This window comes from Glycine soja, chromosome 1 (assembly GCF_004193775.1).
Source record: "Glycine soja cultivar W05 chromosome 1, ASM419377v2, whole genome shotgun sequence".
NCBI lineage: Eukaryota > Viridiplantae > Streptophyta > Magnoliopsida > Fabales > Fabaceae > Glycine > Glycine soja.
This window is the reverse complement of record NC_041002.1, coordinates 7,863,612-7,935,700: the sequence shown is the minus strand read 5'-3', so window position 1 is coordinate 7,935,700 and position 72,089 is coordinate 7,863,612. Positions and strand designations below refer to the sequence as shown.

Here is a 72,089-nt window from a genome sequence, read left to right as displayed (position 1 = left end):
TTTCAACCTTGCCCCTACATCACACACCTCTGATCTGAACTTGGGCAGGGCAAGGTTTGTATATGGATTAGTGATGAAGATGGACATGAATGTTGGAGCCCTCATCTCTGGACACACCTCGGATTTCCAACCCTCATCACTGCCTTATGCATGGCCTGAGGAGTCACTTTAGATTCCTTGACTTTTGAGTCCCTCAGCCCAGCCATTAACTTGTCTTACATAAAGAAGAACTGCTGGAACTTGGACGACCCCACAGTTAGCTTTCTAGGGACCCGCAAGACCAGGGCTAGAGGATCTGAGGGTCTATCTTCTGCTACTCCCCAAACATCTACTGCACCAGCTCTTATTCCTTCAGAACCAGTTCCTGCTACTTCTAATCCCTCCGCTCAGAGCACAGACCTCATGATGGCGATGTTGTAGAGCATTCACCAAGGTCAATACCTGGTGATGTAGAGTTTACATAGTTTGGCTCAGCATCAACCAATTATGAGCATGGAGGAGTTTTTTTACAGGTGGCCTGGCCAGGAGTCTAGCCTTCTTCTCATGGAGGAAGTGAGGCCTCCTCAGCTCAAGAGCCTCAACTAGATCTAGAGACTACACCTGCTGCTCAGGAGGATGATTCAGAGGTCACTCCCCCAGAGTCATTTGTACTAGAAACTGATCCAGAGGCAGATCTAGTGATTGCGGAGGCCAGTCCACAGGTATCACTAATATCTACACCAGTGCTGGAGCTGAGCACCTCGCAAGGATCACCAGCATGCATGCCTGTGCTGCATTTGACCGATGATGAGGCCATGGATCAGGACCCACCACAGGACCAATGACAGGATTTCTACTTTACTGTCTTTTGAACACTTTTATTATTATTCTATTTTTAGTACACTTTTAATTTGGTTTTATCTTTATGTTTCAGTTTTTAAAATTCAGTTTATAGTTTTACTTTAGTTTTTGGATTGCATGGTAGCCTGCTTTAAGCTAGTTTGAACATCATATTTCATTTTATCCAGTGGTTTGATGTTTGATTTTGAAAAATTCAGTGTTTGTTGGTTTGAATTGATCAATTACATGATTTGAGTGAATTGGAATGTGTAAATCATATGTTTTGAATAGGCATGCAGTGATTATAAGAGAAAGAACATGGATTAGTATCATGAATGAAAATGTTAGTTTAACAGTTTGATTGTGAAGGAACTCATTAACCACAACCTGGTGAGTGTGTAATCTTGAATTGTGAGAGAATGACTAGCATTAAGTAATGATTTTTGCATGAATCTTTGATTATGGAATGAATGCATGAGTTTGAAGATGATGAAGGCCATGTTTTGTGTGAATAAACCACTTAGCCAAAAAGCTTACCTTGTGAATGAATGACATATCCTTTGCACCCATGATTGGGCTGAAAATCTGATTGTTTAATTGTACCTTGAACCTATGGATTACATCTCCATCTACCTTGTCCTAGGTTGTAGGAGAGCATTATGGTTGAAAGCAAATTTGTCCCTAATTTGGGGGAGTTTATTGGGTGATAGCTTCTAATGGTAAGAAAATATCAGCACCCACAGTAAGTCAATATGCAGCAAGTAAAGAGTTGTTGTTCAAAAAAAAACTGTAAGTATTCAAAATAAAAGTGTGTGTGCTGTTATCTAAGAAGAAGTGAAGCCAAGTGCTTTAAGGCAAGTAATTGAAGCTGGAAAAGAAAAAAAATTTATCTAAGGACGGATGCTCTCCTAGAACTTAAGCCTTTGCATCCTAGAAAAACCACGATTTATTTGCAGCCCAGCCTCATTACAAGCTTATTGAAGTCCTTCGGATTCAGATTGTGTGTTTTTGACTGTATGGCATGAGTTGAAGTGCGAAGATTGAGACTTATGTTGGTTGTTGATTGATGGAAAGACTAAACACTTGTGCTTGAGTGAAAAAGTGACTGTGAGGCTTTGGTTGATGATCCTTCCTTTATACATGTCATTCTTGCTAGCTTATTTCAGTTGTGATGCTTAATAATCATGTTCATATCTTTGAAAAGTTGCATGTCTTGTGAGAAGCTGTTGATTGAAACATTGTATGCCATTCATGTCATGTGATTGAATTCTTTGGAACAAATACCTTGTGAATAACCACTGTGAGTTTGTCACTTGAGGACAAGTGAATTGTTCTTTCTTTGCTTGAGGACAAGCAAAACTGTAAATTTGAGGGAGTTTGTTAGTCATCTTTTACAACTAACTTTTATATAGAAAAGTTTTCAAAAATGTATATAGTCCCAATTTATGGTTCTTTTTGGTAGGATTGTAAACATTTCTTGTTTAGTTTTTATATTTGCTCAGTAGAAGCTTTCCATATGAATTTAATGTAAATTTTACTTCAATTCAGGTAAAAAGGAGAAAAATTTGAAGGTGCAAAAGTTGTTGTCTCGCTAAGCCTAGACCGTGCACTTAGCGAGACTCAACCGCTAAGCGAGACATCACCCGCTTAGCGAGTGAGATGAATATTGACGAGAATCTGCCATGTCATCACGCGCTCAGTGCGTCATCAGTTCGTTCAGCGAGAAGATTGTCTCTTCTGCGCTTAGCGTGAGAATGGCGCTAAGCCATATTTCACTTACTCGCACTAAGCGCGCCTTCACGAACAAAAAGCCCTTTTAAAGCCTGAATTGTAGAGAATGAAAAGAAGAGGTCTAAATAGACTACGTGAGCCTAGTGTTGAACAAGGAACAGAGGAAAAACTGAGCAAGGAAGAAAAAGGCCCTAACTTTTAGGTAGATTTTAGGTTTAGGAGTGATTCCTAGGTTCCTAGAGGTGGAGGAGACATCCCTATTGCTTTGTAATATGATATTTTCTCTTAAACCCTTCTCCTATTAGTGAAAGGTACTCCCTTGTAATGGAGGGCTAGAATCCTTTATTTGGAAATTCCGTTGAGTACTTGATGTAAATATTATTACTATCTATTTGAAGTTGTTTTTATGTGTTCAATGTTTCTATCTGTGCTTATGTTATGCATGCTTGTGGCTTGATCACCCATTTATGTGTAAGGTTAGGAGCTTTAGCATTGGAAAATGTATCGTATCCTTAGAATTGGATAGGGCAGGGCTAGGTTATCGAACATAGAGTGCAGTAATTTAGTTTTTATCACGCTGTAATTGTAATGTTGTTCGGTTAGGCTAAGTTCAACAAGAGACATCTAAGAACGAAGTTTAATTTGAATTAGGCCAAACTTGCGAGACATTGGTGTTTGGTATTTATACCTTCAGCATAGAACACAAAAATAATTTCAAGTAGAGAAAAACCCTAATTGCATCAAGTATCTTAGTAGAAGGACCCAACGCTTTTACATATCTATTTTCACACTCACTTGCTCACAATTACTGCTTTTACTTAGAATAGAATTACTTCTATTTTTACTTCATGATAATCAATTCTTTAAACAAATGTCTATTTACTAAATGATGTTTTGCCAAGTAAAACAAGTTCCCTGAGTTCGATACTCGGTTCACACCATTTTAATTATTTACTTGACGACCCGGTGCACTTGCCGGTTAGATTTCACATCCACAAAAACAAGTAGTACCAGGATGCGAATAGCTGCCTTCAAGAACAATTAGCTGTTATTTTGTTGGGTATTTTGAACGCTCTCGAGGACATAAGTTTTACGATCCTATTTTAAGATCCTTTTTTGAAACGGAAAATGCAAGATTTCTTGAGAAAGTTGAGTTTGGGAAGGAAGAGAACATAAGGAATGTTGTCTTTGAGGAAGAACATGATATTGACAATGCTCAAGTCCTCATAGCTATTGTTTTTCAAGAAACAATTCTAGTAATAGAAAACAATGTTCTACATATTATTGATGACATTGTTCAAGAACAAGACAACAATGAGATTCTCCCTTAAATATTTATAAAACAACCTTAACAACCTTAAGAAGTGTCATTAAGGAGATCTGTTAGAGAGAGGAGAAGTTCAATCCCAGATGATTACATTATCTTTCTCCAAGAACATGAGGATGACATTGGTTTAACAGAGGATGATCCAATCAAATTTTGTCAAGCTATGCGTAGTTTTATCTCTTAAAATTGGATCGATGCCAAGAAGGATGAGATAAGATCTATGCAAGACAATGATGTTTGGAATCTTGTCGATTTATATGGTGCAATAAAAAGGAAGGAATTGAATATAATGAAACCATTTCTTCAATATCTTCAAAGGATTCTTTTTGAACAATAATGGCATTGGTAGCTTATTATGATTTAGAACTACATCAGATGGATGTTAAGATTGTGTTTCTAAATGGTGACAATGAAGAAATGATTTATATGGTGCAACCAGAAAACTTTGTATCAAGTGACTCAAAGTCTATGATTTGCAAACTAAACAAATCCATGGATGGTCTGAAACAAGCTTCCCGTCAATGGTATTACAAGTTTCATCAAGTCATTACCTCGTATGATTTTGAGGCAAATGCAGTTGATGATTGTGTATATCACAAGTTCAATGTGAGTAAATACTTATTCTTGGTATTATATGTTGATGATATATTGTTTGCTAGCAGCGATATAGGCTTCTTAATTAGAAGAGACTAAAAAATTTATGACGAAATTTTTTGAAATGAAAGATCTTGGGGAAGCCTTTTTTGTGTTAGGTATTAAGATACTAAGAGATCACTCTCAAGGAATCCTAAGGTTGTCACAAGAGAGTTATCTTGATAAGGTCCTAGATAAATTCAGCATGAAAGATAGTAAACCAAGACATACCCCAATAGCCAAAGGAGATAAATTTAGTCTCAAACAATGCCCAAATAATGACCTTGAAAGAATAGAGATGCAAAATATTCCTTATGCGTTAGTAGTAGGAAGTCTAATGTACACTCAAGTTTGCACTCATCCCGATATAGGATTAATTTATGGTAGGAGTTCTGGGCAGATATTTGAGTAATCCTGAAATACAACATTGGAAAGTAGCAAAATGTGTGATAGTTACCTTAAGAGAACAAAAGGATGCATGCTCACTAATAAGAAGTCTGAGAATTTGGAGATCATTGGGTACTCAGACTTTGATTTTGCTGGATGTCAAGATAGCAAACGCTCCACATTTGGATACATATTTATGTTGGCTGGAGGAGATATCTCTTGGAAGTCTTCTAAACAGGCTCTCATAGCTTCTTCGACCATGGTCGCGAAGTTCATTGCTTGTTTTGAGGCATCCAACCATGGGATATGGTTAAGAAATTTTGTCACTGGTTTGCGTGTGGTCGATGGCATTGAAAGACCATTGAGAACTTATTGTGATAATGAATCAGCAGTTCAATACTTCAACAATAATAAGAGTACAACCAAGTCAAAATTCATTGACATCAAGTTTCTGGTTGTTAAGAAAGGAGTTCAGAATAAATAAATTTCCATAGAACACGTAGGGACTGATTCCATGCTATCTAACCCACTTACTAAAGGTTTAGTACCTAAAATTTTTCATGACCACACTATTCATATGGGTGTAATTTCTAATAGTACATTGGTTTAGTGGGAGTCTCATTTCTGTTCTATATCCTATGCTTTTTGTATATTTGTATTGTTTGGATTTTCTGCAGAAATAAAGTTGAAGTTTATCATTTCATTCTGAGCTTGTTTTATTTGCAATATTTATGTTGTGTTTTGATTGATCTCTATTGGGCTAGTTGGAAATGAACATGAATAAGATGACATTACATATTATTTTCATGTCGTTTATCCATATTTGTATGTCATCAAGTATAAGAGACAATGGTGATCAGTGTGGCTTAGTCACGTTAGATTGTGATAAAAATCGCAGTGGTTCCTTGTTATTATATAAGATGGATTAGATTGGTTAAGGGAAGTCTAAAAGTAAATAACATACGGTTGCATCCCTAATACACCAAATCATAATCAGTTTTCTCCACTCCCCATCCGAAGAGAAAGCGAAGGTCCTATAAGAAATAAGGAGATTTGGTTAAGCAAAGTCATCAAACCAATTATTCTTGACTGTTTTCGAGATTCTACTGTGTTGATCAATCATTGTGGATCAAAGTATTTCTAAAATCCTTCTTGATAATCGAACATAATGTGTTCTTGGTGGTTATTGGTATTTTATAAGGATCCCCTAAAATTGTAACACAAACTTGATGCTACAGCCATTGGTTTTTTTAGATATCAATTTCAACTAGTTATTTTTTGTATTTACTTAGTAATATTGATTGAAGTTGAACCCCAACTTGTTAGATGGGGCTTGGAAGAAGAAGCTTAAATCATGTGTTTTGTTTATGGGTAAATAACCACTTTTGTCCCTCAATGTGTAATTCGCTGACAAATCTATCCCTGAAAGATGAAAATACAAAATTTAATCCCTGAAAGTGTAAAAAGTGCGACAAATATATCCTGCCGTTAACTTCCGTCCGTCACCGTTAATAAAGTCGCCTACATGGTACAGAAGGACAAATTTGTCATTGAAATGATTGTCAACGTGGATTGCCAGCATAGGGGCATATTTATCATAATATTTTTTTGACTTTTCGTCTTCCGACTCCGCTATCAAATGTGTCCCTGAAAGATGAAAATACAAAATTTAATCCCTGAAAGATGAAAATACAAAATTTAATCCCTGAAAGTATAAAAAGTATGACAAATATATCCGGACGTTAATAATAGATTGTAACTTAATTATTCTTATTATTATTATTATTATTACTATTATTATTATTATTAGTATTATTATTATTATTATTATTATTATTATTATTATTATTATTATTATTATTATTATTATTATTATTATTATGTGTTTATAATTTAATGCTCATATTTATTTAGTACTTATGTAATATATGCCTTTTAATATATATATTTTTATTATTTTGATTTCCTTGTCAAACCTTCATCTTTACTGTTAAAAAAAATTATCTTATAGCTTATAATTTTATCAAATTTCTACTAAAATTTTCATTTTTAATATTTAAAATTATTCCATATCTCAATTTCAACTTAAGTAACCTTATATTTAGATTGAAAATAATATGTTGAGAGTTTTGAGTAGAAAAAACACAATCGGCTGCAAGACCAAATTTATTTATTTTAGAAAAAAAATTTAATCAACTATTTTTTTAAAAAAAATTCTCACAAACTTTAAACTTGATAAAACTAAAGTAAAATTTTTAAAAAAAAGTCTCACAAAATTTAATCAATTGAGTTATCATTTTAAAAAAATAAAAGTCTTTTATTTCTTGAAATTTTTTGTTTCTTCAATTAATTATTAATCTTTATTATGTGCTCTTCCATAATATGCAAAATGGAATGCAAGGTCGTTGCAACCTTTAAATTAGCGAGAGATACAACTCTACGTTCCGCAAGTAATAAACCTCTGTACTAGTTTTTTTTTTAAGTTAATCTTTGTATTAGTTTGAGCATTATTATATTTTTTATTTAAATTTATTTGAGTTCTTTATTTGTTAGTAACTGTTTTTCATTTCAATCATATTATCTATAATAAGTATTGTCTCGAGTGGAAGCACATAAGGTTTATCCACGAGTTCTTTCATATTTGAGGTATACATATTTTCACATAAGGTTTACCTCACATAAGTACATTTTATTGATTAAGGAAAAAGAATTATAATTTCACTTTAGTTCTATCTAGTTTAAATTTTCTAAGACTTTTTTTTAAAAAAAAAATAGTTGATTATATTATTTTTTAAAAATAAATAAATAAATTTGGTCATGTGGCTCGTTGTGTTTTTTCTACTCGAAACACTTGACATATTAATTTCAATCTAAATATTAGAGTACTTAAGTTGGAATTGAGATAGAATAATTTTAAAGATTAAAAGTGAGAAATTTAGTAGAAATTTGATAAAATTATAAAATATAAGATAAAGTCTTTTTAACAATAAATATTAAGGTTTGATGAGGAAATAAAAATAATAATAATAATATATATATTAAAAGACAATTCAAAAATATATTGCATAAGTACTAAACGAATAACAGTAAATTGCAAGCATATAATAATAATAATAATAATAATAATAATAAGTTACAATCTATTATTAACGTCCGAATATATTTGTCATACTTTTTATACTTTCAGAGATTAAATTTTGTATATTCATCTTTTAGGGACGCATTTGTTTGCGGAGTCGGAAGACAAAAAGTCAAAAAAATATTATGACAAATATGCCCCTATGCTGACAATCCACATTAGCAATCATTTCAGTGACAAATCTGTCCTTATGTGCCACATAGGCGACTTTATTAATGGTGACGAACGAAAGTTAACAGCAAGATATATTTGTTGTATTTTTTACACTTTCAGGTACTAAATTTTGTATTTTCATCTTTTAGGGGCGCATTTGTCAGCGAATTACACATTGAGGAACAAAAGTGGCTATTTACCCTTTGTTTATTTATTTGGTACTACAGTCTTTTGTATTTTTTAGTCTATAATGTGTCATGTGATGAGTTGGATATTGAACTTTAGTTTTTAAGGGATCTAACTATCATGCTTGGAGGAATTTTAGTCATATTTGACCCATGTGTGCATCTATCATACAAACATGTTCCTTTGTCTTATTAATTTTGAACTGAAATATGTAGTACTAGCTACTAGGACTTTATGTGGACCATTCAATACTTGGATTGGCATATATTGATTTTCTTCTGTCTAATGGTTTTGAAACCATGTTTTTAGCTATTTATCATCTTATTACAAATGCTGCAGGGATCAAGTTTTGATAGCAATCCAAAAATGTGAAGTTTTGTTGCAAATCTTATGAATAATCTTTCAAATATTGGATTTATCTTACTTTAAACCGTATGTTGGAATAGCTTAGTTAGTTAGAGCATGTGGCTGTTAACCACAAGGTCGGAGGTTAAGCCCTCCTTCTAGCATTTATTTTAAAATGTTTTGCTTAGAAAGGGTGATTAATTTATGTTACTTATACTATGGTACAACAGACACTTATGTGTTATGTTCAACATAATGTTGTTAGAGCATATACTATTTACTTTATATTTATTAATTTTAAAAGTTCAATTATAATTATATATTTTCAAATTCTTTATATCAATCTAAATAGTAATAAAATAATAAGTAAATATTCATATTTTTATGTGAATTTTTAAATGTATTGGTTGTAATGATTTGCCATTATTACATGAAACTATGAATTATCTCAAGTGTAATACTTTATTTTAATTCATTTAAAACTTTTAGATTAATTTAATTATGAAAATATTTGTAAACTTTTTGTCTATTAAAGACCCAAAGTTAAAACACAAGATACCAAGATAAAACATAACAACATAGACATGTACACACAACTAAAAACATCATGTGTCCTATGACACTCCAAAATAACACGATCATATACAACCTCAGAGCCATCCAAACCTCCTCAGAACATGCATATAAAAAGAAGACGAAATCTAGAGTGGGAAAGCTCATCAAATCCCCCACCGTGGGAAACATATATGGTGTGTTAGATATATGGTTACATGGAAATTATCATGGGATGCATACATTGGAATATCTAAAAGAGAGAGAGAGAGAGAGAACCCTCTCCCCCCCCCTGCTTCACCCTTCACCGACCTCAACAGGCAAACAACCTTCCATCTCTAAAGTTTAACCTTAGCCACTCCTCGGTTGAAATCGGAACCATTTGGATGAAGCTCTAAAATCTTGTTGCTCTCGATCTCGGGACAATGCAATGATAGGACAAGGCAACCCAAAAAGCAATACTCTTGTGAAGCCAATGGTGATGCACTGTAGAAAGATGCAGATGCGGTTGGCGAAGCTGGTGTTCTTGTTTGTTCAGAGGCCGATGCAGATCAGGGAGGAAGGGGAGGGTTTGGCAGAGAGGCGATCATGTTGGATGCAAGATGATGTTGATTACCATCAACTTCAACCAACATGAAGGATGACGCCGACGAGGAGAGGCAGTTCTTGGGTGGCGAGTGGTGGATTGTGATCAGAGAATGGGCCGGTGAGTTAGGGCCTGGAAGAGAAGGGTTAGGAATGGCGAAAAAGAAGACTGAAGAGTTATTTTTCATTTTTTAAAAAATTTTGGTGCATATATCTCCATGGTAGTCTCCACTTGTTTTAGTCATTGATGGTAAAATATTCATATCTAACACACCATATATGTTTCCTATGATGGGGATTTAATCAACTTTCCCACCATAGAACTCGTCATAAAAAGAAACAACTCTCTAAGGAAAAATACATAGACTTTGAGCCGGCCAACCCTATACATAACTCTAAAGAGGAAACATAAACGAAAATCACACCTTCACGACTAGGTACACATGTCCATGAAGCCTCTGAAAGACATGGGTCGCCTCCTAGCCATCTACTCCCATATACGTCGAATACAAGATCATCAAAGACATGAACCACATGTGCAACAATGCAAGGATAAGATTACAAATAAAAAGCATACTAAAACAATGTGTAGATTAATAGTTAAAGCATAAACAAACACCATTCTATACATATAAAACATAATATTTGAAAATCATACTTAATGCATAAATCTTAGAAATTCATATAACAGAGCATCTCATAATAATTATTACCATCAACCATCACATCAAGATTCAATCATCATACATCATCATCATCACCTTGATTCATCCATCAAACATCATCATCATTAGTCCATCAATCATCAAAACCAAAGACAAAAAAATAGATATTGGAATAAGAAATGGATGACACTAAAAGAAGTGACTGGATGACACTATCTGTATAGTCCAATATCACCCTCTATGTTGGAATTTGTCTTCTATCTAGTGGCGCGTCCAGTCTAGTATACCTATGCATCGTCCAATTTGTTTAGCTAGTCTGTTTAGATGGTTCATTAATAATGTTTTGTTGTAACTGTTTTAACCATTTGTAACCATTTTTCGGTTATTTTGTTAAGTATGCATAGTCCTATAAGAGAAGTTAGTTAGCAAGGTTTAGGCAAACGAGTTAGAGAGAGCTTTTGAACCCAATTTCATTGTATTTGTTATTTGCAATACAATCTTCATTGTTGTGTGATCTTTCTTCTTCTTCTATCACCTATTTTTCCTATTTGTTTGTATATTTTCTCAGTCTTCAACCCTACACTAGACTCCATGGAGATTTACACTACATGAGTGATTAATCTAAGGACATCCCTTAACACAGTTGCATTCTATGATCTGATCATTCGGGAAGACCCAGATTAATCTTGCAGAAGAAGTGTGATTTTATCGAATATGGATGAACCTGGGCAGTGGCTTACCTTAGTAAGACTTGTGAAGACCATAACCTATCTAGGGATTTGCCCACTAATCCATTTTATAGGTCCATTTGGTGTTATACACCACGACAACCTTCAACACTAGGTTGAGGGCTTTATTAGCATGCCTAACTGATGTGCCTACTCACCATGACAATAATTAAATTTGGATTCCTTGAGGTTTAAGATGCGACACCTCCGTATCCACCATCTCACTTATGGTCGGTCTCAAGGATACCAGTTTCACCATCAATAATCCATCCCATGTGCACTAAAAGGGTCACTAATCCCCATAAAAGTCATTCTCAACATCTCAACATGTCATTTGAAGTTAAACACATAAGGGCGATACTTAGGAAGATACCCCATTAGGCGAGACCCCCAGGTTGCTTTAGTGAAGCGGAGTTCTAGTGTGGAACTCAACCTTCCAAGTATACCATTTTTCAACAACAACAAAATCTTCCCAAAGGATATAACTAACTCATTTTTACACATATGGATAGTCTCAAAACAAGATTATCATCCACAACACTACAATTCATCATTCACATCTTGTTCAATTCTTCATTAATTCATCATTCATATCATTTTCACCAATCATGAACTCTCACATAGTTCATCTAAACTTCATGATATTTTTCACACCACAAGTTCTCATAATCAAACACCAATCTCAACATATGAATGTGAATTGCTTGAGAATAACAATATATATATCAACTCCATTACACAATTAAGAGTATTTCATACTACAACAATAAAGACATATACATATATTATCATTCCAACAATGCAATCACCTCAAGAATAACATAATCATTATATAAATATGCATAATACATTAGCATATACTCTTTAAGGTCATTAAATCATAAAAGACGGAAGTGTTTCAACAGAATTTTCAAAATAACTAGATTCTAGCCCAACTAGCCAAAATCGTGGCCTAGCCAAAACGTTTAGCCTAGTGAGCCCGCAAATGCATGACCCAACCAAAGCACTCTAGAGACAACATTTTTCAGAAACTGAATTCTAGCCCAGCGAGCCAAAAGTAGCATCCAGCTAGAATTATGCATAACATATTTTGAATTGGTTCATCCTCTTCCCCCAAGCTTCCATTTTTTATGTTTTTCAAAAACCCATTCTGTTGGATCAAGTGGCCTCGGAATAATTAAGAAAAGGGGGTTGAATTAATTATTATTGTGTCTTAACTAATTAAAAAATTAATCCTTCTTAATGTTACTAGATTCAACTAGGTTTTTACTACTAAGTTAAGAAAGTGAAGAATAGAAACAATAACTTAACCAAAAGTAAAAGCGACAATTAAAAGTACATATCAGAAATTAAAGAGTGTAGGGAAGAAGAAGACAAACACAAGATTTATGCTGGTTCGGCAACAACCCGTGCCTACATCCAGTCCCCAAGCAACCACCAGTTCTTGAGATTTCCAATAACCTTGTAAAATCCTTTACAAGTAAAGATACACAAGGGATGTACCCTCCCTTGTTCTCTTTGAACAACCAAGTGGATGTACCCTCCACTTGAACTGATCCACAAGAGATGTACCCTTTCTTGTTCTCAATATTACAACCCAAATAAATGTACCTTTTACTTGTACCACAAAGGATGTACCCTCCAATGTGTTAAGACAAAGAATTCTTAGGCGGTTAGTCCCTTGAATCTTTGTAAGGGGAAACAAAAGATATCTCAGGCGGTTAGTCCTTTGAAATCTTTTGTTTTAAGGGAAATGGAAAAAGATATCTCAGGCGGTTAGTCCTTTGAAATCTTTTGTCAAGAGGGAGAAGGGAAAAAACAAAAGAATTCTCAAGCGGTTAGTCCTTTGAATCTTTTGGCAATAGAAAGAAGTGAATGAAGAAGAAGAGTAGCACAAGTTTTTGAACAATGAACTTTTCTTAAAAGAAAAAGTATTGAACAAAAACTCTATGAAAGAAATTTGTTAATCATGAAAGGAATCAGTCATTCTAAAATTCGTGTCATGGTCATATATTTATAGTCATTTGATGACTCAAGTTAAAAGTTTATGACTCTTGGAAATTTCTTCAAAACTAGTCACTTTAAGAGTTGACTCTTGTAAAAAAACTAGTCACTTAAAAGTTGTGACTCTTTTTGAAAACTAGTCACTTAAAAGTTGTGACTCTTAAAAAGATCTTCAGAAAACTAGTCACTTTAAGAATTGTGACTTTTGGTAATTTATTTTTCAAAGTAAGTCACTGGTAATCGATTACCATCAAGGTGTAATTGATTACACATCAACAGATGTGACTCTTCATGTTTAAATTTGAAAATCAAAACGTTTAGAGACTCTGGTAATCAATTACAAGTATTGTGTAATCGATTACACAAGTTTAAAATGATTTGAAAATGTTTTATCACTAGTTGTGACTCTTGAAATTTGAAATCTAACGTTTTAAAACATTGGTAATCGATTACATGATTATGGTAATTGATTACAGCTTTTTAAATCAGTTTTGAAAAGAATACTGGCTACTAGTAATCAATTACTGCCTTCTGGTAATCGATTACCAGAGAGTAAAACTCTTCGGTAAGAGATTTTTCTTTTTGAAAAATTCTTGTGTTATTCAATGTTTTGAAAAACTCTTTTAATACTTATCTTGATTGAGTCTTCTCTTGATTCTTGAATCTTGAGTCTTGATTATTCTTGAATCTTGACCTTGATTCTTGAAACTTGTTTGACTCTTGATTCTTTGGCATCATCAAAATAATCTTGGAAGGCATTGCTTCCACACATTCATCTCACATCAAACCCAAATAATTTTCTATCAAACATAACTATAACAACACCAAAACATCATCATTCCATGTATAAACCACACAATCAAAGCATTAATCAAACCAAATTAAAGTTTCCCTTACCTCTATAGATCCAAAAGGAGCATTTTGTGAAGAAGGAAGAGAAAGGAATGAGCTTTGGGTCCAAGGAAGGAGCTTTCCTCCACTCCAACTACAAGCCCTAAGCAACATCACCCAAAACCCAAAAATGACCACAAATAGAATCATAAACCAAAAAAAAAAAGTTTTTTTTCATGAGCTCCTATTGGTGCTTTATGAGAAAAACGAAAATGGGATTCAACAGAGGAAGAAAAGATGCTTACCACTCCATGACTCAGCCAAACAACATCATAGGGAGAGGAAAATGGTCCCCTTTGATCACCAACATCAAATCTTCAGCTTCTAGGATTTAAGTCTCTCTTGGAAAAGAAAAAGAAAAGAGAAAGAGAACTCATCCTCAATGAAATCTGAATTATGAAGGTTTAGGAAAGGGTTCATGACCCTTAGAATTCCCCATTCTACACTCATGCGTTCTTTAAGCACACTCACCTTTTAACATACATCAAGGCCCATCTACTCAAGCCCAAACTCACCAAAACTCACTAAACACACATAAACATAAGTAAACATTGTCACATAGATAATTATTTTATTTTAAGAACTTAAATTAAATTTAATTACTCTTATAATTTAATTAAAATCACTTAATCAGATATAATGAAAAACACACTATTATTTCTAATACATACATTTATTACTCTCTCCACACTTTAAATTTTATATTTTCTCTTTTCTTATTTTAAAATATACAATTTTCTCTTGAAATAGAAAAATACACTTCAATTTTCACCATTTTTTTAATTTTTACGAAAAAATTAATAATTTTTATTAATTTTTTCCCAAAAACATTTGCTAATATGTATGTTACTAAGTTAAATGATTTTTATAATATATTTTCTTAAATTATGCATTATTAGAAATTGCACTTTCAACATCGGTTATTTAGGGCATTCTACATTCGTTCTAAAACCGATGTTGAATGTATCATTGTTAACATCAGTTTTGAAAAATCGATGTTAACATAAATACGATAACATTGATTTTCTAAATACCCGATGTTAAAAACAATGAACTACAGTAAAAAAAGTGTATGCATGATGAACGTTGACATCGGTTTTACTACAAAACCGATGTTAATATTGTATATTGACATCGGTTTTCTAGAAAAACCAATGTTAATGTAATTTATTAACATCGGTTTCCTACAAAAATCGATGTTAATGTATTACATTAACATCGATTTCAGTTGAAAACCGATGTCAACGTTGATGATGCATACACTTATTTGGTGTAGTTCTTTGTATATAACATCGGTTATTTACAAATAACCGATGTTAATATACAAGCGTTAACATCGGTTTTCTATTATAACCGATGCTAAGGTGCATGTGGACATCGGTTTTCGTAAATAACCGATGTTGTTTACTATATTAACATCGGTTTTTGTTAATAACCGATGTTGTTTTCAAGTTTTTTTTTATATAAACTTTATGTTTTTACAATAAACCCAAATTTGTACCTGTAAAATGCAATTTCAGACCCAAATCACAGTAAATAAATATTGTATTCTGCTTTCAAGCAGTTTTAATCATAATAAACATCGAATAATTCATTTATCATAAAGAACAATCAACAATGAATTCAATGTTCAAATTACATAGGAAATGTCAAAAATGTTAAACCAAAGTAAACTAAGCTAAAATTAATGTCCGTAAATCCTAGGTCTGATCTCTAACTCGGAGATAATATTGTGCCCACTAGATCTGCAACGCCTTTAATCTCTCTAGCTCCAATGGTCTAGGATCATTAAAATACTGCATGATGAAATAAATCATAATAAGTTAATAATGTAATACAAATTATAAAAAAATTGAATTTGTTTGAAATAAACATACCGCTTCCCAGTTATTCCTAAAAGTTCCTAAAATGATGGTGGACATCCAGTGCATGACATAGTAGCCGCACTCAGTACTTCCTTTTTGTCTATTACACTAAATACATAATGAAATTTGGATATTAATTAAACAACTAGTGTACAGACACATAAGAAATATATATAAGTGGAAGTTTTATGTAAATGACGTACCTTGACGACAATCCACCTAGCAGGAGCCTTTGATTTAGGCTGTGGAGCATCATCAAGACCTTTTAAAGCATTGTTCCATGCGAGCAACAATTAAAAACTGGTGTTGTACGTTGAGGTATTTCAATGCAAATATATTGAAAAGAACACTAACCTGTTAATAATCCCCTGAAGGTAGTTGTCTAGCCTGTTATGCAATGAACAAAACCAGACAACTAGGTGTTCCTTGGGCAAGATGACCACCATTTGCTAGTGTCCGCTGCAGTGGAGACGAATATGGGTTAGTATATTGGTAAACATTAGTTAAATTCAGTTATTTTGTGAGACTTACCCATTTAGGTAGGCTCCAAGATAGACATCACGTTTTGAACTCTGCATCCAAGTTTTTATGTAACTTTCAGACTCAAACTGTGATTGTCCAAACCTCTGAATGGACTGTGGCTCGAGGAATCCATAGATATCATAATTCCCCGCTCGCATACTTGTATCAGTGAGATGCCTGTTTATGTTAAGTCAAAGTTAAATATTTATGAATTCAAAGCAATAACTTAGGTAATTAAAAGTAATATAAAATGACTTACATAATCCACAACTGTAACACTGAAATGCTGAGACATTGACCACCGTGTGCGATTTCGGAGAGGTCTTCGTGCTTTATGTAGAGCGGGAAATCTGGATTAAAGGCCCCGAACATGGTGGCATCCCATGTAACCTGATAAGGCCTCAAGAAAAGCTCTGGGATGGTCAATGTCATCAGATAAAGCGGATCATCAACCTCCGGATCGGGCTTTGGAGGTGGTTTTGCCGGAGACACAACTACCTGTTCATGAAACAAAGTTAAATGGCCTAATTTGAGGCACGCTGAATGAATTAATTTAAAAAGAAGAAACATATAGTAAGAGTAAAGTACCTGCTGTGATAAAGACTTGACCAGATGTGTCGGCCAAGCAAGGAAGGTGTGAAGTGCCTGCCCCACTAAGGAAACCTCATCAGTGGGTACAGGAACTGGAGCATCTGCATCTGTAACCTCCTCCACACCCACCTTTACTTGGCCAGGCAACAAATGAATGTTATGAACAACAGTGGATCCCTCATAAACTCTCCTCAGGGCAACCAGGCGGGTAGGATCTGCTTCGATGTACAAGCTGCACCTATCTGAGTCACCCGTCTCAGGATCGTTTCCTGAGGGATCAACACAACTCCCCTTTGTGCTTACTCGAGGACCGGAGGGACCAACCAGAGGCTCGGGAGGCAGTGTAAGTCCTTGAGATTGCATCTGGGACTACATATGGCTGAAGGATGCCATGAGCTGCCGCGCCACTTTTTATGTGATGGACTCCTCTAGCTGGTCCCTGATTTGCTGGGTCAGCTGCTGCAATTCTTCAGGAGGCAGGGAGGAAGAGCTGCGGGATGTCCGTGGAGCCGATCCAAAGTATTGCTTGATCATGACACCGGCTCCAGCAGCACGAACACGTCCAGGGTGCTCTGGACGTCCAATAGCAGCGGTGAGAACATCCTGACGTCCATGGGGGACGAAGGATCCCTGTGTCGCCTACTCCTCAAAGGAATCCTGCACAAAAAACACAGTTGTACATGGCATTCACAAAATATTGAAATATAATTCTAATGGTTAGTTGAAAATGACTTACGATCTTCTCAGCGATTTCCTTTGCGGCCTCAGTCATCATCTCCCCTATTTTCTTCGTGCAGGCCATCTTCCACTTGACGTGGCGTCTGACCGGGGATGGAGGGTCGATGATGCCATCAACGCTTCTTGACTATGCAGCTTCCTCCAGCTTCTTCTTGGTCTTCTCAGCCAGGAGCTTCTGCTCCAAATAGTCATAACCCCCACGAGACAGAACGTGGGGGGCAGTGTTCTGCTTCTGGATGGCCTATGCCTTTTTGCGCACATCCTGCAAAAATAAAACAATAATGTTTCAAATTGTTAGAATGAAGTATAACAAGTTAATGTTTTTTGGAAAACAACTTAAATGCCAAGGAACATACCTCCCAAGAAGGGTCTCTACGAGTCTGGCAAAACTGGGCCCATTTTTCCTTGCTAATGTCGTATTTCTCACAGACAGTGTCCTCCACACCGTCCTGATCGGCTGCAAGGGCCCATTTCCTCATAAGGTCTGATTTTAACTGCCTCCATCTCTCCCCCACGGTCTGAAGTAACTTCCTTTTTGTCCTATTGTCAGAAGCCTCTGGGATTTCAAATTTCGCCTAACAACATCAAACAAAGTTTATTTGTTACAATAATGTATATTTTGGCTTTTAATTAAACAAAATCAAATAAGAAAGGAAAATACCTGAATATCCTCCCAAATCAAGTCCTTCTGAGCAGTAGGGACCTCCTTCTAGTTCTCGTAGGTGACTTCCACCTTATCACGTGCCACAATCCCCAAATATGTTCTTAATTTCTTCCTGTGGGGACCGTCGGCCTTTGCTTTTGTAAACTACATTGTAATTTGCAAAACAAAAGTTGAAAGGAAATATATTGAGCTGGTAGATGAGGAAGAACCACGGATTGGTGCTGATTGTTCTAATGTAGTCTCTAATAAATATGAGATTTATAACGAGGAAGCAGGGAATGCAGCACAGAAGCATAAACCAAAGAGGGTGGAGAGTGTCAATGCTGATGCAGAAGCCTTTGGTGATCACTGGAAAGTTTAGATTGGTCTATGCATTCTGAAGCTGAAGCATTAGAACATATGAAGAAAAGAGATACAGGCCATCAAAGTGTGTCATTGGAGAATAAGACAGGAGATTCAACTGTGTTGAAGATAGGAGATTCGGCTAAAGTTGTGATAAAACAAGACATGAAGGGAGGAGAGCATAAATATGGGTATAACAACAATAAGCGTGAGAAGCCAGAGAAGGTAAGACTGGTGGATGATGAAATTGGCGACAAACATGAGCTGTTTGATTGTTCTTACATAGAATTGTACAAGTATTGGGTGTCGGGGTTTCTCTAATCTGATTAACGACTTAATTGTTAATCATAATGTGTCTGTTGTAAAGTCATGCAAATGTGAGTAAAGCGGAATTCATTATCAAAAGGATGTAGTTTAACACTACACACAACAGTCTATGGAAGTCATGTTCCTTCTATGAGATCTAATCTTAGGAATTAAAATGTATGAGAAGCATGAAAGGAGTACTGTGGGGCTTCTTGGTAAGGTTTTCTCCTTCAGAATAGTTTCCACTCCTCATAGAGAGCCTAATAACGTGGCCGAGACAGTGGTAAAGAAGGAGAACAAACACTCCTCTTGGCTGATAATTTGCAAACAAAAGTCCCACAGTTATGGAAACTTTCTCAACAACAAAAAATATATTGTTAGAAAAGCATCGATATTCCACATAAAACCTGCAGGGGCACGCACATATAAGAAAGGAGGAACTGAATTTATTTTAGAAAAAGAAATACATGAAAGAACATGGGATTCGATGTAAGGTTGTTGCTAGAAAAGCTCCACACAAGGTATAAAAAATCTACTCCATGGAGCTCCTTATTTTCATCTTTTAGTCTTAAAAATAAGCTACTTATAATTTTAAGGACTTTTATATAAAGTGTGTTTGGCCCAAGTTTTACTTTTAAGGACAAAAAAAGGGAAAAATAAGCTGGGGCAACATAATTTTTGGTGATTATTCATGTGTCTCTCACACTGTGGGTGCTTCAACTTGCTGGTAATAGACTGGAACATCAGAAAACCACGTTACTTTTATGAGAAATTTTGAGAAGTAAATTTTGCTAAGCTGGTGAAACTAATGTGCAGATTAGTGGGTGTTTAATTTTGACTTGCGGTTTCATTTTGTAAAATTTCGCTACCACCAGCAATGTATGGGCCAAATTCGTGCCACTTTGGTGTCAAAATATATATAAAGCACAAAGCCAATAAGGAAAACCATAAAGCCAACAAACAAGCCATATATTGAGTCCAAAAATCTGTATATATTGAACAATTTTCCTTGCTAGGTGGTCACTCAGAGGTAGCACACAAAATGAAGAGTTTTTTGTTGTGGCGTGTGGCCATTGTGGAAAAAAATAGACCCTATGTTGCAATGTTGTTCATTCAGTTTGTGTATGCTGGAATGGCCTTGCTTTCCAAGGCTGCAATTTCCAAGGAAATGAGCCCTTATGTGTTTGTTGTTTATAGACAAGCCTTTGCATCAGTTGCTCTATCTCCATTTGCTTTCTTTGACAGGTTCTAAAGAGTTTATATTTTACACTTTACACTCATCCCTTGTTAATCCTTTCCATAAGTATGCTTAAAAAATTAATTTGTTTGTTAATTTTTTGCAATTCATTGATTTTGCAGCAAGCAATCAGCTCCTTTGTCATGCAACTTGTTGTGCAAATTGTTGTGCAAATTGTTTCTAGTTTCCCTTGTTGGGTATGATATGTCCCTTTCCTGACCCCATTACTTGCTTAACATTGTCAATTCAAAGATTTAAGTTGAAATTTCTAAATGATATACTCCTTGATAGTGACGTGATATCCTAAGTGTTTGTTTTTTGTATGTGCTTTGATGGATAGGTTAACTGCAAGTTCAAACCTTTACTATGTTTCAATCAACTACACCACTGCAACATTTGCTGCAGCCGCCACAAATACTGTCCCTGCCATTACTTTCATCATGGCTGTTTTAATTAGGTAAAATTAAAAATAACCATCCATTTATTTTTCTGAAGCAGGGTCAAGACCTATAGAGAGAAATCAAAGTTTTGATATGGTGAAAACTGAAATTGGTTTTCGAAATTTCAGGATGGAAAGCATTTCCGTAAAACGTGTGCATGGATTGGCCAAGATTTTGGGGTCCGTTCTAAGCCTTGCTGGGGCAATAACATTTGCTTTAGTCAAAGGACCTCACCTGGGTTTCATGAAATGCTATCCAGAAAATTAGAACCATACTTCTCACCCTTTAACAATTGTGCACTCCAAAGGTGATACTATTAGAGGCTCTCTTTTGATGCTCGCAGCTAACACTGCATGGTCCTTGTGGCTTATTAGTATAGAGTAAATTACAGTAATTACTCTCGGGATTTTATGAAATTATACAAGCTTCTCCTATTTTTATCTAATCTTCCGTTGATTTTATGAAATTATACAGTAATATATTTTTCATATTGGTGTTTTCAGGATTCCTAGTGAGGATGCAGAGTCTCAACTCTTAAAAGGCAGAAAAAAATGCAGTGGAAGCTTTTGAGACAGCCCAGGCTATGGGTGTTATTATGTTTGACTTGCCAAATTGCCCTAAGAAACATTGTCAACTAGAGACATCCTCTGTCATTGAAAACCTTCAGTTTGGGAATACACTTGTTTTATTACCCTTTAATATAGAGCAACCTCTTAATGCAAGGTTTTTGGTGGAAAAGGGATTAGCCATTGAAGTGAAAAGAAATGAAGATGGATCATTCACTAGAAATGACATTGCCGCATCCCTTAGACAAGCCATGGTATTGGAGGAAGGAAAGAAGATCAGAAATAATACAAGAGAAGCTGCTGCAATTGTAGGAAACTTGAAGCTGCACCAGGATCACTACGTAGTTGCATTTGTACAGTTTCTTAAGAATGGAATGTGGAAACCAATATGAAGTTGAAGAGGATGATTACTGTTTCTTATTTTAGGTTTATCATCAGTTTGTTGAATAAAGTCCTACTCTTTAAGTCGTGGTTCAATAATTGCATCTGTTTTCTATCTTGTAAGGGTAATTAAGGCCAACTCCTGTTTTTGAATTCAATAAGACATTCCCTCTGAAAAATCCGTGAGGCACTGCTGTGTTTTTACATTTTATAGGATCTATCTAAATAAAATTTTCTAATGTTTTAATTCAGCCAAAAAGAAAAGTTGAATGTGAAAGGTGGGCTCGAAGAGGTAGGAAGGAGAGAAGAATCTTATCCACACACATCCACAACAAAGGAGAAGATCTTAGTCTCATCTTAGAGACACAACATAACACAAACACAACACAATACACAAAAGCAGTAACCAGAGAAAATGGCTAGTGTCTTTTCTGCATGTTCAAGTTCTGCTGTTCTTTTCTACAGGAGAAACTCCTTTCCCTCAAAAGGATCTTTCTTTCACCTCAAAAGGCCTCTCTCTGCCAACTGTGTAGCTTCTTTGGGGACTGAGGTATCAGTGTCTCCAGCAGTAGACACTTTCTGGCAGTGGCTTAAAGAAGAGGGTGTTGTCTCTGCCAAGACCCCAGTGAAGCCTAGTGTGGTGCCAGAAGGCCTAGGATTGGTTGCACTCAAAGACATTTCTAGGAATGAGGTTGTCTTGCAGGTTCCTAAGAGGCTGTGGATTAACCCTGATGCTGTGGATGCTTCAGAGATTGGGAAGGTGTGCATTGGATTGAAGCCTTGGCTGGCTGTTGCATTGTTTCTGATAAGAGAGAGGTCAAGGAGTAATTCTGTTTGGAAGCATTATTTCAGCATTCTGCCTAAGGAAACTGACTCTACTATATATTGGTGGGAAAACAACCACATAGGCACATAGCAAGCATCGTAAGGAGGGGTCTGCCAAATTAAGGCTGAAGACTACAAGCATGAATTGACATGTATTATATTTGTGTTGAGGTGTACACAATGTGAAATGAATAGCACAAACGCCATTTTTTTATGATTTTAAAACAATTGATAATATCATGAACACCAAATTCTGCATCATGGTCCAGCGGAATTTGGAATGAAGATTTTTTTATGATAGAAAAGTTGAATACACAGGACTTTAGAAATAAGAGAAATGAAACTGCTACCACAATTGACGTAATAGTCTCGAACCAGGATATAATTTCTCCTTTTATAATTTTTCTTGTTGGTGTCTTACCTTCATTTTGTGTTCACTTATCTTCCTTAATATTAAAAATTATTTTTCTATCCCCTAAAAAAGGCAGAAAAAAATAGGGTGTTCGAGAACCATTAATATTTTTTAGAAAATTAAATGAAAATAAAGGTTCAAGCCTTTTCTACGAAATAAGCTGATGAAATATGGGAATAAATTGTGCTCTAAAGCTGGTGAAAGCTTGATTCCCTCAGTTCTATTTTAAATGTCTTAAGTATAGAATTATAAACCATATCCAGATATATGTTTTCTCATCCAAAAAGCTTTCCACAAAACCAAAGTTCATGTTTCCATATTACAAAGGAGATTATGACAATATTAAATTGCGTCATGACTAGGAAACTGTCTATGGGTGGAGTGGAAAACAACAGTGTTAGTAAGAAGTCATTGCCAGATATCCACCAATAAAAGCAATTGACTTTTGGACTTTGGGGTGATCAGTCACATTGATTGACAAAAACCATGTAACTGAAAATTATTTTTTAAAAAATCACATCTTCCTCAAAGTTTTAGAGTACATATATTCATATTGATTATTAATTCATCTAGTTCTCCTTCCAAAAAACAAATTAATCTAGTTGAAATTTCTCTAAAAAAAATCATCTAGTTATACAAATTCAAAAGCCGAAAGCAAATGAAAGGCAATGTGTATGAATAATAGATGAAATGGAAAAGCCGAAAGCAATGTGTATGAACATGATTAGGAAGGCATGATTAATGATTGGAGTCAAATGAAAGGCAAGCAACCTACTACCATTTATTAACTTCAAAGGTCCCTCTTGATAAACACATGCCCACGTCTAAAACACAGAGTAATCACACAAACTACAAAATGAGAGAATAAAAAGAAAAAGTGAAGCCTTTGAATGAAACATCCTATGACAGGTGTGCACGCACAATAGGGTTTGGAGTCAAAGGGAAAATGATGGGGCCATCGAGAGGCACTGCCGTGGTCACTGGTCAGAGAAGGGAAAGGTAGACGCGTCCCGCAAATTACGACCCTTTTAGATTTTGTTAGCTATTCATGATTTCATGATGACTGAAATCATCATTTTTAGTAAAAAAGGAGAAATAAGGAAAAGAAAACAACTTCCTTATCAGAAAATAAGGAGAAATTTATTTCATAGATTTGATGTATCTTTTTTTTATAAGCACGTTGCATGGTCTATTAGTTAAGTACCGTGAAAATGGTGTTATTTAAGTACTTTCCTAGGTCTTAAACCAAGAGACTGTTGTCCGCTTCTACAATATCATAACCTATCTAATCTTTAAATGTAATGAAGAGCCTTATTAGTTCAAACTAAAACCAAATTAAAGTTTATATCAGGTGTTATTATATGGCAGTGGAGAGGAATGAGCCAATCAATCATTTCCAGTGGTACTGAAAGTAAAATTCTATGTGATATGATTGCTTTGTTGATTGTTAAACAAAGGCACTGCAATTTAGATGGTAACTAATAACACTACTCATTCCCCTAACCCCATTGTGTCCATCATTTGTATTCAATTGAACTTTACTTTTCTGTCATTAAAGAAGAATGGATAGAAAGGAATATAGAAGCAAAAGTACATCTGAGGGATGAAAAAGGAATGCTTCTGAGAAGTAAAGAAATTAAAAAGAACAGTGTGCCTAGGTGGCCCAAATAAACAAGGCTGCCCACAATCAGTGAGAAATTTTCTTGAAACAGCCATGAACAGATACAGAACAAGGAGAATTCAGAACACATAATCCTATTATAGAAATTATAAAACAATCTTCTTGGGTTGCAGTAAATTGACTAAGCTAACATAAACACAAGCAGTGACATTAGTTTGCATGCTCATTTTGTATTTGGTATAAAACCGGGGAACAAGTATTCCACACTCTCCAGTGGGCACATAAACATTAAAAGAGTATTAATTGAATATTCTGAACAATATGTTCAGGCCTACCAACCAAGTTCAATTCATTTATAAAGATTTGTGTTGACTAACCTGATTGCAAAAGCAGTCTGGACAGCAAGGTCAATGTGTCGAGCTAACAAGAAGATGATTGAGCCACTACCTGCTAGGAAGAAGGAAGAGTACCTGCAACAATTTAACATGAACTGCCATAAGTTCCATTATCAAAGCTTTCATTCAATACATGCATGTTTTGAATACAAATGTAGTATTGGTTTGTGAAAATGAATCTAGGAAAATGAAATATATAAATAGAAAATTACATTAGATAATGTTAATTAATTCTCCTTCATCATGATCATTACGATTAGCATGAACGTCGTCAACTTCTTCTTCTCCGACAACGTTAGGAATGATTTGTGCGGTCAAAGGACTAACATAGGTGTCCATGTATGAATCATCATCTTCTACATTAACACCAATTGTTTTGCCCTGGAGAACCACGCACCACCTTTCATCACAAGGGTCTTGCACGTAAAATATTTGTCTAGCTTGTTCTGCCATGATGAAAGGGTCATTGTGGTAACCAAGTTTCTTCAGGTCTACCAACGTAAATCCTATATCATCGGTGCGCACACCGGTGTTGCTGTCAACCCATTTACATTTGAAAACACATACAGTAAATTTCACATAGTTAAGTTCCCAAATTTCATCAATGAACCCAAAGTAAGGGATGGAAGCTACACAAGGATTGGCGTCATTCACACTTGCGAAGTGTTGAGATTCAGCCCTTAGGGTGATCCCGTTGTTCTGCATTGTACTTTTGTCATCTTGTGCTTTTGTGTAAAATGAATACTTGTTTATGTCGTATCCTTGCCAAGTTATAACATTTCTTTTAGGCCCATCTGCTAGCTTTCTTAATGTTTCTGAAGCATTGTCATTTGCAAAGATTGTATCTTTAAACCAATCACAGAAAGTCTTGTTATGCTTTTTCAACACCCAATTCTTTGACATTTTTGGATTATTCTGTTTGACTAAAGCTTCATGCTTAAGTATGTATGGCAAAACTTCATTACTGTTGTTCAACACATACAAGTGAGCTTGTAACAAATGTTCTAGACTTGGAGTTATCACATGCAGTCCTCTTGAACCCTTACCACCCACCCTGTCATCATGCCGAGACTCAGGAAGGCCAACAAGTTTAGCCTTCTCAATGTATTCTGAACAAAATTCAATGGCTTCTTCTGCAATGTACCTCTCAACAATAGATGCTTCTGGACGATATAGATTCTTTGTATACCCTTTTAAGATCTTCATGTAGATAAACAGGACCACAACATTTGATTTCTCTGAACAGATGCACAATCAAGTGAATCATGGTGTCAAAGAAAGTAGGGGAAAAATACATCTCCAACTGGCACAATATAATTGGGGCCTCATTTTCTAGCTCATCAAACTTCACAGGATCAATGACTTTGATACATATAGCATGGAAGAAAAAGCACAGACGAGTTATGGCTAACCTGACTTTGTTTGGCAAGATGTCTCGTATAGCCACGGCTAATAATTGTTGCATGAGCACGTGACAATCGTGAGACTTTAACCCTACAAGGTTAAGCTCCTTCAACTGCACAAGGCTCTTAATATTTGAAGAGTATCCTTGTGGAACCTTCACCCGACGAAGACACTGACAAAAACTTATCTTCTCCTTTTTGGACAAAGTATGGCAAGTTGGGGGCAAGTAAATTTTCTTCCCATCAGACCTTGGATGCAACTATGATCGTATCCCCATATCAGCTAGATCTTGACGAGTATTCAAGCCATCCTTCATCTTGCCTTGAATGTTAAGGAGCGTCCCAATCACACTGTCATATACATTTTTCTCGACATGCATAACATCAATACAATGTCTAACATCTAGATCAGACCAGTACGGAAGATCAAAGAAAATGGACCTCTTCTTCCATATGCAACTCTTACTTTTATCCTTCTTTTGGGTCTTTCCAAATACAGTATTCAGGTGTTGAACCCGCTGATATACCTGCTCACCAATCAACGGTATGGGCGCAATATCGTGCTCTGGACTTCCATTAAAAGCTTTTTTGAGTCGTCTGTAAGGATGATTGGGTGTTAGAATGCGGCGATGTCTACTGTAGACTATTTTTCTTCCATGTTTTAGTTGTATGTAGCTTGTGTTTTCTTCATAGATGGGGCATGCATGATGACCCTTAACACTGTAACCGCTGAGATTCCCATATGTTGGAAAGTCATTAATGGTACAAAAAAGCATTGCACGCATTTCGAATTACTCCTTGTGACATGCATCAAACACTACAACCCCCTCGTCCCACAACTTTCTCAGATCTTCAACCAACGAACTTAGATAAACATCAATGTCATTTCCTGGCTGTCTTGGGCCCGATATCATCATAGACAACATCATGTATTTTCGCTTCATGCACAACCAAGGAGGCAAATTGTAAATTACAAGCAGAACTGGCCATGAACTATGTTGAGTGCTTAAGGTCCCATATGGATTCATTCTATCACTGGCTAGTCCAAGTCTAAGATTTCTTGGGTCTTTCCTGAAATTCGGATACAAACCATCAATCTTCTTCCACTGCGAGCAATCAGTCGGATGATGGACCATTCCATCAGAAATCCTTCCATTTGCATTCCATGTCAGGTCTTTTGCGTCGTCCTCATTAGAAAAAATACGCTTAAACCTTGGAATGATTGGAAGATACCACAAAACCTTCGCTGGGGGGCCCTTGTTGGAGTTTTCATCAGAACTGCTTTCCTCTTCATCCTTCACTTTGTACCGTGAAGTCCCACAGATAAGGCATTTGGACATTTCTTAGAATTCATGCCTGTACAGTATGCAATCATTGGGGGAAGCATGAATCTTCTAATACTCCATACCCATCGGACACAATATCTTTTTTGCCTTATAGTAAGTTTTAGGCAATGTGTTGTCATCTGGAAGTAGATTGTGCACTACCTCAAGCAGTGAGGTGAAACTTTTGTCACTCCACCCATACATGGCCTTCACATTAACCAGACTTAACACCGCAGACAACAAGGTTAACGAATTATTGCACCCCGTATACAAAGGCTTCTTTGAATCACTCTACAATGCTTCATACACAGGGGCATGTGCTTGTTGGAAAGACTCTTGTCCAAGGTCACGAATCATGTCCTCCAAGCGATCTCCCATTTCTACATCAAACGGTTCAGATTGGGACCCACTCTGCATGTCTGTGACTTCACCATGCCATATCCACGTCATGTAATTCTTCTTAATCCCATCACATAATAGATGGTCCCGTATGTCGTCCAGTAGTTGTCGTCTTCCATTCAAACAGTTGATGCAAGGACAATAATATTTTCCTTCTTCATTCGGTCGACCTCTTTCTAAAGCAAATTGCAAGAACTGCTCGACGCCATCCTCATATTCTTGGCTCATGCGACTTTCATTCATCCAACTTCGATCCATCTAAGCAATTCCATGCATGAAAATCTCACTTTTTTATTTATAGGTGTGGCCCTATCCCATTTAGGAAGATTGTCTTTTATGTTAGCTTCAAACGTCAGGGTTACCATTATTTAGAAAAAATTGACTAAATTTCGGCAGCATTTCGCATTGGTCTCCAAGTACACGACATGACATTGGTGAAATGAATTTCCCGATAATCAAGTATGCACTCGGAGAACAACTTGAAATGCATTGAACCGAAATTTCATCAAATTAATCAAAATAATAATAACCTTGACAAATGAATCTAACATAAAAATATCAGTCTCCCCAAACTGTCCAAACGGACAATTCAAGACTAAATACAATGACTAATGCAAACTATCCGCAAGAATCATTGCATTCAATCTCAAACGGGAATCTAAGGTTCACTCAGCATGAATAACAATTGTTTATATAGAAAATTACATTCATGACATAAAAGAACATACAAAAGGTAAATTTCAATTACAAACAAATATCGAAATCAGCAATTGTTTATGCAACTAATTTGAATGGGGAAACTTTTAGGTGTTTTTGTTCTTATCATACTCATTTCAATTGTTGCAACGGAAAGAGCTGGTCTCAAGTTTGATTTCACTCATTTCAATACTAAAAACGATGATGGAATCAAGAGCAAACCCTACATATTTCTCCTGGGACTACTAATGAGTCAATATACCCTAATTGGGTATGATGCATCAGCTCCATATGGTACATCTTTTCTACTTTTTTTCTTCCTTAAATTCCACATAATTTATATGGCTTGGAAAGCTTTTAGAAATTTTCCTTGCTCATGCTTTCCACTTTGTTAATTGACGGAGAATTCATTAAATGATTTACTACAAATTTGCATTAATTTTCAGATAGAGGAAACAAAGGGTGCTGATAGAAATGGACCAACACGAATAATCAGCGTTGTTGGGATATCTATTACAATTGGATGGGGTTACATAATATATATTATCTTTGCAGTTACTAGCATCCCTTACATTTTGAGTGAAAGTAATGATGTTGGTGGCTATGCCATTGCTGAAATGTTTTATCAGGCTTGGTACTGATCTCTGATTCTCTGATTCTCTTATCTCTCTTCATATATCCTCTATGTTCTGTAATTCTTCTCTCTATTTCTCTATCCTCTATCCTTGCCACCTGAATTCTATATTAGAGACTATGGGAGCAGTGCCCATTGATCATTAAAAACCAGTTCAAAAAAACATGGTGGGATAACAGAATCATGTCAAAGCTCCAAGGTTCTATGTTGTTTTACGTTGCTTTTAAGGAATCTGGCAATTCTAAAGAGCAACAGCAAGAGTTATCTAATGCACTGTAGGTGTAGTCAAGGAAAAGGTTGTGTAAAAAGAAAGAAGCCCAATAGGATGGCAAGACAGATGCAGTTAAAGTCATTTCAGAAAGGGAGAAGGAGGCCATTACCGAGAAGCAATGTGAGCTAATAAATCAAATGGGCTTGACCCACGGGGGTGACATCCAGCAGATCATGGGAATGATGGTAGACATGGAGAAGAGAGATAATAAGTTGGCAGCTGGGAAGGGAGAAAATACTCTTAATCATGATAATACTTTCCTATAATTGCAGAGGACTGGGCATGGGGATTAAATGGGATGCTATTAGAAAGCTCAACCTAAAGCATAAGTAAGGTGGATCTTGTGTGCGTACAGGAAACAAAGAAGGAGACCTTTACCAAGATTAAAAATCAGCAGCACGCAGCAGTAATTAAAAATCAGATAGAGTGGAGGGTGGGGAGCGGAGATAAATTCAGATTCTGGGAAGATTCTTGGGTAGGTGCTGGAGTTTCATTAATGGCAAAGTATCCTAAACTATACAACATCTCCAATCAACAATATCAACTTATTAGCAGTGTGGGGAGTCAAAAAGATGCAGGGTGGGAATGGAGCTTTAGTTGGAGGAGATCTCTATTTGAAAATGAAATTGGGATGGCAGCTGAATTTCTAGAGGAGTTAGCTCAAGTAAAAATCCAACAAAACCAACCAGATTTATGGGTTTGGAAGGCTGACCCGAGCGGGAATTACTCTACAAAATCAGCATATCGATTATTGATGGAAGCGACAACCGGGGCTGTTGAAGATAGGACTTTCGTGGAACTATGGAATCTTAAAATTCCACTCAAGGCAATAGTGTTCACATGGAGGCTCATTAAGGATCGCTTGCCAACTAGGACAAACCTAAGGACCAGACAAGTGGAGCTAAATGACTCTCGGTGCCCACTGTGCAACAGTCCGGATGAAGATGCAACACACCTATTTTTCTACTGCACTAAGACCCTACCCCTATGGTGGGAATCTCAGTCATGGATAAATTCATCGGGTGTATTTCCCCATAATCCCAAAGATCATTTTCTGCAACACGATAACCGGTCTGCTGTTGGAGCTAGAGCTAGAAGATGGAAGTGCTGGTGGGTAGCACTAACATGGACAATTTGGAAGCATCGAAACAGGGTAGTCTTTGATAATCAATCTTTTGATGGAAGTAAAGTCATGGATGACGCACCATTTCTACTATGGTCTTGGCTCAAGGTTATGGAGAAGGGTTTCACTATGCACTTCAGCTATTGGTCTTCCCATCTCAAAGCAGCCTTCTAAAAGTAGGGAGTGGTCATGACTGTAACAATTTAAACTAGATTTGCTGGGCATGTATATTTCCTCTATGGGTTCAGCCAGATCCCTAGTGTTTTGAATCTCCTGTATACCCATCCTTTATTGTACTTTAGTACCTCTGGTACTCATCTATAATATATTATTACTTTTGCTGAGCAAAAAAAATGCAATTATAAAATAAGAAGGCTAACAACATACTCTCACATTTTTTTCAACACATTCTCCAAATTTAAGCGAGTCTCACAAAGCGATGTAGACCTCACCCCCTATTTTTTCATTTTCTAAAAATCCTTTTTAAGGATTACTTCATCATACATTAAGCATGTTGTCCCATAACAAGTTTTTCTTTTTGTTTGTGTTTTTCTTCTTTCTTCCATTTTTTTCTTTTTGTCTGCTTATTCTTCATCATTTCTTCAAACGTTCCTCATCTCCTTTTCTCTCTTCTTATTCTCATTGCAGCTGTTCTTGTTCTTCATGCGTTCGATGTGTCTTGTGCTCTGATTATTCAAAATTTTAGAATTTGGCTCTCTATTTTTTTAGAATTTCAGAATTTAGTTCTCTGGTCTTTTAGAATTTCGGAATCATGTTGTTCATGCTTTATTGCTTTTTTTTAGTAAACCTATAATGTTGTTCCCAATTCTTTTTCTCTGGTGCTGCTGTGTTTCTGATTAATAATATATATATTCTGCCTTCCAAAAAAAAAATTGAGTTACACAATATTTTTATCTTTGACTTGAACAACAGTATTCTCAAAGAAAGAAAGGTGAATAAAGATACAAGGCCAAGCTAAAGTTTTGTCTAATCAGGTAAAGGAAGGAAAATATTTCATCAGGTAAAGGAATTGGAATGAATTCTGCAGCTCCTGTAGTTACATGGTGGGTGGCTTGACAATCTGAAAACCATTCTTGAATAGAAAACCCTTCAAGGCTGTGAAAAAGGGTTGAGGTGTGTGCTTTTGTTGGGATATGCTTGGAAATAGGTTTTTAAGTTTTTACTACTTGACTGTCAATTGAATCTGTTAAATGGTGTGAAAGACAAACTTATGTTGGTTAGTTACAGTGTCAGAAGCCTGGGAGTGGTTTCTGGTTGTAGCTTTGGCTTTACATGTTGTTCAGGGAATTACTTACTAATCACTCTGATAAAAAAAAAAGGTGTAAATTAGAAATACATCAACTGAAGGGAGTCTACAGTAGATTTTACTATTATGAGGTATGTTGAACTGAGTTTCTAACTAGGGTTTTGATCAAACTATTGAGATTGGACATGTTTTGCAACAATCTCTTCTATGGTTATCACTATAACATTTTAATTACATTCTTGTCTTTCTGAAATTTTAATCTTAAAAGTCTTAGTGATGCAGGTTGGGCCTTGAGCCCTTGTTTATTGCTGTTAGTCTTCAGGGTTGATGGCTTTGATTTTTGACTGATGTAGCAAGAATAGAAAACAAAGTATGAGGGTGTTGAATGTGTTCAGTGAAAGTGACGTTTACTGCAGTTATAGGTTGTAGTTGTGGTGGTGGAAAGACATATTTTTGTGGTCCTATGCACTTAAAACTGTTCTTATCAGTAGAGCTATGGATAATTTGGATTTTTTTAAAGTATGGAATATAGCAATTTGAATGCTCTTGTTATGCATTATAGTCTTCTCATTTTTTCTACTTTGTTTGTTTATGACTATGGATGAAGTTGGTAGTAGCTCTGAGTGGAGCAAAGAACAGGATAAAGCATTTGAAAATGCCTTGGCAATTCATCTTGAGGATGCTTCAGACCGATGGGAGAAGATTATGGCTGATGTACCGAGGAAAACCTTGGAAGAGATTAAACACCACTATGAGCTCTTGGTTGAAGATGTTAACCAGATTGAATCTGGTTGTGTGCCTTTAGCATCTTATAATTCTTCTCCAGAGGGATCAATAAGCCATGCTAGTGATGAAGGAGCTGGCAAGAAGGGAGGCCACTCTTGGAATAGTAACAATGAATCTAATCATGGAACTAAGGCTTCAAGATCAGATCAGGAACGGCGAAAGGGTATTGCATGGACAGAGGATGAACACAGGTTAGTTTATCTTTGCTTCAATATTTAGAAAACATATATATTCTAGTATATGTCATTGTGAACAGCACAAGGCAGGTTCGATTGTACTGTGGAAGAGGCAATTCTGACAGGAAGCTTACTTGTTACCTCTTTTGTTCATGCTTCATGATTTCCAAAAGTTAAATTGTAAAAAATGCTAAGTTTTATTTGAGCTGAGGGACTTAAAATGAACATTTTTTGAATTTGAGGGACTAAAAACATAATTAAGCCTATAGTTAAAATATCATAGCATCACTTTTCTATTGTTTAAAACAGTCCTATTTAGCAAGATAATATATAATTTTCTTTTCCTTTTACTAGGTTTGATCATCATCCCTATTATACACAAATATCTGCAGGAGCCTGTGTACTTATTTATTTTTTTATCAGCAAAGATAATATTTTATAAATATGGAAAGGAGTACCAGAGGTACTATAATACAGCAGTATGAGTACCATAGGAATGGTTCTAGAATCAGACAGAACTAGTCTGAGAGGGAACCATTATATGGGTACTAGTAAATATACATGTATTAGTCAAAAAGTTCTATCCTCTATTGATGCAAAAGTCCAGTCTAATGCTACTTGACCATTGATTAAAAGGGAAGCACTATAATGGGCATTAATGCTTACCTCGAGCAAATGGCTGAGGCTTCTGATCTGATTTCTTAGGAGACGACTGTTCACTTCGCCATATCAACTTAGAAAAAGAACTTATTGTGGAAAACGTTGCAGGCACAACTTTAGACAAGATTGCTCCCAATCCTGAAATATGAAGTATAAACCCTTCAAAATTCTAATTCCAACCGAGCAAGTGAAACTCAAAGGTGGAAACATATCTTGGCCCCTTTATATAGAGATTCATCAAAGATCATATAAAGTATAAACACACTCATAAAAATTGTGTTTCGCTACGACTTACAATATTAGTGTCTTTTATTTCCTTTATTTCATCCTAACTCCATTGACATTTAGATAACATCCATTGAGTACAACCCCAAGTGCGTGCTTGACTGCGTGGTTCATGTTTCATACTCTTGCCATTTTAACAAGATCTTACAATGTAATGCTCTGTTTGGACAAAATGTAATGAAAAAAAATATTTGTTTTATGAAAAATAATTAATCTAACTACAAATAGTTCAAGAGGCAGAAAATGTTTGATTAAGCTTTCTCCTTTTGACTGTAAATTAAAATTTTAGGGGGGTGGAGTGTGTTTGTATTTTTGGCAGAAAATGTTTGATTAAGCTTTCTCCGTTAGTTACTTACACCATTGACCGTAATCATGCCATAGTCAAATAACATGAAGGTTCAATCCAGAAATCAAGTGGATAGGGAAAGAGGCACTCACAAGTCTATAGGCCTTAGACAAAGGTTCTCCTAATCCAACAATGTTTACGAACCCAAAGACTTCCTACCAAGGTAACAAAATGACAATTGGTTAGCCATGTATGCAACCTTTCACAGTAATGTAAAATACACAATATCAAAAATCATACTAATTATACCTCAAGTTTTTCTCTTTTGGAAAAGATACGGCTAATGAGACGACCGTCTGGCAAGATAACAGTAATACAAATTACTCGTTCAACATTCCTATAATCCTGCAATCATGAGGCAGTGAGGCACGCACAATTCAGTAGTGCTTTTAGAAACAAAGTACAAGAAATCCTCCTACCAAATCAATAAAAAATTATAAGGGTAATGTACCCACACACAGGACAAAAAGGGCACAGCAAACAAAGGTTATGGTAACAGTATATATAAATAAGAGAAAGAAGGGATCAACAACCAGTCAGATTAACTTGAGCTATAGTTTCTATTGGAAGAAAAAGTGGTTGGTTTGCAGTGAGAGAAGCCCTTTTTAGACGAAAAAATATTTGTACTCTCAAATTGATATAGTATTAGATTATTAGAGAGGTATCAGAGAGACATGATTAGACACAAGAGAATTGCGCATGCAAACTAGATTGTTTTCTTTATATGTTTTTATTTTCTGAATTAAACCTGAAAAAAAGGTTTAATCGTATCATTGTAAGTACCACACCAGCTTGTGCTTCTATTTTGTGGTTAATTACTGTATATATAAGCTGGGAGATAACAAATGAAGCATTACAAGCAGGATTTTGTCTATCCTGCCGAGCAACCACTATAGAGATAACTCACCTAGTAGAAATTATTGAAATGCTATTTGAGCCCCTGCATTGAAAAATAATATAATGCGTCACCATGATTCGAGGAACCCTTGACTAAGTTTCAAAACTTAAAAATCTTTTGCACTGTTCCCTCATGAATGTGAAAATCGTGGAAATTCCTAAAAATATCATAGCTAAAAGAACTTTTTTGTTTATTCATTATGTTTATTCTTTTAATTAGAAGCGTACAGTCTAATTTGCACCATATTTAAATAGGCTAGTTAGATAAAAAGAGACCCAAAAGGATAATTTGGATTGGAGGAGGGAGAACTTGAAGGGGGATATGTTACATATGTACATGACTGGTGTATGTAGGTGGCAGGGAATGCAGTAAATCACCTTTATTAGTTACAAAATACTATAATCTTTGCAGTCATTGATCCCCCGGGCGTTATTATAATGCTATGTTCTATTTAATGTATCCACATCAGTAATTAGTATTAGTATCTATCATTCATATTTATCTTTACCAACCACCTTAACAGATTATAAAAGAAAACACGTTTGATTGTATGTGTTACTTGTTAGTATTCATGCTTAGGAGGATTACCAGTGTTAGTAACACCCCCTCTAATAATCTCCACTATTTGTCGAGATTTATTAAGCATTTAGAAACTACCTAGTAAGAATTAAACAGGACAGCAAGGCAGTTTAGTTGCCCCTTTACACAAACAAAATCTACAATAATTCAATGCCTAATAAGAATTCATAGTTCACAGTGATTTAGGTCCAGAATGAAGTCACAACCACTTCCTCTCTATCTCTCTCTCCCGTATTCAAAACCTCTTCTAATCATTAGACAACCATAGCATTGTTAACTTTCTCTCAAATTAAACAACACCTACTCTACAAATGACACATGGTGGTCCAATAAACCTCAAATACAGAGTGAAATTCTCAGCCCTGATTTTTCAGTTTTTCAACATACTTATAACCATCATTCGAGTTTATCATAAGCTAAACTAAAGTACAGAGCATGAACATAGCTTCTTTATATTCATAATCACTTTTCTTTGTGTATAAAGAACAAGCTCAAGAGGTTGCTCTTGTGTGAACACATATAGCATCAAGTGGAGGGATCATTGTGTATACTGTGTAGTTAAATTAAAAGCATCATAGTTTTTATAGAAGAGAAAAGGAGGGCAACATATTCATTGGTTATAGACTTATTTTCATGGTTTCATCCTAGTGCTCTTCAAATGGCTGCCTTCGGCTTTTTCCTTGTTAGACAAACACAGGAGTGGGAAAGCACTTTTGTATTAAGAATGCTAACAACATATTTGTTGACACACTACAAGAGTAAAATACTATAAGTTCTTAAATTATAGTTGGCATTAACAGATCCACTTAAACTGTTACAAGAACACAGTAAGGGTAAGGGAAACTTCACAAAGGAGAAGAAGCACAGAGTTGTCATGATGCTCGAGTTAAATATGAGATACCCTAGCCATGTTTAGTTCACTAAGTGTGCGATACATGAATGCAATCAAATATTTATACAGGATTAGACGAAACATACCTAGGTCAGGTGGCGAAGGAGAAGAAGCACAGAGTTGTCACGATGCTCGAGTGCGATGAACACGATGCTCAAGCTTAGACAAAACGATGGTCAGATGGAGAACAGACAGCTTCAAGGTAGATGGAGAACAAAGAGAGCAAGAAAGCTTAGATGGAGAAGAAGACAGCGAGAAGGAGAAGATAGCGCAAAGGAGATGAAACATACCTAGGTATGGTGGCGAAGGAGAAGAAGCAGAGACTTGAGACGATGCTCGAGTGCGACGAACACGATGCTCAGATGCAGATAGAGACCTTCAAGGTAGACGGAGATTAGAAGAAGAAGAGAGCGCGAAGCTTAGATGGAGAAGAAGACAGCGGGAGCTTCATAGGGCTCACCATATTTTTTAAAATATAAGTTCAACATCGGTTTTTTAAAAAAAATCGATGTTAACAACATGATGTTAAGGTTAACATCGGTTTACTGGAAAAAACTGATGTTAACATATCAAACGTTATCATCGGTTTTCTCAAAACCCGATGTTGATAAACTTATGTTAACATCGGTTATTTGGAAACCGATGTTAACTAATCAATGTTAACATCGGTTTTTCCAATAACCGATGTTAATGCACTTCGTTAACATCGGTTTTTCACAAAATCGATGTTAACGTATACACGGTATTTACAATTATGCCACCGCGCATACGTTAACATCAATTTTTTTAACAACCGATGTTAAGCCACCGATGTTAAATCCGCTTTTTGTAGTAGTGTTGTCTTCATTTAACATCATTTGTAACCTTTTTTATATTAATAACAACAAATTTTACTAAATGTTTTGTGACATATATATAACTATAGTGATTACTAGAAAGGAAGCCCTTTTAGGACACACAGTACGTGAAGGATAAATTGCTTAACTTAATATTTTAGTATATATTTAAATTAAAATTATGTTAATTTTTTAAAAGATTTTTTTTAATTTTTTGGTGTATAACGATTGCCCTAAAGTTTTAACTCGTGACATTATACATATGAAAAATACTATTTCATAGGAGAAATCATATTCTCACGTTTTTAATTTTCTTTTAATTATTAGCGAAGAGTCTCCGGACAATGGGGTACGAAGTTTTTTATTGTTTATTTAAAAAACACATTGGTCCAAGTAAGCGTTCGTGCGTTTTGTGCAGTAATTTATTCGTAAGGTATAACATTGATCCTAAATTAAATTGTATAGGTGAATACAAGAGGAGAATATAGTGTAATAATCATATCTTACATAAACAACAAGTTCTTTAATGATATTAAATTAAATATACTAATATATTTTAACATAAGAAACAGAAAATAGACTATTTACATCTCTCGAAAGAGGAGGTTTTTTTAATTCACTCTTCTTTTTAGTATTTTATAGTAGTAAAGAAGACATATTGATCATGACCTTATTGTAAAAAAAAAATATTGAGCTTCTTGGTATTTATTTTCTTTTTAATAAAGATTGACTTGGATACTCAGCCAAGAGAAGTAATCCCAACTAGGTTGATATTACTATCCGGGGGCCGAGAGGAAACGCAAGCCAAAGAAATATCATTAATAAAAAAAAAAAGGATGAGATGTACAAAAAGTCATTGGGAGAAAGCAATCAAAACCCATAAAAGCTTAACCTATCTATCAAGATAATCTATAGTTACAGAGACTTGTCCTATTTCTGTTGTATTCTGCTGCTATAAAAGCGGAAGTGTAATCCCATCAACAGAAATAATTAACTAGAGTTGAATGAGAGGCAAGAGAATCTGCATGAGTATTGCCTTCTCTAAAAATGTGACCTACTTAAAAATGCATATTCTTTGTAATATGAATGTAGTTAGCCCAATAGTTTCTTAGCTTCGAAGGACCAAATAGAAGTTTCCTAAAGACTTTGACCACTAACTCAAAATTACACTCCAACCGAAGCTTGCTCAAATTCTTCTTAGCAGCCAACTCAATAGCTAATATGATTCTCATAAGCTCTACACACAGAGTTTTGAGTTCCCAAATTCAAAGGAAAGCTACCCAGAGCATAGACTCTCTCATTTCTGAAAATCCCAAAGATCATGATAAATACCTTGGTAATTATCATGATCTTTGGAAAGCTTGCAAAGATGACTTAAGAATTTGTTATATGTGAATATGATTCTGTAGATAATAACTATCAAGTCATCAAAAAGAAGGTTTGCAATTTGATTTTTTATGATTTTGTATAAATAATTAAAAATAAATATATCATAATATAAATTATTTATCATAAATTTAAAATATAATTAAAAAGATAGGCCTCTCTAACGAATGAGTCAGTGATTTCAGGGTCAATGGTGCCATTTCTAATGTCATGGCACAAAGGGTTCCAATACTTTTCCAAGAACTTAAGGGCACGGATGAAACCTGAGGCGAAAATAGCACCAACGCCGAGAACATGCTCGTTTTTGGAAAAGCCCATAAAGCATTTGAGAATACATGCTCTGGTAAGAGTCTTGCCAGAGAATGGTCTCAATGGGGCTGGTGTAGTTTGTGTAAGGGTCAAAACCGTGTGTCTGATTTAAGATGATAATTCAATCCTATATATGTAAATAATAAGTACAAATAAATATTCAGTTTGATTTTTTTTTTTTTTTCATTTGAATTAGTGTAGTTTGTGTAAGGGTCAAAACCGTGTGTCTGATTTAAGATTATAATTCAATCCTATATATGAAAATAATAAGTACAAATAAATATTCACAGTTTGATTTTTTTTTTCATTTGAATTAGTGTAATTTGGAAAAAAATTAAGTAATTTGACACAAATGATTAATATATTAAAATTAAGGTTAAATTATTATGGTAGTATCTGAATTCGATCCTTGATCAAAATAATTTTTAATTAGACTTTACTTATTTTTCAATCAAACTCCAAATGAATTAGGATTCCTTTTCCTAAATGAATTAGAGGGTTAAAAAAAAGTATAAAAAAATATAGTTTGAAAAAACTTGGAAAAATAAATTAAGATTTGTTGTATATGAATTTATGTAGATAATAAATATGAAACCATCAAAGAGGAGGTTTGCAATTTGATATTTTTTTTAAATTATAAATAATTAAAAATAATATATCATAACATAAATTATTTATTTATTGTAAATTTAAAATATAATTTATATGTCTAAAGATATTTTATTTATTGTAATTTTTAATTATAATATAAATTATTTATTTAAAAATATTTATTTATTATAAATTATATTTTTTTATTGATAGATTATAAATTTTAATTGTATAAAACAAATTTTATTTTGTACAAGCTGCAGTCCTAGTATCCTACTATAAATCTATAATTATTAATAATGAGAATTATTTCATTACATATTTTATTGGATAATTTTACCTTTAAATTACTTCTTAAATTTCAAATTTTTTAACTTATATTAACTTCCCACAAATTTTATATTATTAATTTTTTTATTCTGTCATCTTTTTTTATTAATTATATTTAACTTACAATTTTTTTATTATTTAAAAAATTTAGAGTGACCTCTCTTCTCCTAGTATATAAATAAAGAACATTTATCTTTTATCATGCCAATTAAAGGTGTAATCTGGTACGTGGTCAAAGTCCCTTGGTGAGTTTAGTTCTGAGATTCCACAAAAAACAACCTGCGAACTGCGAAGTCATCAAGGTTTTGGTGGCACTTCAGCTCCTTTATCTGGGCATGGAAACATCTTCATCTGTGTCCAATAAGACCATAACATTGGAAGAATGGAACGGTTCTTCCCCCACAAAACTCTCCAAGACTTTCACCATCAAGGCTTCCTCTTCCTCTGTCCTCATCACAAGGTACTTTCCTTTTCCCATCATCATCATCATCATCCACCTCTTTCTTTCACACTTATTATTCTTTCTCCTTATTCCCAGATCTGGTGCCCGCTTTACCCATGTTTGGAGAAGGTTACTTCAGGCATTTGTCCCTGAGGCAAGCTTCTATTTTTACTCAGCATCTTCTCTATAAAATAAAAAAAAATTAAAAAAAAATTTGAAATTTTGTATGCTGACTAATTTCATCATGTAGGTTTTCTCTAAGTTCATCATTGTTGAAAAGGGTTTCCTTTTTTTTTTTTGTTGATTAACATACAGGGTTTTCCAAGCAGTGTGACTGCAGATTATGTTCCTTTTCAAATATGGGACTTATTGCAGGTAATAAACAATGGAGAAACAGTGTAATTGAGTTATTATTATGAGTAAATAGTGTATGCACCAACAATGTAAAGGATTTTTACATTGTCATCAAATCACAAATTGTCAGTTAACTTTAACAACAACTACATCAAAAGTCAAAATTACCATGACTTTTAATTGGTTGACCGTGACATTATAGAAATTAAACTCCATTGATATATCAAAACCATGTTTTCGAGTTAATTATGCATTGATTATGGCAGGGCCTGTCGACGTATATAAGGACTATGCTTTCTACCCAGGTAAGGCACTGGTTAACTGTTTTTGGATGTTGTTCTTGTTTTCATAAGAAGTCTTGAATAGTACATGAGTGGTCAACGAAATGCCTTTCAGGCTCTCCTGAGTGCTATTGGGGTTGGGGAGAAATCAGCTACAGTTATTGGTGCCACTTTTCAGGTATCGTCAACTAGTTATAATTTATATACTTGAGTAATGATTGAACCCCAATTTGTTAGATGGGGCTTGGGAGAAGAAGACTCAAGCCTTTATGTTTTTTTTTGGTAAATTTAGTCTTTTGTGTTTCTTAGGCTGGAATGTGTTATGTGTCGACAGTAGGATATTGAACTTTGAAACTGTTTCCAGTGGTTTTTGAGAGATCTAACTGGTATGCTTGGAGGAATCTTATTCACATTTTACCAGGTCTGCTTCTCTCATACAAACATGTTCCTTTATCTTATTAATTTTGAACTGAAATGTGCAATACTAGCTCTATGCAGACTGTCATATACTTGGATTGGCATATGCTGTTTCTCTCTTATCTAATGATTTTGAAATAATTTTTGAATTATATTTCTCTTTGTCTTGTCCCATATGTTGCAGGGATCAAATCTTGATAGCAATGCAAAAATGTGGCGATTGGTTGCAGATCTTATGAATGACCTAGGTAGATTCTTTCACATTCATCTTTTTCAAAAAATAAAATAAAATTATACTGCCATTTTCTACCTTCAGTCCCAATAGTGTATCAAATTTGAAATGCTTTTTACATGGCTATTAATGTCCAAGTCTCTCTATTTTTGCTTCATTAAAGTAAAAATTAATAGCAGGTCAATAGTGCATCTTTCCATAATGCTGGTTTGTGTTAAATTTGATCTTTCATATTGTATTCTTCATATCTCACATTGATTTGCTAAAGTTTTTGCTTTGTTTGCAGGAATGCTAATGGACCTCATTTCTCCATTGTTTCCATCAGCTTTTGTATTTGTTGTTTGCTTAGGAAGCATATCAAGATCTTTCAGTAAGTTCCAATATTGCTGGAAGTTTAAATTAAATGACTGATGTGATTCAAAGCTAATTGCTAGCTGTAGGTTATTTCCTCTTCTTTTTCCATGTAAGAAATATAAGATAATGGGACATTACATGATCTTCCAGTTCCTTATCAATTGTTAGATTTTAGCTTAAAACCAATTGGCATTAAGTGAAGTTGTCCAATAGATATATAAGCTGCACCTTGAGAATTGAGGCAAGCAATGTGGGACTTTCTAACCCCCCCCCCCCCCCCCCCCCTCCACTGATACCTGCTAGAACAAGCGAGCATACTAGAATAGGCAAGAACCAAGATGGGTTATATAGGCTTTGATACCATGTAACAATGTTTTATTGTGTAATGTTGTGTGCCAAGGATGATCACACTAAGCCTTTATTAAATAAGATCAGTATTGATTACATAGGATCAATCTAATAATGAGTAATAAGGACTAAATCACTAATTACTATCTAATCACAAATAACAGAATAATGTGTAATATTAACATCAATAAAGCTATTCGGCAGAAATATATGTTGAGTTATCCAAGATTAAGACTTTTTTTTTTCTTTTATTTCCTGATTGATATTTTATTTGTGTACTGATTTTTTTTCCTTTTTTCTCTCTATCAAAATATGATTATGAACTAGCTGGTGTTGCAAGTGGTGCCACTAGAGCAGCTTTGACTCAGCATTTTGCTCTTCAGGATAATGCTGCAGATATATCTGCAAAGGTTCTAGTTACAGTTATTCCAACTGTTAGATCATTATTTGAGAGTTAATGTCTATATTCAGTTGGGCATATATATTTGACTTATTAATGTATATCTATAGGAAGGAAGTCAAGAAACTGTGGCCACAATGATTGGCATGGCACTGGGAATGCTTGTTGCTCGCCTTACCATTGGGCACCCACTAGCCATTTGGTTTTCTTTTTTATCTTTGACCGTGTTTCATATGTATGGTACGTCTTTAAATTGTAATTTGTTTTATGCATATCCTTTGCATTGTAGAGTTGTGAAGAAAAGCCTGATATTAGGTATAAACCTGTCTCTGCAATACTGCTTTTGTTGTACAAACTACAAGAGAAAGAAAGAGGGAATCCGTGGTATATTTACCTTACCAAGTAGTAAAAGGAGGTTGTAGATTGATGATAGTAGCTTGCAAACAGCGATGTAGTTAATCTATTTCCTTACCAGTGTGTTTGGGACAATTAGGTAATCCATTTTTTACCAGGATAGACTATAGATAATGGGTGCTATTTTATTGCAACTAATGTTTAAATCTTGTGGAATATTTGTTGGTGGTTTGTGATAGAATGAAGATTGAATTTCTATTGTTACAAAGTTTGAGCTTATTAATGAGATTGTAATATATTACTTTCTCAGTAATTGAAAACATTATCTTCTCTCAAAATTAATCCCATATTATTTGAGAAGTTAGAGAGCTCATAATTTTAATCTGAAGGCATATGCCTGCCTTTTTCTATGCATAGTTCCCTTCTCCCCAAAATACACCGGCTAAATAGCACCAGCATTATATATGAAAACCTGATAATACAAATGATGTCCCTTGTCCATGCAGCAAACTACCGAGCTGTTCGGTGCCTTGCATTGAACTCATTAAACCCTGAAAGGAGCTCTATTCTTTTGCAGCATTTCATGGAGACTGGCCAAGGTATTGTCTGTTTCCATTCTTCATTCCTTATATCCACAATATACCTTTGAGTTTGATAATCTAATCTGTTTTTTTAATCTTACCATAAACAGGCCACATATTAGAGCACATTTTTGTCATCATTATAGTCTAGTTTTCAATTGTTTTGAGGTCTCTGTATCTTTAACCTCTTTTCCCAACCACCTCCCAAAAACAAGATTAATTTGGTAGATTCAACATCTTGTAAAAGGGCAATGTAATTTCCAAAATTTTACAATCTATCTGATTTTATTTTATTTTTTTATAATTATTGCTATGTATATTAATGCTTGTTTCTAAACTTTTTGCCAGTTCTCTCCCCTAAACAGGTCTCTTCTCAGGAGCATGTTTTACCCATACAGTTCATTTCATGGAGCTCAAAGAAAGCTAATTGTCTGCATAAGAAAGTATGTTTAGGCATGAGGATTTCTTCATTCGATAACATGGAAATGTAAGTGTTATAGTTTCCACTTTCCAGCTATGTGCAGATTTGCCTGAACTTATTCATTGCATTATTAGTGTTTTGCATTACCCAAATCCAAATGGAAGTCAAGGTAAATGGTACGCTATGTTGTGTTCTAACTTCAAATAGCTCAAATCATAATATTTTACTATTGTCATCGTTAGCTAACTGAGCTCCAGAGAGTAACCTATTCAAGATTGAAAGCATTATTTAGCTCTTGCCCTGCCTATATCACCGGTATTGGCTCAAAATATGAGCTGTCCATGATTGAGAATACCTTTGAAATGTCATTAACAAAGCTTAATTAGCAAATTCTTTTTTTTCTGTGACACTGACAGCAAGGAGCATTTGCTTTGTGCAGCACCTTACTACACAAAAGGTGGAGTTTGCCTCATTATTTTTACTTCTGTTTGTTTCCTCTTTCCATCTGTAGCCTTGAAACCTCATATCATTCTTTATTGTTTCTGTATACAGCCAAGTATTTACTTGTGGAAAGGAAGGGAATCATTGATGTTATTGTGCATAAAGATTCGAATGCTGCAGATGTCCTAAAGTCATTCTTTCATGCTCTTGTCTTGGCAAAGAATGTTCATAAAAGCAAATCTTTGCATTCAGAGGGTCAAAAATGGATAGATTATCAATATGAAGTATTTATTCAGAAGGTAATTCTTTAATCTTTTAGTTAAATTTGATTTAGCTTCTATATTTTCAGTAATATTTTAACAGTACGATATGGAAATATTTTCACTTTCTTGATATGATATGGGAATCAAACTAAATTGATAGCATGCCACCTGCTCTTGCCTGAATTTTATATCCACCAAGTGGGATATTAAGTACTCTCTTTGTGTTTTGTGCAGCTCAAGTCATTAGGCTGGAAAACAGAACGGCTTCTATCACCTATAATATGGAGGGCATACTGGAGCTATGAACCATTGGAAGAAAAAAATGATTAGGGTCATGTCATGAACATTGTTCTAGAGAAGGTAATTAGTGGCATCTATGGATGGATTGAGATTATTTGATAGGAGATTGAATATTGGGGCATTTGTTCCAAAGTGGAATGATTATATGTTAGACAGTTGGTGTATGAACCTTTTTCTAATTTATGATTTCACCAAACTTGTATGGCATTTGGTAGGATCATTCCATGGTAATTCAATCTAGAAGGATACTGCCATTCAAATCATGGTTGGTTATGTCGAAGTTGTTAGGATTTTTTTTTCTTTTCAAAATTTAAAAATAAATTCTTTGAGAAACTTGAGATAGAAGATTAGATTCATCTGATCTTAGACTTTATCTTTTTTGTTTTCTCTTGTAAACAAGCATCCATTTTCATCTATGACTGTTTATTGTTGAATACAGCCTAGTTATATTCATAAAAAATCCACCGTTACCACTTGTGAACTTTAGGAGTTCGAGTTTTCATTAACTTAAATTACTTTATGCAATGATTTAATAGTTTGCCTGGGATATTATCTAAATTGGAAACAGTGACAACTGAGACCAAGTAACTGAGGTATCCAATTTCAACGTTCATTTTTCAAGTTGACCATATAATAATACCCGTTTACAAAACACTGACGAAGAAATGAGTGGCGAAAGATCCTTATAAAAACATTCAAAATGACCACACTCATCTTCGTAAAAAAACTAAACAAATTTTATTTCGAAAGAACAATGCGAGAGCAATTCCGACTTTTTCCATAACTAAATCTTATCTAAAATACAAATCACATCTATGACTACATTGATTTGTTCCATTGATCATTGTTCACAGGGTGAACACTCAATGTCAACGTACAAATATTTTGAATTTTAAACTAGCCACATCTAACTGAAAATGTGTGACGTACATGGTACTGAAGGGGCAATGTGCAAGGTAAGGGCATATATTCTTTATAGTTAACAACAACAATCTCCTTATGTTATTAGAGAAAACAAAAGTGGGTCAAAATTGAACTTTCAATTCTTACAGGGCATTGTATCATTAACTTACTATACACTAACATCAGAACTATTTTTTCTTACTTGTCTTTTCTTGAACTTCCAAAACTCATCTTTCTGCCTCCTCACTTTCACACTCATTTTACTTTTAATCATACCAAGCAAGGAACTCCAAACCTTGTTTTTCCGTGCAGGTCTGGTCTCCAGAAGGGCCTGATGCGTCTGGTATGAACTGCCATCCATCATCTGCCCACTCTTAATCATCTGCTTGTGATAAAGAAATGCCCGCCTAAAATCTCGAACTCGGACAAAGGCAAATATCATAGTTGAATAAGTTATAGAATCTGGTTTTAATTTAAGAACTGCCATCTCTTTCATTAGTTGTGGCAGCTTCGAGGGTTGCCCTCCTCGTGCATATGCATTGATCGGCATATTGTAAGTCACCACTGTTGGTTGCAATCCAACTTTTCCAAATTCAGATATTACTTCTCTTGCTTCCATGTAGAGACCTTGTTTAGCAAAACCATCAACAAGAATGTTGAATGTAACCCCTGTTCCTTCAACTTTCTCACTCATCATCAACTTCCATATTTTCATTAATGTTTGGGCATCACCTGCACGCCTAAACACATCTAGTAAAGTAGTGTAGGTTTCTATGGAAGGTTTAATACCTTCGCTTTGCATGTTTTCAAATGCTGTATAAGCTTTCTCGTGCAAGCCACTAACCGAATATGCATGGATCAGTGCTGTATAAGAATGTAATGTGGGTTTTATACCAACTTTCTTCATCTTCAAGAATGCATCTGCTGCAGCCATGTCAGTCATATTCTTTTGCTTACCATATGCACTGATTAGACAAGTATATGATGTGGCATTTGGCTTCAAGCCAACATCCTGCATTTCTTCCAGTAACTTTTCTACAATCTTAGGTTGCATTCTTCTACTGTATGCATGCATTAGGATGTTGTAGGTAGCTGCAGTAGGTTTAATACATTTAGCTTTCATCTCAACAAAAAGGCCTTCGGCTGCTTCTATGTGGTTGGATTTACAAAATGCATCCATCAGAGTGTTGAACACAATTGCATTTGAAGAAACCCCTGTTTTCTCCATCTTGGATTGGATGATGAGAGCTTGCCTCCTCAGACCCTCAACACAAAATGACTTTATTAATGCAACTAGGACTTCTTCACTCCATCTGACCCCTTTTCTGTTCATTTTCTCAAAAAATTGCCATGCATCTTTTGCACTATGGCCAAGTTCTCTCATAATGGTAACCATAATAGAACATGTCATATGATCAGGATGAATATTCTCTGTTTCCATTGACTCATACACCTTCCAAGCATCTTCATACCTAAAACAGCAACAATAAACTCTTACAGTATGGCATATTTCACCAAAAAAAAATGCTTCCTTGAACAATGTAAGAACATTTGTCAGAGGAAGAGAAAGGAATTAAATATTTAAATATCTAAATTATAGTTAGTATTTTCCCAACTTAGAACAGTTTTAAGTTTGGAAGCAGTACAGGGAACCTAAACAGGTGAGTTAGAAGAGCTCTTCTAAATTGTATTGAAACAGGATCTTAATGAGAAATATCAGAATTCTTGGACATGCAGCTACTTAAGTTTCATAAACTTAATAGTTGTTCATAGGCTTCTTAATAACAAACTAACCGACAAACATAAGACCAAGCAAGCCCAACAGGTATTTTCCATCTGCCATAAAGGAAAAACTAAATTAGTAGAAGAGACTTGGATATGATTTGCTTCAAAACCAAGAACTAGCCAAGTCACCAACATGGTCACTAATTAATGATTAACCTCCAATTAAAGGGTTTAAATTATATTCTATCAAAAATCAAATTATATATTCCCACAAATTCACAACTATAACAATAAAAATACAGAAACATTAAAAAAAAGGCATTTTAGATTTTACAAACAATGTACTTTGAGTTCCACCTTTAAATAATAATATACAGCAACAACTGTTTTCCAACACAATTAATAAAGCTGTGAATTGAAAGTAAAGTCCATTGAGAGAACTTGAAAAGAATATGAACAACCACCTAACACAACATGGCAAAACTGATGTGAATATTCATATCATAAGTCACGGAATTATCTTGGTTGGTCTTTGTTCAATTTTCCAGAATCCAAATATCACCATTAATCAGAATTACAAGTAAGCTAAAATGAGAAAGGGCATCATTCCTTTACACTACTGCTTAGATAACAAACTTGTAGCACTAGCACATAGTTCATTTCTTAATTTCCTTGGAGAGATGAGAACAACGATTAAAAGTATTATAATAGTGAAACAACTCAAAAAGAATTTAAGTTAAATGTGTAACATCCTATCTAACAGAAAAAGAGGTTTTATAATATGCTCAGCAGTTTGTGGCTGCAACACCAGGGTTTTTGGGGTCTCTACAACTGCAATTACGGTTGCATCAGCCTCATTGGTATGCAATTTACTGAAATATCAGGGATTGCAAACAAACCGCAATCACAATTTAAAACCTTGGCAAAAGGTACAAGCAATTTTGATTTTGACTACTATCCTTTATTACATAAGTTAATCTTCCCATTCCTAGGACCCACAAAAGCAGCGAGAAAGAAACATAGCAAGCCATATAATTGTGTAAGAATTGTGTACCTGCCACAAGACAGAAGACCTGAAATTGTGGCATTATAAACATGAACATCTCTGAACTCCTTGGTAGATGGCAAGTTTCTGAACAACTCCATCACCTCATCACCCATCCCTCCTTTTCCCAACAATGGAAACAACACAGTACAAGTCCCAGGTGTAACAAGTGATGGTTCCTGCAGCCTCATCCACTGAAAGAAGCACACACAACACAGCAGAAGGTGCTCCTCCCCAAGAATTTCCAGAACCTCGCAGCACTCTTTCTCACTGACCCTTCCTTCATATTCAACCAAAGCCTCCTCAAGAGTCAAATTTTTCACAAGTTCCTTGCAAGCTGAACAATTTCCCCCACAATGCCCTCAGCCCCAGGCAATTCCCTCTTTTGAAAACACCCCATCTCTTCATTCTCCAAATTCATTTCAGATTCTTCATCCAGGTCCGTGGCAAGATGCCACGAAATGTGAGGGTCCTCCTCAAGGTACAATTTTTCTTCGTTTTGAGGGTCTTGGGAGGAAACCCATTTGCTACTTTCGAAGAAATTGTAGTTTGGTACATTTGGTTCATCTGGGTCATGGCGTTCTTCTTCTTCTTCTTCTTCTTGGAGATATGGGAGGGGAATGGGGGTTGTTGAAGAGTGAGGGACATTAGATGGTGATGCACCGAGAGAGACTGATGATGTTGGGGTTTTGGCGTGTAAGAGGAAGAAGGGTTTCGAAAGAGTGTGAAGTGGAAGAGTGAAGGTAGAAGATGCAAGAAGAAGAAGAAAGTGGTCTATGGTGGATGAGGCTCAGAGACATGCTTCGTCTCTATACAAATGCAGACGTTATCTTGTTAGTTCTACACGGTACCATCACTACCATCGGATATGTCTGTGTTTCTTTTTCTTTTCTTTTCTTTTCTTTTTTTACTAAAGCGGGTATTGTCGTAAAATAATTTATCAAAATAGGTGTTTTTTAAAATTATTTATTTATTAGGGGTAATTTTTTGACAAAATTGTATTTTTGGTCCCCTAATTTATTTCCAATTTCGGATTTGGTCCCCAGTAATTTAATTCACGAATTAGGTCCTCTTATTTTGTAAAATCGTGCAATGTTGGTCCTCTAGGCCACGATTAGACGTTGACCGTTAGCAAGTGATGTTGATCGTCACGTGTCACGTTCTTATTGGATGATGATCGTCACGTGTCATGTTCTGATTGGATGTCAATTCCATGAAAGATGAGATGCATTATTGTTTTCATTGATCAATCAAAACATGACACGTGGCAGTCATCATCCAATAAGAACATGGCACGTGGCAGTCAACATCACTTGCTAACAGTCAACGTCCAATTGTGACCTGGGGGACCAACATTGCACGATTTTACAAAATAGGAGGACCCAATTCGTGATTTAAATTACTGGATGACCAAATCCGAGACTGGATATAAACTGGAGAACTAAAAATACAATTTTGCCTAATTTTTTCCCTAAAATTAAGGAGTGGCGCTTTGCTTTCATTCTTTATCTTTTTGTAGGAGACGTTAGACTTAGGCTTGACACCTCTTTAGGTGTTTGATCACTAAAAAAGGCGCCTGGTAGAGGCTTGCTTTCTGACGTCACCCTGGCTTTCTCACCTTGCTTTCTTATTTACAAGGGAGGCACCACCCTGTCAGTCTCCGCTGAAGCCGTTACACTACCTGCATTCACTCATGCATCTTCGTTTTCATATATTTTCTTCAAAGTAGAAAATTGGAAATATATTTTTTTCCAGAAAACCACACTCAAACAATCATCAATGCATTCATCATAAAAATTGTTTCCATTTTTTACTTTGTATAAAAAAATATACTTGTAGGAAAAAATATAGTAGAAAATATTTATTGTCATTTTTTTAATTTGTGAAAAAAAAATAGTATGATGCATTTTTAAAAATACCTGGAAATGAGGGCGCATGGGTAAAGGCAAATAGTGTGGTGCCTTCAAGTGGAGACAATCAGGTAGCGCTATGAAAATCGACCCAATTGAGGCATTGGGTTAGTAGATAACTGGTTGAACTAGGGATTCACTTATTGATCCGGTTGACTTGGTATGTATTAAAAAATTAAATATATATATATATATATATATATATATATATATATATATATATATATATATATATATATATATATATATATATAATACAGCTAACAAAATATTTTCAATCCATAGTCTATATTCTAATATTACATAATTATTTATGGCTACAAATTATTTTGTTGGGTGTTATCATTAAATTACTAAGAAAGCCTTGTTATATTTTCCATGGTTAAGTACAAAACTTGTCAAAATTGTCATGAGCAAGTCTAGTAAAAATGTATAAAACACATAAATATTAAATCATATCAACATCAAAATAATAATTATTAGTTATTATATATTGTTATCAAGATCAAAATAATATTATAAGGGCATATTATATGATAGTATTCAATAATTAGCTACTAATAGTTTCACATATTTTACAAATTGTAAAAAAATCTGTAAAAAAAAAAGGAATTGTAAAAAGAATTTAAAATTGATTGACTGAGTCAAATCAGGCCAATCTGATCTGGGTCACGGATTTTAACTAAACCTGGCCAAGTCAAACCTGGTTGATCTAGGTCGATTGCATTTTCAGTCCAATAGCTTAACTAGACTAAACAGGCCATCGATTTAATTGGTTTGACTGGTCGGACCAACTTGATTTTCACAACTATACAGCTAGGGAGGCACCTCCTTTGTAAACAAGAAGCAAGGGTGGAGACCATCAGAGTGACACCTCTTTTGCTAACAAGAAACCAAGCCTTTACCTGACACCTTCTTCACTAATAGGACACCTAAAGCGGTGTCAAAACTCAGCTTAATGCCTCCTCCAAAAGGACAAAGCTTGAATGTGAGGCTCCTTCATCTTACATGATAAAAATACCCCTTACAAGTAAATATTTTTTAAAAACACCTATTTTGGTAAATTGTTTTACAAAAATACCCTGTTTGGTTTTAGAGATAGTTGGGATCAATACTTGTCTTTGACAGAGTTTGCTTATAATATTAGTTATTAGTCTAGTATTCAGATGGCACCTTTTGAGACCTTTTATAGGAGGCATTGTAGATCACTAAAGCCTAGATTGGTAAGTCTAGATCTAATTCAAGAAGTTATTGAGAAGGTCAAGGTAATTTGAGATTACTTGTGATTGCTTAGAATAGACAAAAGTCTTATTCAGATTTGAGGCATTGACCTTTAGAGTTCTGTGTGGGAGAGTATGTGTTTTTGTGTGTGTCTCCAATGAAGGGTATCTTACATTTTGACTGAAAAGGTAAGCCTAGTCCCATGTTTATTGGTCATTTTAAGATTCTAGAGAGGGTGGGGCAAGTGGCTTATCGCTTAGCCCTCCTACTTGATCTATCAGGGGTTCATCCAGATTTCCATGTGTCGATGCTTCAAAAGTATGTTCATGATCCATTTCATATTATTCAGTACCACTCGATGCAACTTGATGAGAATGTAAGCTATATAGAACAACCAGTGCCTATAGTGGACAAACGCGTGAAGCGTTTATGTTCTAAGGATGTTGTGTAAGTGAAAGTGGCTTGGAGAGGACCAAATGGTGAGGAGATTACTTATGAGCCATAAATTGTTATGTGTGAGAAGTACCTTCACTTGTTTGAGACTTAAGGTTAGTCATAGATCAAATTCGAGGATGAATTTTCCTTAAGAGGGGAAGAATAAAACGCACCATTTCACTTTTAGGAGGAAAAAATAATATAATAATAAAACACAACAAAGTCTTTTCCATTTTTAAAGTAGAGCCCCTACCATATCAACGTGAACATTGCTTTTTCCAGCCGTATAATCACCATTTTCTTCCTCCTACTCTTCTACCCCTTTTACTTTATTGTTCCAAAACCCACCAAGTTAATTACACCCTTGTGACGCTAAAGCATGGGAAATTGATTGGAGTTAAAGAGGAATAATATTCATCTCTTTAAAATTCTCTATTTGAGCTCTTTGAGGTAAATCTATAACCCATCAAGGTAAATGAGTATTTTTATGACGTAGATTAGTTATGGGTTGTGTGTGAGGGGTTGGAAAATTAAATAGTAGGATTGTTGTGGGTTCCTCAAAATCCTAGGCATGTTAAATTTGAGGATTTTGTTTAATCTCTTGTTCTTTTTTATTTTAATGCCTAAATTTCATGGAAAATAAGCTGGATGCTCCTCCCAATGACATTGAAAGACATTAATTGTGTTCTCTTAGGTTGTGAGTTGCTAATCTACTTAGTGACACTTTTAAATGTTTTAGGAGAAGAAAGTAAATTTCAAAATATATGCTTTTTGTGATTTTGATTTCTACGAGTATTTGAGAATGAATTAAATTTTTTATTTTACTTTATTGGAATTCATTCTTTGAGTTCTTAACAGTTTTGATAATTATTGAAAATGTGGAAATTGGTTTTCTCATTATGAGTTTGTGATTGATTTTCGTTTCCTACAACGAAGAGATAATTTAAACTATGTGTCGAATACTCATAGTGTGTGTGTTTCGATTGCTATAACGAAGATATAATATAGCTTATGGGTCGTGTTAGACAAGTGGCCTCAGATATCTTAAGAAGGGGGGTTGAATTAAGATATTCCAAACTACTTCCCCAATTAAAAATCTATTTCACTTTTTATTCAAGTTATGAATTCCCTTAATGACAATCTTCTTAAATATTGATTCAAATAAAACAATTTGAATATGAATATAAAGCAATAATAAATAAAGGAGATTAAGGGAAGAGAAAGTGCAAACTCAGATTTATACTGGTTCGGTCACACCATTGTGCCTACGTCCAGTCCCCAAACAACCCGCTTGAGAGTTCCACTATCTTGTAAATTCCTTTTACAAGTTCTAAACACACAAGGACAATCCTTCCTTTGTGTTTAGAATTCCTTTACGACAAGAGACTCACAGTCTCTTAATCCCTTAGAGAATGAGAAGAAGAAGAAGAATGAATCTCTCTAGAAAGAGATGGATTTTACAGACTAAGCACTCAAATAATTCCTTAATGAATTGCAATTGAATTGGCCAAGGAATTCTTAAGAGGATAAAATGATTTTGCTCTTTGAGAGGATAAACACTTGTTGTTCTGAAAAACTCTGAGCAAATTCGTGTTTAAGTCACATATATATAGACCATCGGTGGTCATGAATAAAGCCTTTGAAAAGTTGTGACTCTTAGAATTATTTTTCTGAAAATCTTGTCTGGTAATCGATTACAGTAATTGTGTAATCGATTACAGCTTTTAAAATTTGAATTAAAACGTTTACTAACTGCTGGTAATCGATTACCAAAATTGTGTAATCGATTACACAGTCTAAAATTTCAAATTCAAATTTTAGTAGCTGTTATAAAATATATTTGGCCACTGGTAATCGATTACATCCTCTGGTAATCGATTACCAGAGAGTAAAACCTTTGTAAAACACTTTTTAATTTAAATTACTTGGCCAAACCTTTTGCTAATTCAATTAGGAATTCCCTTCCTAATATACTAGTGATCATCTTGATGTTGTGACTTGTAATCTTGAAGTATTGTCTTGAATTTAATCTTGAAAAGCCCATTTACATCAATTGCATCATATCATCATGATCATCATCAAAACATCAAAAGCAATTGCATCTACAGGTCGAATACTGATAGTATATATATTTCACATTTGTTGAAATAAAGAGATAACGTAGCCTACAAGATAAGTGTTGTAGTTTAATAATTATTGTTAAAAAAATTTATACAGTTTGTTATTCTTGATTATGGTCTTAAATATATGGGTAAATAGTCATTTTCGTCCTTGAATGTGTAAATCACTAACAAATTCATCCCTGAAAGATGAAAATTCAATTTTAGTCCCCGGAAGTGTAAAAGTGAGACCAATACATCCATCTATTAACTTTCGTTTATTACTGCTAATTGTGGAAGCAATGCTTTCCAAGTTTATTTTGATGATGCCAAAGACTCAAGTCAAGAATCAAGAGTCAAGCAAGTTTCAAGAATCAAAGAGTCATTCAATCAAGAATCAAGATTAAAGAGAAGATTCAAGAGAAGACTCAAGATGTACAAGAACTTCAAGAAAAGCATGAAGATAAGTATAAAAAAGATTTTTTCAAAAGAAAAGATTGAATAGCACAATTTTGTTCAAGAGAATTTTTCAAAGAAAAATCTTTTACCAAGAGTTTTACTCTCTGGTAATCGATTACCAGAAGGCAATAATCGATTACCAGTAGCCAACATTCTTTTCAAACTGATTTACAGAGCAGTAATCGATTACCAATGTTTTAAAACATTAGATTTCAAATTTCAAGAGTCACAACTTGTGATAAAACATTTTCAAATCATTTCAAACTTGTGTAATCGATTACACAATACTTGTAATCGATTACCAGTGTTTCTAAACGTTTTGATTTTTAAATTTAAACATGAAGAGTCACATTTGTTAATGTGTAATCGATTACACTATAATGATAATCGATTACCAGTGACTTATTTTAAAAATTAAATTACCAAAAGTCACAATTCTTAAAGTGACAAGTTTCTGAAGATTTTTCAAAAGTCATAACCTTTAAAGTGACTAGTTTTCAAAAGAGTCACAACTTTTAAAGTGACTAGTTTTCAAAAGAGTCACAACTTTTAAAAAGTGACTAGTTTTGAAGAAATTGCCAAGAGTCATAAACTTTTAACTTGAGTCATCAAATGACTATAAATATGTGATCATGGCACGAATTTTAAGGAGACTGATTCCTTTCATTCAAACTCAAATTTTCTGATTCATTTCTCATAATCTTTCTAAGAGTTTTTGTTCAATACTTTCTTTATTCAAGAAAAGTTCATTGACCAAAAACTTGTGTTATTCTTCTTCATTTCTTCTTCCTCTTGCCAAAAGATTTCAAAGGACTAACCGTCTGAGATATCTTTTGTTTCCCCTTACAAAGATTCAAGGGACTAACCGCCTAAGAATTCTTTGTCTTAACACGTTGGAGCGTACATCCTTCGTGGTACAAGTAGAGCGTACATCTACTTGGGTTGTAATACTGAGAACAAGAGAGGGTACATCTCTTGTGGATCAGTTCAAGTGGAGCGTACATCCACTTGGTTGTCCAAAGAGAACAAGGGAGGGTACATACCTTGTGGATCTTTGCCTGTAAAGGATTTTACAAGGTTATTGGAAATCTCAAGAACCGTGGGTTGCTTGGGGACTGGACGTAGGCACGGGTTGTGGCCGAACCAGTATAAATCTTGTGTTTATTTCCTTCTTCCCTACACTCTTTAATTTCCGTTGTGCACTTTTTATTTTCTCTTTACTTTTGTATAAGTTATTTGTTTCGATTCTTTACTTTCTCATAACTTAGTAATAAAGCCTAATTGAATCTATTAATATTAAGAATGATAAACTTTAATTAGTCAAGACACATTAATAATTAATTCAACCCCCCTTCTTAATTATTTTGTGGCCACTTGATCCAACACTAATGAGAGAGCCTACGTGACACAAATGGATGAAAATGTCACAAAATTGATTGCTAACATGGCTACAGAATAGATTGGATGAAAATGTCAGTCAATTATCATTGGACGAAAATGTCAGTAAGTTACCATTATCTGACCTAAATGTCAGTAATTTTTTGTTGGACGAAAATGTTAATGAAATGCAAATCTAAGGAAGAGAGCGCGTTACTTGGATGAAAATGTCAATGAAATGTCAATCCTTTCTATGATGAACAAAAAATAACCTAAACACTAAACAACATTCACCAATCCATGGCTCGTGCCTTAATATTCAGAGAAACACAATCTCAACTAACAATTAATCTTCCAAAAAAATGAGAAAGATAATTTTAGTTTTACAATTCTGAACAACATCAATCAACTCGACTCAATGAGCAATGCTTCACCATGAAATTTCCGCTTTATGTTTGTTTCTATGTGCCCAAGTGTCATTATTCCTTATCCAATGTTGAACTTCCAACTTCTCATCCCATCACATGCACTGCACGAAGAACTTAACCCTTGCTGCCGCAACCGCGAACTACGGAATTCCGAGCGAAGAAACTGATTCCAATTTTGATTTCGATTTTAGTCCTTGTCCCTTTGCCTTGGATGCCAACACAGACAGAAAAACCTTTTTGGAGGATGTTCCAGCGGGCGACAACATCGAATTGTGTGCAAACACACCACATATGTTGTTGTCATTGGTAACGGTGGGATTGAGATGGAGGAGCATGGGCGAAGTAGCATTGGTGGCACAACAACGATGGTGATGGACGCCTTCGTTCTAGAGAAGAGGGCAATGTTTGAGGAGCGGTTAGGTTTGTACTCAATTCTTTCAACGTCGCCGAGAGAAGAAGCGGTCTTCTGTTTGTGATTAACGGTTCATTGTAAGCGCTTGGCTCCACCACTGTAGTGGAATGAAATGTCAATCCTTTTGATGACACAGTGGAATAAAGTAATGCAAAATTATTGTATAAAATAAAGAGAGCACGTTCTGCGGGAAGCAGAAAAGGCGCCAAATTCCGAGAACTCGAGAAGAAGAGTTAAGGAAGAGAGAGCGATTCCCAAAGTGTGGAAGAAGAAAAGGCAAGAAAAATAAAAGAATTCAACAATTAAAAAATCAAGATTTTATTTGACAAATCCATCCCTATGTTGGCAATTAAAAGATGGTCATGTTGGCAATCAATTTTGTAACAATTTTATCTCTTTGTGTCATGTGGGCTTTTTTATTAATGGTAACAGACGGAAGTGAATGAATGAATGAATTTGTCCTACTTTTTACACTTTTGAAGACTAAAATTTGAATTTTAATCTTTTAGAGACGAATTTGTCAATGATGAATACATTTCAGGATAAAATTGGTTATTTACCGTAAATATATTTCTAAAAGTTCCCAAGGGAGTACACATTACTTTTTAAAAAGTGAGTTGTATTTAGTTCTTTTTGTAAAATTTCATTTAAAATCTTTTTGGATGTAAAAACTTCTACCAAGTTTTCTTTCCCCTTCCTTTTGGCTTTGCATTTTATGCTCTCATTAAGTCTTCGTGACTTACTCATTTCTTTCTCTCTTAGATTCACAGGTGACTGAGTAACTGATTTCCTGAGATTCGCTAACTTACCCAAAAATTTGTTCGTAATTTTGTAGTTTTTAATAAATTTCAACAAATAGTAGAGAGTGTGTTAATATATTACTATATGTATCACTTAGTGTCATAAAACTTGGCCTTTTGATTGACTTAGGGAAGGGCATTAAACTATAATAACATAGGGAGTCTAAGATATAATATAGGGGGATTATGGATTGATTTTGAGAATAAAAGTTATTCCATATGAAGATTAAAGTAACATGTGATTATATTTAATTTGGATTTTTTTCCTTAAAAGAATATATGTTCATTCAATGTGATAAAATGTGATAATGATGATAATGGTTATAATAATATGATAAAAAAGTTTTTTTTTAAAATATTTTTAAGAAGCAAATTTTATTTTCTTTTTTACCGCACATGGATAAAGTAGTGTGGATTGTTTCAGTTTAACTAAAAGTTTCAAGTTCAAATCTTGTTACGTTAACTTTAAAATATACTATACTTGAGGGGAGAATTTTGTCTTATCATAATGATCATATCGACTTGAACAAGTGGAGAATACATGGAGTCTATAAAAAAAAAAGATTTTCTTCTTTCAAAGAATTAGTTTTTTTTATAGAAAAACAATTTAGGAAAATACTGTTTATTTTATTATAAAAAAACTTATTCTAAAAAGTAATATGCTCTTCCCCTTTTCTAGGATTTGTTGTTCAAACTTCCCTTTCACTTTTTTTTTCCTAGACATTGATTTTTTTGCCAATTTGTGTATTTTTCTTATTTTTTTTCCTTTAATCCAAATCTCTTGGTTCTTTTTTCATAATTTTGTTCCAGATGTCTAGAAAATTCAGTAAAACTTTCAGCTCAAAAACCGTAGTGACCAATTCCCAGTAATTTATACAAGTTCATATATTCAAGCTGCCAACACTAGCGATTTCAACCTAGAAATCAAGAGTAGTGTTTATGTTGCTTAAGGCTTGGATAGTTACAATTTGTGTTTGCTTATGCTCAATTATCTTGAATAATACAGTTCAAGAGAGCTTAAGACTTATTTTGATTCACAAATCCAGCCACAACTCAGCACCACAACTCAACTTCATCATAGACATCATGTAGGAAACTTAGAAAACAAAAAAAGAGAGTTCAACAACAAGACTACTTCTAGGAATTGATTTAGAACATGTTATGAACTAAATAACATGCATGAATTAGACTCAAAAATCAAAAGATAGGCTAAGAATGACAAGAATACATGAACAAATGTATCTAGAATTCAATCAACAAAATAAAAAAATTCAACACAAACTTAGAACATAATGTGACAATTACTATGACTAAACATGACTCTAAGACAACACGGATTAAGTGATTTACACTTAGATTTTTGTGTTTTTTTTTTCTAATCAATATTTTGGAAGAAAATTTAGATCTAAGGTTCAGCACAAGAATATTATGAATGAAAAATGATAGAACCTAAAATCAACACAAAACATGATTCAAGAGTAGATCTACAAAATTTGAACCATAGAAATGCAAGAACAAGTGTAGATCTAAGATTTAATCGGTTTATTTTTTTTTAATCTACTCTAAACAACACCAAACCATAAGACAATGGAGGATATACATGGAGAATAAGATGAAGAACAAGGAATTAAAGAGAATTCACCGAACAAAAAGATAGAGGAAGCAAAAGAACATCACCTAGATGAAGATGCTCTTGATACCACATGATGTAAGCTCCATTGGAGCTTGTAGGCCTAGGATCTTCTTCATCAATGGATTCCTTTGCTTCTTGGATGATGAATGACAGCGGAATGGAGAAGGAAGAGAGAGAGGAGACGCCATTTCAAGGAAAAGATGAGTCTAGAAGAAACTCACCACCATAGGAGGTCATGGATAAGAGCTTAGAGGAAGAAGGAGATGAATGAAAGAAGAGAGAGAGAAGAGCACGAAATTTTGTGCTCTAAGAGAGCTCTTAATCTGAAGTTTAATTTTCAAATGATCAAAGTTAAAAAAAATGCACACACATGACCTCTATTTATAGCCTAAGTGTCACACAAAATTAGAGGGAAATTTGAATTTCTATTCAAATTTCACTTGGATTTGAAATTGAATTTGTGGAGCCAAAATTTGGCTAATTATGATTAGTGAATTTTAGTTATGGTTCAACCCACTAATCCAAGATCAAGTCCAAGATTCTCCACTAAGTGTGCTTAGGTGTCATAAGGCATGTAAAACATGAAGGACATGCACAAAGTGTGACTATATGATGTGGCAATGGGGTGTAGCAAGCAAATGCTCACCCCCCCTCTAAAATTTAATTGGATTGGGCTTCTCCCAATTCAATTAAATTTATTTTCCAACACACACATCAAATATTCACTTAATGCATGTGAAATTACAAAACTACCCCTAATACCAAAACTAGTCTAGGCGCCTTAAAATACAAGGGCTGAAAAATCCTACATTTCTAGGGTACCCTACCTACATTATGGAGCCCTAAATACAAGGCCCAAAAATAATAAAACCTTAATCTGATATGTACAAAGATAAGTAGACTCATACTTAGCCCATGGGCTCGAAATCTGTCCTAAGGCTCATGAGAACCCTAGGGCCTTCTCTTGCATCTCTGGCCCAATCTACGTTGAGTCTTCTATCCAATGCCCTTTCGGGATAGGATTGCATCAAATGTTAACTGTTGGTCTAGGCTGATCCAATGTTCTTAAAGTCAATCTTTTTAGTCGTGTGGATTGTCTAGTCTTCCTAGACGTAGCCTTTGAGTGACCATCTAACTGCAGAGGGGACCTTGGTGGTGTTCCCATGCCCTGTCAAAATAAAAAAAAATAATCATTAATGATAAGGACTTACAAATACCATATATGTAACATACTGCAAATGTAATCATTATAAAATTACAAAACAAATAACACAATATGGTTAACATTACTTTGATACAATGCAGTTACGTTAGAATGTTCTCCCATAATCCTCCATCATAATCATTACGATTTGCATGTATATCATCAACGTCGTGTGACTCATTTATAGGAGGCATTCTATTGGAAAAAGCTAATGTCTCACATGGATACCATTGGGTCTTCCTTGTAGAACCATTGAAAATCTTGAATCACATGGATCTTGGACGTAAAACACCTATCAGACTTGTTCTGCCATAATGAAAGATTTGTCTGTGTAACCCACCTTATTTAGGTTTACTAAAGTAAATCCCAAATGATCTTGATAGATATCGGTATTTCCATTCACCCATTTACACTTAAAAATAGGCACTCTAAATTCAATGTAATCAACCTCCCAGATTTGTTCAATGACTCCAAAGTACGACATGGACGCTCGAATCTGGTTGTTGTCTATTGCACTACAAAAGTGATAGAAATCAGCATCAACACTCACCCCATTATTTTGCATGGTACTTTTATCATCTTGTGACTTGGTGTAGAAGGAATAATTGTTGATATCATATCCTTTTCAAGTAGGTACACTAAAATTTGGCCCAACAGCTAACAATTTCAATGTTTTGCAAGCACAGTCATCATCTAATATTGTTTCACTAAACCATTTAATGAAAGTTTTATTGTGCTCTTGCAATACCCTCATCATGTTCATTTTTGGATTGTTCATAACAGGCGGAAGTTAGATGGATGAATTTGTCCCACTTTTTACACTTTTGAGGACTAAAATTTGAATTTTAATCTTTCAGAGAATAATTTGTCAATAATTAACACATTTAAGGATAAAAATGGTTATTTACCATAAATATATTTCTAAAAGTTCCCAATGTAGTACACATTAGTTTTTAAAAAGTGAGTTGTATTTAGTTCGTTTTTGTAAAATGTCATTTAAAATCTTTTTGGATGTAAAAACTTCTACCAAATTTGCTTTCTCCTTCCTTTTCGCTTTATATTTTATGCTCTCATTAAGTCTCTGTGACTTACTCATTTCTTTCTCTTTTAGATTCAAGGTGATTGAGTAACTGATTTTCTAAGATCCATTGACTTACCCAAAAATTTGTTCATAATTTTGTAGTTTTTAATAAATTTCAACAAATAGTAGAGAATGTATTAATATATTACTATATGTATCATTTAGTGTTATAAAACTTGGCCTTTTGATTGACTTAGGGAAGGGCATTAAACTATAATAACATAGGGAGTCTAAGATATAATATAGGGGGATTATGGATTGATTTAAATTGATTTTGAGAATAAAAGTTATTTGATCTGAAGATTAAAGTAACATGTGATTATATTTAATTTGAATTTTTTTTCTTAAAAGAATCTAACTCAATTCAATGTGATAAGATGTGATAACAGTGATAATGATAATAATGATTATAAAAATATGATAAAAAAATTTTTTTTTAAAAAAAATATTTTTAAGAAGCAAATTTTATTTGCTTTTTTATCACACATGGATAAAGTAGTGTGAATTGTTTCAGTTTAACTAAAAATCTCATATTCATGTCTTGTGAATGTAACTATAAAATATACTTTGGGGAAGAATTTTATCTTATCATAATGATCATATCCGACTTGAACAAGTGGAGAATACATGGAGTCTATAAAAAAAGATTTTCTTCTTTCAAATAATTAGTCTTTTTTATTATTATAGAAAAACAATTTAAGAAAATACTGTTTATTTTATTATAAAAATACTTATTCCAAAAAATAATATGCTCTTCCCCTTTTCTAGGGTTTGTTGTTCACAGTTAGTAGTTACAACCTGGGCACACTCTTTATTCGATTGTCTGACTCACATCTAGGATATTTTATTTCCATTGTATTTGGCGATGATGATGCGAAGAAGCTCTTCTATTCATGGATTCCCTCTTCTTCGATACTTTGCTTTGTCTTCTAATCCCACGCACTTTCTTCTTCACCCATCACATTCTTCTTCAACTTTCTCCACCTACGTCAGAGATAGTGACAATCATAATCATAATAACGCCTCTATAAATACAAGAAGAGCTCAATTCCTTGATTCCATGAGAAATGTGAAATCTGTAGACGTTGCTTTGGATTTCTACCACAAAATGGTCACAATGAAGCCTTTCCCATGTGTCAAGGACTTCAACTTGTTGTTTGGCATCGTTGCGAAGATGAAACACTACACAACTGCAATTTCGCTAATCAAACACATGTCTTATATTGGTGTCAAACCGAATGTCTCCACTCACAATATCGTCATTAATTGTCTCTGCCGTTTGAACCACACCGTGTTTGGCTTCTCTGTTTTGGGGCTTATGTTCAAAATTGGTGTGGAACCTAGCATCGTGACTTTTACCACCATTGTTAATGGGCTTTGCGTAGAAGGAAATGTTGCTCAAGCAATTAGGTTTGTTGACCATTTGAAAGATATGGGCTATGAATCTGACAGATATACCCGTGGAGCAATAATTAATGGATTGTGTAAAGTTGGTCATTCATCCGCTGCACTCTCGTATCTCAAGAAGATGGAAGAACAAAATTGCAATTTGGATGTTACAGCTTACAGTGCAGTTGTGGATGGTCTTTGCAAGGATGGGATGGTATTTGAGGCCTTGGATTTATTCTCACAAATGACAGGCAAAGGTATTCAACCGAATCTTTTCACCTATAATTGCTTAATTCATGGCCTTTGTAACTTTGATAGATGGAAAGAGGCTGCACCTCTATTGGCTAACATGATGAGAAAGGGAATCATGCCAGATGTGCAAACTTTTAATGTTATAGCTGGCAGATTTTTGAAAACAGGGATGATTTCTAGGGCTAAAAGCATATTCAGTTTCATGGGGCATATGGGGATTGAACATAATGTTGTCACCTATAATTCAATAATTGGTGCTCATTGTATGTTAAATCAAATGAAGGATGCCATGGAAGTATTTGATTTGATGATTCGCAAGGGCTGCTTACCAAACATTGTAACTTATAATTCATTAATCCATGGATGGTGTGAAACTAAAAACATGAATAAGGCCATGTATTTCTTGGGTGAAATGGTAAATAATGGACTAGATCCAGATGTTGTCACATGGAGCACTCTTATTGGGGGGTTTTGCAAAGCAGGGAAACCAGTAGCCGCAAAAGAATTGTTTTTCGTAATGCACAAGCACGGGCAACTTCCCGATCTCCAAACTTGTGCTATTATATTGGATGGCCTATTTAAGTGTCATTTTCATTCTGAGGCAATGTCATTGTTTAGGGAGTTGGAGAAGATGAATTCAGATCTTGATATTATAATTTACAGTATTATTTTGAATGGAATGTGTAGTTCTGGAAAACTGAATGATGCACTGGAACTCTTTTCTTATCTGTCAAGTAAAGGCGTCAAAATTGATGTTGTTACTTATAACATAATGATTAATGGTCTATGTAAAGAAGGACTGTTGGATGATGCCGAAGACTTATTGATGAAAATGGAAGAGAATGGTTGTCCCCCAGATGAGTGCACTTATAATGTCTTTGTCCAAGGATTGCTGCGAAGATATGAAATTTCAAAGTCAACAAAATACCTTATGTTTATGAAAGGTAAAGGTTTTCGGGCAAATGCTACCACCACCAAATTGCTTATCAACTACTTCTCTGCTAACAAAGAAAACAGGGCATTCCAAGTGTTTTTGCAGAAATTTGTTTGAGTATTTAATATTGGTATATTAAAATACCAACATTTTCTTGAGGGCCAACTTATTAGCAGAGTCAGGCTCTGTACTTCAGGTTTGGATGAATTTTTTCTGCTATTTCTCTTTTTAATATTCCCATAATTTGTCTGCTGTGGGTATATTTTTAGTAAAATTTATACGTTACCAAAAAAAATTTCTTGCACATTTAAAAAATCTTTTCTAAAAACTGATGAAGTTAATTTAACCATGCTATGTATAATTTTATTTTATTTTTAGTGTGAGTGCATGTGCATCAATATTACTTGGATTAAACCGTGACATCAATATTATCAAATTGAGATTCAATCGGCAATTGGCAAGTTTAGAAGTGCTCCTTCAATTTCCTTTCATTTTTCAATTTCTGTCACAGGAGTTGGTTAAAGAAATGTAAAAGAAAATAAAAAGAAAAGATATTGTGTGACTTGTATCGAAGATACAACATTGCATCTATTCATTTATATATTGTTACATTCAAAGTCATTTTAGATTCTTCTCATCATCTTATGATAATTGTTAGCTAGTCGATTTGCATTTTTGTGTGATTTGAATAGTGAAATGTAAGATTCTTCTAATTACTAGTTTTTCAGGAAGCACTAAGGGCAAGATGGTTGAAGGATGATACAACTTGCATTGCAGTTGATACAATTCCACCTGATTCATCACCACTCCCCTAAAAGCAAAACAATTTGTGTGCTCTTTTGTTCGGGAAGATGTCTCATGACTCTGCTGCTAAGTTGTCAAAAAAGCTTTCAGCTATAAATATAGTTGAGGAACTATTTGAAGAAGGATCAACAATGCTTTCTAAATTCTATTCTTATAATCTTTTATTGAAAAATCTTTTTTCTTTTCTTTTTACAAATTATAAAATTCTCATGACAGTGTCCTGCATATTGTTTTCCTTATCTGAACCTCCTTTTCTGTCCCCACAGGGTTCCTGTAATTAAATGTTGTCGTGTAGTTAATATACAATTTTTTTTTGGTTCTGGGGGCAGTGTGTGTGAGGATGGTCATTCAATTATTTATTCTGTGATCATAGGAACTAATTCATTTGTAATTTATACTTCAAGAGTAGTTTAGTTTAGGGTTTATTTAACTGGTGAAATAATTTAATTTGAAGATTAAACCTAGGATTTGTGTGGACTGTGGAGGCTTATTTCAGAATAATGGTGGAGTAGGAGAGACTTATTCGTAATTTCTCATAATCAAATTCTTCTATCTAAATGGTATCAAACTAACAATCTTTGGATAAAGCATTTTATGCGATAACCTTTTCATTTTAGAAGTTTTTCATATAATGAGCATTTATAGCTTTTGTTTATGTCAAACTTTGATTCTCATTTTATTGACTGTGTAATTTGTCCGTATGATTTTCATTTATTATCAGCCACTGACATTAGTGAAACTCAGTGCCTCCCCTAGTGATTTTTTAATTCCCAGGATGTCCAGGATAATGTGATATATCTTCCTTACGAACAATACTAGTTATTTTCATTGAAGTATTAAAAAAGCTAGTTGAGTTATTGATGCTATATGCATATGTATAGAAGTGTTTCGTTTTTAAGTATGTTGAACACACGAACACTATACCAAAGTATAAGACCAATGTGCATTATGGATCTGATGTTCTGTATAAAAGCATAAGTTTTATTTTGATACCATCAATTAAATTCTTTTTACACGGTAAATCGATCAAAATTGAGTTTAATATGCATGTACATTGTCAGCGTAAAATTTTCCATTGCCGATCAATTAGAACTAATTTTTTATATTATGAAACCAAAAAGATTTTTTGACACCAAAAAATAAGGATGTTTGTGACTTCATTTAGTTTGGTTATTCATCAAGAAGTCACTTGAATTAAATTAAACTTATACAATTTATGTAATTTGGTTTGGTTTGATTTTTATTTAAAATAAAATCTGAACCAAACCAAATGAATATTTTATCGTTTGATTTGGTTTGATTTTTACGTTTTTTACTAAAATATTATTCCATTAAAATTTATATATATATATATATATATTTTCATTTTTTAAATTAAATTACATCAAATAATTGTTAATAACAATCTATGAAATTTATTAATATGTTTTATCTTTTACAATAAAAATCTGTCAAATTTTTATTCATTTTAAACCAAATATATCTTAAAAAAGTATTCAAAAAAATTATATACATGGTATAAGTTTCTTATACATAACACTACAAAACATTATGAAACTCAAGTGATATATACATAAAATGCATAACACTAAAACAATATATGTGCTCCAGTTTTGTTCGGTTTTAAAAACAAAAACCGCAATTTGAGCCAAACTGATCGTTTCGAGAAAAAATATCATCCAAAAAAAATTCAAAAATAATTGGTTTGGTTTGATTTTTGAATTTTTTTTATGGATCAATTTTGAGTTGAATACCCCTACATGAAAGCTATTTGACACCTAGAGATGGAAAAAAGAGAAAAAGGAAATATAGATATGATGAATAATATGATGTGACCGGAAGACAGATAAAGAGAAATAAGAATTGTTGATGAGATATTTAAAATAAATGAGTGTTAAAAGATTTTCACTCTTATTGAACTCAATAAAGTTACCATATATAACACTTTATAATTGACCAATAATATAAAAGTTGATTTTACAATGTCAATCAATAAAAAAATCATGATATATATAATTTCTAAGATAATTACCATAAAGCATGATAATTTATATTTAAATGGATAGACCAATTTGTTTAAACTTAAAATAAATAATTTTAAGAAATGTAATTATTCAAAAAGATATGTTTTGCTTATTTTGAAAAAGATTTTTTTCAAGATAAAATTGTTTAAACAAATACATAAAACTACTTATTTTATTAGAAAAAAACAATTTTTTTTATTAAGTTTAAGCAAATGAGTCCATAATTTATTCTTACAAATTCTAGTATTTAGATATAACTTTTAAGTAATTATTATAAAAATTAATAATATTTTCATAATCGACCATCATGTTAGCTAATAATATGAAATACATTTATATAGTTAGTGAATATGAATTAAACTTTAAAAGCAAATACAAAATTGAAACCTTAGGAGTGTCACCTTCCCACATGCCTTGGTAAAACAACTTAACATATAAGATCTCTCTACCCTGAGAAAGAAGATAGAAGAGAGGACACAAGTTTACACCCACCTGAGAATGCTGAGACAAGAAGTTGGGTTCACCGTTGCCAATCTCACCAAAGTTGGGTTCATGACATAAGAGTTCATAAGTCTACACGTTAGAGTCCATAAGTCTACACGTTAGAGTTTTTTTCTTTGTTTCTTGAAATATATAGCAACTAAAAAAACGTATGACCAACAATTTTGTTCTTAATTTGTCTATTCAGTTTAGGTTTAATTAAAAAAAATACTATCTTATTGTATTGGAATCCCTGATAAAAAAACGTGTTTACCAACAATTTTGTTCTTAATTTGTCTATTCAGTTTAGGTTTAATTAAAAAAAAAATACTATCTTATTGCATTGGAATCCCTGATAAAAAACGTGTTTACATGTAATATACTAATATTGGATCATACCTCAAACAATTAAGATTAGTTATATATATAGACACGCACATGCACATGCACATGCCAGAGAAAAAACGCAAATACGTACATTAATTAATATTCCAGCTCTATTGTAGTATTGTTTAACCTGAACTTAGATTCCTTAATACCACTTGCTTATTACGCCTAATTTATTGATGCTGCCCGAGTTTAAACTTGCAATGTTTTTCAATTGATGATGCTCACTTGTCCATCATGCTTGAAATATTAGACTTTTAATTACTGGGACCATTTACATAAGAAACAGGCAATCTGACCGGTGTCAAGGAATCTAATTTCAGCCAGAAGTATGAGCTATTATATATCTCATTTAATATATTTGATTTTTATGGATTAAAAAAAAATAATGTGACCAGTGATGGAAATTATTTGTTGATGTGGGGCCTTTTACTCCCCTAACTTTTTTAATTATAAAAAGGATTAGAACAGAAATAAAATTCGGTGCATATTTTATAGTGTTTTTTTTAGGAGAAATAAAAGATATACATTAGGAAAGAAATGAGAAAGAAAATTGTGTCGTGACAATAATCATTGTTCTAAATGCATGACTCTTAAGTTAACTAGTTAAATTGAAAGCCCCAGCACGAAAGAGAATAGGATGTTGATCTTTGATCTAGAGAGTATGAGAGGGAAAGTAGAAAGAGAGAGGGCACTCATCAAGGTAGTTAGAGACATGGACACGGGAAGAGAAATAATGGCATTTCAATGTTTTTCTTCTCCAAATTCTCCAAAATGTTCACTAAGGAGGATTTGTGGAAGGTTTTTCACCGATGGTATAGAAAACAAAAAAGATAACATTACGAAGTGGAAAGAAAAAGAGGAGAAACAAACACCACTGCCAAAATAACACTTTATGATTGTCAAATTGAACGTTCTACGACAATTATCAACCATCTTTGTAAGCCGCATCGTGGAAAGTGTTAGACTTTCCATGATGCTATGATAATAGTTGTCTTAGAAACAATGTGATTTCAAATATGATTTTTATTTAAAGACGTCGTAGAAACGTAGCATTCTAAGACATAAAAACCGTTGTAGAACGCTTGCATTCTAAAACGGGTTTCACCATAAAAATTGTCTGTGAATTGTAGCATTCTATCATGGGTCTTACATGAAAACCCATTAGAATGTTTGCATTCTAAGACGATTTTCATGTAAGACGTATCATAAAATGCTATGTTTCTAAGATGGGTTTTATCCTAAAAATCGTCTTAGATGTTGCATTCCTAAGCCTGAAGCTCAATTAATTATATAACATCCAATTTATAATGATTGAATAATAAAATTGGAATAAATAATTAGTCTAAAACAACAAACCATTAATGAAAAACAATTAAAGCAATTTTCTATCGAAACACACGCATACGTGTGAATACAATGACTAATGCAACATAGAGTAAAAGTAACATATATATAATAATTGCATCCATTCGATTGACAATTTTTAACATAATCAAGCATTCAACTAATGAACCAGGTCCACATGAATCATATCTTTGACAGATATGCAATTTTTTCTTTTTTTTTATTGGAAAAGTTCAAGGGAATGCTACCTTAAGCTTCCCCTGTTTGGACTTGAATCATATTCGTTAAGTTTTTATGGAGATGTGGCCAGTTACTTCTATAGATAGAAATGGGCACAGAAAGAGATCCTTGATTTAAAAAAATGTGCAAGCAAACAACATATATTTTTCCTTGAAAATAATCCAAAATATGGTTATAATTTTGACTTCTAATGACAATTCTATGTTCAAAATTTGCATTGCTTTTCTGCTAAATCACTAAACTCTTCCAACTGTGTCCGTACTAACTAATAGTTGATATATGTTACATTTTTTCTGTTAAACCTATATTCAAATATATTTGAAATATCAATTATATTTTTTGGTTTCAAAACATAAATACTAATTGCCAGACAAAGTGTTTAACATTTAGAGAAAGTTAACAAGTCTGGTAGGAGCAATATTGTAAACATCGATATATAAATTAACAAGGTTGTGGGCTACTCAAATGTGCTAGTTTCGTAGTTTAATTATTAATATCAACAAGTGAATGTAAACAAGGATTTTAAATGGAATTGATGCAGGCAAGGAGATAACTCTGATTTCATACACAACTAGCCCAGCTGAGAAAAATGTGTGGTTTAAACATGAAAAGTTAGTCCCTTCAAGCAAGTTTAAAGTACAACATCTCAAGCATATGTAAGTGGTTGAGAATGAAATCTATATATAAGTATGACCCACTACATGGCACCTGAAAAAAATAAAACAAAGTATAGCTTCAACTTATATCTGATCTTGCTATAATCACTACATATGTGTGAGGATTAATTGAACATCAAATTGTCCTCCAAGTTCAAGGCACTAAGTTAAGATTCATATGATGGACCTAAAAGGTCCCACTCATGTGACATACACAAACAGAACATAAGCAGCAACCAATGAGTAAGAAACACACCATAATATATAGAATTTACTTGAAGACATTTTAGGAGTCAAATTAACCCATATATATCACGAATCTGCAAAGTCAACAGATATGAGAAATGAAATGAAGATGTACGAATTAACCTCAAATGTTCCATGTAATTTTGAAGATGATAGGCCCGGTCTGTGAGTCACCAAGCTCGTGTGTCTTCTTCGTGAGACTGGCCACTAATTCTTTAGGAGAAGGTGACTTGCCTTGTGATGTTGTTCCGAGTCAACCCAAAAACAAGCAGAATAATTTAAAATTAAAATGGTAACTTTTACTTACTAATAATTACAAGTATCAATTAAACTGCAGACAATGGATTGAGGAGAAACTATATAAAATTTGTGGCTAGAAAAGAAAAATATATATTCAACTATATGCAACAATTGGTAGCAATCCAATCTGTATTACCAAAAAATAACAGTATTTGAGTTTATATTAGCACAACAAATATATATAGCATGTCCAATGTTGTTGAAAATAACAGTATTTGACTTCAACTTATATTCGCTTCTGCTGGTATGGGATCCTCACGTCTTGGACTGGACCATATATGCTTCAACAATAGAAATAAAAACTATAAGTTAATATTTTGTGTGATTGACCAACTATGCACAACAACGACCCCAGTTAACAAAGTTAATCCTAAACAACAATGACCTGAAGTAATTTGAAACATCTTCCTCCCTGAAAGTGCTATCTGTTGGGAAAGTCAAGTAGATCTGCCTGGAAGCTGGGTTTACCATGCCAGAACTGTTCAAAGAAAAATCACTTCTTTCAACCCTGGACTGGATCGTCCAAATTTATGCAAATCGTCACTCATCATCAAAGCTGCTGCTGCCGCTCTGCAATTATAATCAACCATGATTTAAATTCTGCACCCCAACTATTATAAAGACAATAGTAACCAAAACACTTGATTGCAAAGGGGTACCTTTGGGTACCTTAGTTAAGGGTACTCACTGAAGACATGATAATCACAGTTTTCTGCTCATGAATCAGTACATGACAACATGTTTAAAACTGATATTGATCGTCTAACTTGAATTATAATATATAGGACAAAAGAATTGGGGGAAAAAAAGAAAAGTTACCTAGGCCTTTACCTTGTCTCTCCCCAAGGCAGCATAATGTTGTACGGTA

General features: G+C 34.2%; 5 protein-coding genes and 2 pseudogenes across 7 annotated transcripts; 5 read left to right on the top strand and 2 right to left on the bottom strand.

Annotated features, from left to right (window-relative positions):
* The first annotated feature begins 9,905 nt into the window (after positions 1-9,905).
* Positions 9,906-21,221, top strand: LOC114373554 (WAT1-related protein At1g43650-like). Its single transcript, XM_028331386.1, has 6 exons — positions 9,906-9,978; positions 19,341-19,456; positions 20,291-20,418; positions 20,533-20,607; positions 20,751-20,867; positions 20,979-21,221. Exons 1-6 carry the CDS (start codon positions 9,906-9,908, stop codon positions 21,115-21,117), a joined length of 648 nt encoding a protein of 215 aa, XP_028187187.1. The 3' UTR covers positions 21,118-21,221.
* Positions 21,222-30,274: 9,053 nt separating this feature from the next.
* On the top strand, positions 30,275-31,075 carry LOC114372674. The gene has a single exon (XM_028330565.1). It carries the CDS (start codon positions 30,275-30,277, stop codon positions 31,073-31,075), a length of 801 nt encoding a protein of 266 aa, XP_028186366.1.
* Positions 31,076-32,759: 1,684 nt separating this feature from the next.
* On the top strand, positions 32,760-33,293 carry LOC114371921 (transcription factor SRM1-like). The gene is made up of 2 exons (XM_028329606.1): positions 32,760-33,145; positions 33,221-33,293. The coding sequence occupies exons 1-2, from the start codon at positions 32,760-32,762 to the stop codon at positions 33,291-33,293; spliced, it is 459 nt and encodes a 152-aa protein (XP_028185407.1).
* Positions 33,294-40,462: 7,169 nt separating this feature from the next.
* On the top strand, positions 40,463-45,868 carry LOC114412104 (protein root UVB sensitive 3). Of its 2 annotated transcripts, XM_028375891.1 has the most exons (15): positions 40,463-40,702; positions 40,781-40,838; positions 41,000-41,059; positions 41,305-41,343; positions 41,435-41,497; positions 41,684-41,740; positions 41,921-41,984; positions 42,255-42,338; positions 42,998-43,080; positions 43,181-43,310; positions 43,931-44,023; positions 44,354-44,492; positions 44,843-44,883; positions 44,979-45,166; positions 45,365-45,868. In XM_028375891.1, the coding sequence occupies exons 1-15, from the start codon at positions 40,578-40,580 to the stop codon at positions 45,458-45,460; spliced, it is 1,320 nt and encodes a 439-aa protein (XP_028231692.1). In that variant the 5' UTR covers positions 40,463-40,577; the 3' UTR covers positions 45,461-45,868. The 2 variants fall into 2 exon arrangements, with proteins under 2 accessions (XP_028231692.1, XP_028231700.1); XM_028375899.1 differs by lacking the exons at positions 44,843-44,883; positions 44,979-45,166; positions 45,365-45,868 and having other exon boundaries at positions 44,371-44,483.
* Positions 45,869-46,244: 376 nt separating this feature from the next.
* LOC114412097 lies at positions 46,245-49,980 on the bottom strand (annotated as a pseudogene).
* Positions 49,981-57,019: 7,039 nt separating this feature from the next.
* Positions 57,020-61,275, bottom strand: LOC114371138 (annotated as a pseudogene).
* Positions 61,276-62,929: 1,654 nt separating this feature from the next.
* On the top strand, positions 62,930-65,932 carry LOC114412065 (putative pentatricopeptide repeat-containing protein At1g12700, mitochondrial). 2 transcript variants are annotated; one of them, XR_003666581.1, is made up of 2 exons: positions 62,930-64,933; positions 65,466-65,932. XR_003666581.1 is itself a non-coding variant. In XM_028375842.1 (2 exons), exons 1-2 carry the CDS (start codon positions 63,028-63,030, stop codon positions 65,495-65,497), a joined length of 1,752 nt encoding a protein of 583 aa, XP_028231643.1. In that variant the 5' UTR covers positions 62,930-63,027; the 3' UTR covers positions 65,498-65,932. The 2 variants fall into 2 exon arrangements, 1 of the variants encoding a protein (XP_028231643.1); XM_028375842.1 differs by having other exon boundaries at positions 62,930-64,747.
* Positions 65,933-72,089: the final 6,157 nt, after the last annotated feature.

What these genes read in the sequence shown, in the direction of transcription:
- LOC114372674 (XM_028330565.1), top strand. Translation starts at nt 30,275, where the DNA reads ATGGCAAAGTATCCTAAACTATACAACATCTCCAATCAACAATATCAA.
- LOC114371921 (XM_028329606.1), top strand. Translation starts at nt 32,760, where the DNA reads ATGACTATGGATGAAGTTGGTAGTAGCTCTGAGTGGAGCAAAGAACAG. An exon ending in TGGACAGAGGATGAACACAG is followed by an intron (nt 33,146 to 33,220) that starts GTTAGTTTATCT and finishes AGCACAAGGCAG; the next exon opens with GTTCGATTGTACTGTGGAAG.
- LOC114412104 (XM_028375891.1), top strand. Translation starts at nt 40,578, where the DNA reads ATGGAAACATCTTCATCTGTGTCCAATAAGACCATAACATTGGAAGAA. An exon ending in GACCGTGTTTCATATGTATG is followed by an intron (nt 43,311 to 43,930) that starts GTACGTCTTTAA and finishes TTGTCCATGCAG; the next exon opens with CAAACTACCGAGCTGTTCGG. An exon ending in TTTCATGGAGACTGGCCAAG is followed by an intron (nt 44,024 to 44,353) that starts GTATTGTCTGTT and finishes ACTTTTTGCCAG; the next exon opens with TTCTCTCCCCTAAACAGGTC.
- LOC114373554 (XM_028331386.1), top strand. Translation starts at nt 9,906, where the DNA reads ATGAAGGATGACGCCGACGAGGAGAGGCAGTTCTTGGGTGGCGAGTGG. An exon ending in TGTGATCAGAGAATGGGCCG is followed by an intron (nt 9,979 to 19,340) that starts GTGAGTTAGGGC and finishes ATCTAATCTTAG; the next exon opens with GAATTAAAATGTATGAGAAG. An exon ending in CCATTTGCTTTCTTTGACAG is followed by an intron (nt 20,419 to 20,532) that starts GTTCTAAAGAGT and finishes TTGATTTTGCAG; the next exon opens with CAAGCAATCAGCTCCTTTGT.
- LOC114412065 (XM_028375842.1), top strand. Translation starts at nt 63,028, where the DNA reads ATGATGATGCGAAGAAGCTCTTCTATTCATGGATTCCCTCTTCTTCGA. An exon ending in ATACCTTATGTTTATGAAAG is followed by an intron (nt 64,748 to 65,465) that starts GTAAAGGTTTTC and finishes CTAGTTTTTCAG; the next exon opens with GAAGCACTAAGGGCAAGATG.